This window comes from Zea mays, chromosome 7 (assembly GCF_902167145.1).
Source record: "Zea mays cultivar B73 chromosome 7, Zm-B73-REFERENCE-NAM-5.0, whole genome shotgun sequence".
Classification (NCBI taxonomy): Eukaryota; Viridiplantae; Streptophyta; class Magnoliopsida; order Poales; family Poaceae; genus Zea; species Zea mays.
In genome coordinates this window covers 53269288-53339741 of record NC_050102.1, presented here as the reverse complement: position 1 = coordinate 53339741, position 70454 = coordinate 53269288, and the positions used below count along the sequence as shown (strand labels likewise).

Sequence of the window (70454 nt, the reverse complement as noted above, 5' to 3'; positions counted from 1 at the left end):
TCGATCCACTTTGAGAAATATTCCACCGCTACCATAACATATTTTAAATTTCCTTGTGCTGGTGGGAGTGGTCCTAACAAATCAAGGCCCCATCTTTGAAATGGCCTAGTAGGTTGGATCAATTGTGTTAAAGAAGAAGGTTGTTTTTGGTCTCTGGCGCACTTCTGAAAATTTTCACATTTCTGGACCAAGTCTGCTACATCTGAAGCTGCCTTCGGCCAATAAAAACCTTGTCTAAAGACCTTTCCCAGTAAAGCCATGGATCCGATGTGGGCTCCACATAGTCCTGCATGTATTTCCTTCATTAATTCATGTCCTTCATTCCTAGAGAGGCATTTAAGTAATGGGGAACAAACTCCATGCTTGTATAGCTCCCCTTCAACTATTACATATGGTCTTGTTCTTGCCTCCATTCTCTTATTGTAAGCTTCGTCGTTTGAGAGGTGGTTGCCTTGGAGGAAGGATATTATTTCGGTCCTCCAGTCTTCACTATTACAGGTGACATTGTGTGTAACACCCTAGGTGCTACCATGGCCATGGCACCTCTATGCACTAATGACTGTGATCACATGTGGAAGAAACTTGAAGAGAAGAACATAAAACCTTGGGGGCCATGTTTTGACCAAGAATGTTAATGACCAAAAGCATTACCCAAGCATTTATGCAATTACCACCTTGGGCAAGAGAGGAGTAACCCTAGACCCTTCTTAAGCCCTTAACTCCCAAAACCCTGGTAAAAGGGGGGAAAGGTTAAGCAAATGTGCAAATCATTAGTTAACCTTTAGCCAAAGTTTAAGTAACATTATAATCTACAAATACAGAGAGGAAACATTGCAAAAAGACCCCTTAAAGAACCCCAAACCTTTCCTTAAGTGGAGAGAGAGCTAGGGCTCTCTAATTCTCTCTAAGTCAAATTCTACACCTAATCTAAAGATCCACCGTGTTCACTTAGTAAATGGCACCAAAACCACTTGAGTTGTATACCAAAAATGTGCCATACCACCTAAGGCACCCACTGGAAAAAGTTGAAACCGAGCCCAAGACGTTTGACATGAATTGGCGTGGTTTTTGTCGCGAGGTGGGCAGAGGGACAAGCCAGATTTGGTGTCTACATATCTCCCTACCTAGGGCATATCTGCCATGGGGACTCACATACAAGAGACAGCCCTAGGTGCCAGGAGGAGGCCTGCGCCGGATTTTTGCCAAGATTCGCACGCTAGCGATCTCGGCGAGCTGTTGAACACGGGAAGAAGAACACTTCCACGTGTTCAACGTGCTCTGAGCGCGCCAGAGCAGCCCGCGCCCGAACCCGCGCGCCCCGCGCCGCGCTGAGCCGTGCCCGTGTCCCCTGCTCGCGCCCGCTCCTATAAAGCCCCCTCAGGCGTCGACCGTACTCCTCCGCACACGCTCGACCTCACCGGAGCCAGAAACCACCGGCGTTGCCCTGCAAACGGCGTGCCCGCGGCCACCCGATCCCCCGCCACCGTAGACCTGCCAGCAGAGCTCTTCCCAGCCACGCCCGACCCTCGGAAGAGACTGTGCATGCCTCGGTGAAGCTCCCCGAGCAAGGAATCGGACTTTGCTTCGCCGGAGAAGCCAGTCCACGGTCGCCGGACTTCACCCGATCGCCGGTGAACGTAGACCGGGTAAATCTCTGCCCCATTCTTCGATTCCTTGCACACATAGCCTCTACGTCATCCCGTGGAGCTCATCGTGCCGTTTAATTGGACTAGATCGCCGTGGTTAAGCCGGAGTACTCGCCGCCGACGAGATCACCCGCCTGTGCACGTGGACCGGCCGATTCCGGCCACCACCGCCGTCGAGCCGTACCTCGCTGTGACCGCCAGGACCTCCAGAAGCCAACCCTGCCCCTCGCCGGACCTCTCTCACCGCCTGTAAGCCGCGCCGCCCTTTTCCTCTCCGTGGGTACTGTTTACATAAGGGGAGAGACCTCGGGGAAGAAGAAGGAAAGGCCAGGGGGTTTTGTGCACTGTCAGTGACTCAGGGGAATAGTGGCGCAGGGGTAGAAATGAATGGATTGATTTAGGAGGAACCCAGGGTCTTCGGTGCAAAGTAGTTTTCCAGGAAACCTTTTAAAAATTCTGATTTAAATTCAAACAGAACTTGAAAAATTCATAACTTCAGTTTGGTTTACCCAAATCAAGTCAAACCAATTTTGCCAGATCCTAAATAATGTAAACTACTTAGGAAAAATATAAAACTCCTAAGTGTTGCAGAAAACTTTAGAGTTTTGATTTAAATGATTAACTGGTCAAAAGCTAAAAGAAATAAGGAAAAATAGTTACACTACTTGACTGGGGTTAAGAAAATTTAGAGAAATACTTAATCACTTCCTAACATGTACAAAAATAATAAACCCCTCTGTACACCCAGTTAAGGTAGAGTTTACTATTTAAATCATTTTTAGCCTAAAGTTAGAGAAAATAGTAAAGGTAGTTTAAGTAAAGAACCAGGGAGCACCCACATTTTTGTTAGTTTACTTATTCAGTATAGTTCACTAGAAAAATTTATTATACCCTTGTTTAGTACAGAATAAATGAGATACCTTTTATTTTAAAGAAAACAAGGAAAACTTAGAAAACCCCTAGAAAAATAACCCCAAGGAGAAAACACCCCAAACCTTGGGATAACTAATGTTTTGTTAGTATGAACATAGAAAAAATATGGAATCTGTTGTTTGACATTTTTCAAATAACAAGTTAGTTATAAGTATCTTTTTAGCCTTAAACTATAGAAAATCATAACTAAATAACCACTAAGTAACCTTCTGTGATTTTTGGCACAGAAGCATGTTATTACCTATAGACACCAGAAAAAATGACTCTTAGTACAGAACCCACCCCTAGTTAAGAGTTGTAGTGCAAAGTGACCACTTTGCCCCAACTTTTGATATTTTTTCCAGAGCATATTCTAATTTTTCTGGACCTCAAATTTATAGGACAGACTACAGTGATCAATAGTAACCCACTGTAAATTTTGACAGAATTTTTAGAAAAATTTAAATCACAGTTGTAGTTCAAACCCACCCTAAAAGCATAAATAGAAAAAGAAAAGGGAAATTAATAATGGAGATTAATGTCACCCTAACCCAACCAGCAAAACCCCTTTTATTGCCCACTAAAATATCTAAGGGAAATACAATCCACTATGCTTATCCCTAACAAAACCCAAACCTAAATTGATAAGCATACACCACTAAAAGCCACGTATGACCAAGAAACCCTAAGTTACTAAACTAACTTAGTTTTCTTTCACTTAGCATAATGTTTGCTAAATCCTACATAATCATGGCATACATATTCTTATTCATTGCATTCGATAGATTGTAACCTCGCTGATGGAGAGTACGTCCTCGTGCCGGAGCAAGGAGCTGCTCAGGAGGTAGCCCCGGATCCAGCACCAGAGCCTGCACCAGAGGATCTGCCTGCCCCAGCTTTGGAAGGCAAGCCCCGGTTTTATGCATAACCGTTATATATGCTATTTTACTGCACTTAATGTTTGTAGGCTTGTATTGTGCACTTAAGTGTAGGAGTTGCCTGAAACCCTAGTTGCATGAACTCAGGATTCCTTTTGAGATGGATACTAGTATGCTAGGTCGAGTAGCTGCTTTACTAATTAGGGATCTCGGTAGAAGTCGAGTGATTTTTCTAGCACTCGCGCGAGGTCAGGAATTGGTTGTACCCACTTTCATATCATAATGATGTTGGTTTGTGGACAACAATCCATGGGGATTGGTTGCCCACGAGATGAAAATTGGAATAAGGATTAAGGTGTGGTACCGTGTGTCAAGCGTTTGAATGTACTAAGCACACGCCGAGAAATATGGTAAATCGGTAAGCCTAGTACCTGAGTGAACCTGCCCGTAGATTGCCCTCCTCACGCGACCTGAGACGTGGTCTCCCATTCCGGTTATGGTGGGTACAAGTGCGGTCACTGCACGACGGCAGTCGGGGTCAGTGAGGCATTGTACGCCAAGACGGTGAGCCCCTTTCTGTTGCCAGGGAATCGATGGGGACGGTTGATATGCGTGGTGACGGAGTGCCCCTACATGTCGTGTGTTTAGGTTTACCTTGCAAGGTTTAAAAACTCGATTCGAATCGTCTGCTTCTCGCAGCTAATGAGACTGCTTGATCCATGCTGCTACATTGAGTAACAAGTGGAAATGTGATTATGTGACAAAAGATGTTGATTGCTAAATTTGCTGCTACCATGAATGAGTAGATAGTACACATCTAGTCTTAAGAGAGTCACACAAAAACTTGACAAAGCTAAAACTTGATTTATAAACTCAGCTAGTGCTTTTGGCAACCAAACCCCATAGCCAAACAGCTGCATGTCTAGAGGTAGAGGAGTAGACTCCTCACACCGGGTAAGTCTAGCTGAGTATTAGTATACTCAGCCTTGCTTGTGGCACAATTTTACAGGTTCTCTGGAGGACATGGTTGCTGGAGTGACTTGGCTGTCCATCTTGCCACCGGGTTGGACTATCGAGTGGGGACCCTGTCTCGGCTGAGGAGGAGCATGAGGAGTGATGGGACAGGCTTCCCCATCTCTCTGTTTATTTATCGTTAGTTTATTCCGCTGCACTTCGAAAAATGATGACTACTTTTGCTAAAACCCCGATGATGATGTAATAAGTTTAATACTCTTTAATGTATGGTTTTATGCTTTATTGTATTTGCTCTGTGACTCACCATCGAGTGAGACTGTGGTACTTGATCCTGTCAGTGGCCTCGTCGGACTAGATCCGAGGGATTGACGGGTTATTCCCATTTATGTGTGGTCTAGCCTCTAAGGCAAGACTTAGGCACTTAAGTTGGAATAATTCGGGCAGTTCCGCCACAGCTGGTATCGGAGCTCGTACCACCACAGAGGAATCAATAAACTATAAACACCATCTTTTTTCAAGGTAAAACTGGTTAGAAACAAATGTTGGATAGATCGTCAGGACGATAAGGATAGACCTAGGACGTGAAGCCTTAGGACAATAGAGGGGTAGCTAGGTGGCTATTTGAGTAAGCCCTACCGGCTACTATAACGGATGGGAGTTCTTCCCTATTCCCCCTAAATTGATGTGAGGTCGTTCAGGACGAGCATGCATGCATCCTTAATTAAACTAATGGATAATTGGGTAGGAACTTTAATACAAAATGATGACCAACTAAGTACCCCAGTACCATTGTCGTAGTTATAGAGAGGTTGAGTTGTGATCCCTTTTTTCTTTTTATCATTCTTTTTCTTTTACTTACGCTTAATCGTACACAGATGACTTCTCACGGATCCTCGGATGAAGGGAATGCACAGTCCCACACTGACGGGCTTGCACGAGAGGGTTTCCCCCGTATTTTGTGGGAGGTACTTCAGGGAGCTGGTTACATGATGCCTCCCCAGTACGCAGTGCAGCAGTTCGAAAAGCACCGAGTACCCCGCTGTAGGGTGAGGATGACCCTGGAGCCTCATCCCCTACAGCCAGGCTGGCGTTCGCTGGACTCCGAGTCTTTTGGTTACACGGCTAAGGACACTATGGAGGCAATTGCTCTTCACGGACTGACCACATTCTGCGGATTCCACCCCTTGGAGCTGTCCACTCACCCCATTGGTTTGTTCCCCGCGGAGAAGGAGGACGACCCAATGTGGAAGGACCGAGTGGAGCATGCCAAGGATATCTTGGCCATCTACCCAGGTCAGACTGCTCACTTGACGGTGCGGTGCATGAATGCCCTGTATCGTCTGCAAGTGATGCGTGGAGAGGCAATGTCCCATCTGATGGCATTGTTGGAGGCGACCAAGATCACTTTGGATAACAGAGAGGAACTTGTGGTTGACTTGTCCACTGAGATGGTGGAAAAGGACTTACAAGTGGAGCAACTGTCAAATGAGATCCAAGAGCTTGAGGAACTAGTGGGAACGAGGGAGAACACCATCGAGGTTCTCGAGGATCAGTTGATCAACACCCAGCAGCAGCTTGCAGAGGCTAACCAGCACCTGGATATGCACCACCAGGAGATCCAAGACATGGAGGCCAACGAGGATGTCGACATCGAGGGAGGAGAGGAGCCTGTCTCCAGTTTGTACACTGCTGGCTCAGGGAGACCACCTTCCCCTGAGTCGAGTGTTGCCTCGTTTGCTCACTAGGTCGCAAGGATAGAGTTAGAGGTATGTGATGGTAGGACTCCTTGAAGCTAGCTTAGCTTTTGCACCCTTGGGGTACTAGGCTAGATAGAGTTGAGTCTTTTTGGCTATTGATGTAATCGTGATAAACTCTTTTGGAAGCATGATTGGTGAATGCTATCAGTCTTAATTTAAAGGGAAAAGTTTGGACAATGTGGAATCTTTTATAATTATGCAAAAATATATTGGTTTCGCCCTTTTGACTCTTTAACCACAATTGAACCTTGAACCTCAGAATTGTGATATTGAATATATATATGATTTTTCAGATGGCAGGGAGAGCACGTCGTGGTCAGAATGAGTGCGTTCCTCCACCACTGCCACCACCTCCTACTCTGCAGGAGTTGATGGCTCAGCAGAACGAGATCTTGATACAGCTAGCTCAGCGTCAGCCGCCAGCTCAGCACTATGGTGGTGGTGATCATCAGCGTCACCCCGCAGCAGCCACTTATCAGGAGTTCCTCAATACCCAGCCACCATTGTTCACCAGGGTGGAGGACCCCCTTGATGCTGATGTATGGCTGAGAGTAGTGGAACCCAAATTCCCGCTACTCCATGGAATCTGTTCAGAGGTGACTAAGGTCAGGTTCGCCACCCAGCAGCTTCGCGGACCCGCACAGACATGGTGGGACCACTTTCTTGCTATGCAGCCAGATGACCGAGAGGTGGAATGGAGAGAGTTAAAGGCAGCTTTCAGGGGGCACCATATACCAGCGGGCATTATGGATCGCAAGCTCAACGAGTTTCTGGCACTCACTCAAGGGAACCGGACAGTGTTACAGTATGCTTAGGCCTTTAATGACCTATGCCAGTATGCTGGATACCACGCAGACACGGACGAGAAGAAGAGGGACAGGTTCAGGAGGGGGCTCAGCACTAAGCTCCGTGACCGTCTCAACACAGTCAGGGCCAACAGCTATAATGAGTTAGTCAACATGGCCATTTCTCAGGAGGACTGTATCACGGCTCGTCAGGCAGAAAAGAAGAGGAAGACCCCTGTGGCAGGACCCTCAGCTCAGCCACAACGCTTCAAGATCGTGTCTGACACTCAGAACAGAGGACCCTAGCAGCAGCAAGGACGTTGGGTGATCTGACCACAACAGCAGCAGCAGGCACCCAACCGCACCCAATTTCCAGCTCAGAGGAACAATCAACAGCAGCAACAATACCGCCAGGCCAATGACAACAAGTGTTTCACTTGTGGTAACACCAGGCATTATGCCAAAAGTTGCCCCAGAAACCAGCAGAGGCAGGGACAGAATGCCAACCAGAATCAAGGCAAGAGACAGAAGGTGCAAGTGAGGCAAGGCAGATTGAACTTCACCACCATGGCTGACATTCCCGAGGGAGCACCCGTCATGACTGGTATCTTTTCAGTTTTGAATTATCCTGCTATTATTCTTTTTGATTATGGTGCATCACACAGTTTTATCAGTGCCAAATTTAGTGCCAAGTGCCAATTACCTTTTCACCACACCGATGGGGGTATTACAATTTCAACACCAGGAGGCAGGGTTGCCACCTATCAAATCAACAGGCAAGTGCCTATAAAATTGGGTAGTCTTGTGATTAGGACCACCCTTCTCATCTTAGGATTGGATAGCGTGGACATTATATTGGGAACTGATTGGTTATCCAGGCATCAGGCAGTACTGGATATTGCAGCAAGGGCCATTGAGATTCACTCCCCTACTTATGGCGAGACTACTTTATATTTGCCTGATCAGGGTTGTACCCATTCTTGTGCATTCACTATGATAGAGTCACCGGTTGAAAGAATCCCTATGGTCTGTGACTACCCAGATGTTTTTCCAGATGAATTGCCGGGTATGCCACCCGACAGAGACATCGAGTTCACGATTGAATTGCAACCCGGGACTGCTCCTATATCCAAGAGGAATTATAGCTTGTACATTCCGGGCTTCAAAATCTTGGCGATGATGAAGGGCCCTTCCCAGGGAGGAGTAAGCTTGTGGTGCCCTCGGGCGTCTTGTCGCAGCCGAAGTACCAAGTCTCCCACTTGGACGCCTCGGGGCCGAACCCTTCGGGCGTGGTAGCGTCGCAGGGACTGCTGATACCGCGCCGAGTGTAGAAAGGCCACGTCCCGAGCCTCTTCCAGCTAGTCCAACGAGTCTTCTCGGTTGGTCTGGTTGCTTTGGTCGATGTAAGCCTTGGTCCTCGGGGAACCGTATTCTAAGTCCGTGGGTAGGATAGCCTCGACCCCATAGACTAGAAAGAATGGCGAGAAACCCGTGGCCCGGCTCAGCGTCGTCCTCAGGCTCTAAACCACCGAGGGTAGCTCTTTTATCCACTGCTTGCCAAACGTATTAAGGTCATTGTAGATCCTCAGCTTTAGTCCCTGCAAAATCATACCGTTGGCGCGCTCCACCTGCCCATTTGTCATTGGGTGAGCTACGGCGGCCCAGTCCACATGGATGTGGTGGTCTTTGCAGAAGTCCAGGAACTTCTTCCCAGTGAACTGCGTGCCATTGTCGGTGATGATGGAGTTTGGGATCCCAAAGCGATGGATAATGTTTGTGAAGAACGCCACCGCCTGCTCGGACCCGATGCTGGTTAGGGGTCGGACCTCGATCCACTTGGAGAATTTGTCGATGGCGACCAGCAGGTGCCTGAAGCCCCCGGTGCCTTCTGCAAGGGTCCGACGAGGTCCAGACCCCATACTGCAAACGGCCAAGTGATGGGTATTGTCTGTAGGGTCTAAGCGGGCAGGTGCGTCTGTCTCGCGTAGAATTGACACCCTCGGCAGGAGCGTACAATCCTAGTGGCGTCGGCCACCGCGGTCGGCCAGTAGAAACCTTGTCGGAAAGCGTTTCCAACGAGGGTTCGAGGTGCTGCATGGTGACCGCAAGCCCCCGAGTGTATTTCTTGTAACAGCTCTTGTCCTTGGGCGACGGATATGCACCGTTGGAGAATGCCTGAGGGGCTGCGGTGGTATAGCTCTTTTTCATCACCCAGTAAAACGAATGACTTGGCGCGCCGAGCCAGTCGCCGAGCTTCAGCCTTGTCGAGGGGTAGCTCTCCATGGAGGAGATATTGCAGGTACGAGGTCTGCCAGTTTTGGTTTGGCGCAACCCCATTCCGCTCTCCCTCGATGTGCAAGGCCTCACCCTCGGCGGCCGAGGGTACCTTGAGCTGGGCCGAGGTCTTGTCGGGCTCGGGCGCGTCGTCGAGTTTCACGGATGGTTGATATATGTCCCTGGAGAAGACGTCCGGGGAACTGTCGTTCGCCCCGAGGCTATTTTAGCCAGCTCATCCGCGGTCTTGTTGTACCGTCGAGCAATATGGTTGAGTTCTAGCCCGTGGAACTTATCCTCCAAGCGACGAACTTCGTCGCAGTAGGCCTCCATTTTTTTATCGCGGCAGTGGGAGTTCTTCATGACTTGGTCAATGACAAGTTGCGAGTCGCCCCGAGCGTCGAGGCACCGAACCCCTAGCTCGATGGCGATGCGCAACCCGTTAACCAAAGCCTCGTACTCGGCCACGTTGTTTGATGCCGGAAAATGGAGGCGCAGCACATAGCGCACATGTTTCCCGAGGGGTGAGATGAAGAGCAAGCCAGCGCCTGCTCCTGTTTTCATCAGCGACCCATCGAAGTACATGGTCCAAAGTTCGGCCCGGATTGGAGCTGTCAGCAATTAGGTGTCGACCCATTCAGCCACGAAGTCCGCCAAGACTTGGGATTTTATGGCCTTCCGAGGGGCAAATGAAAATGTTTCGCCCATGAGTTCTACTGCCCATTTTGCTATCCTACCCGAGGCCTCTCGACACTGGATGATCTCTCCTAGGGGGAAGGATGACACCACAGTCATCGGATGAGACTCGAAGTAGTGTCGCAACTTTCGCCGCGTCAGAATTACTGCGTACAGTAGCTTCTGGATTTGTGGGTAGCGGATCTTGGTCTCGGATAGCACCTCACTGATGAAGTAGACCGGCCTCTGGACGAGCAGTGCATGCCCCTCTTCTCGTCTCTCGACTACGATCGTGGCGCTGACCACCTGAGTGGTTGCGGCTACGTAGATCAAGAGGGTTTCTTCCGCAGCGGGGGAAACCAAGATGGACGCGTTTGTAAGGAGTGCCTTTAAGTTTTCGAGGGCTTCCTCGGCCTCGGGGGTCCAAGTGAAGCGCTCGACTTTCCTTAAGAGGCGGTACAAGGGTAATCCTTTCTCGCCGAGGCGCGAGATGAAGCGGCTCAGGGTCGCAAGGCATCCCATGACCCTTTGTACTCCTTTCAAATCCTTGATGGGTCCCATGTTGGTGATGGCTGCGATTTTCTCTGAGTTGGCCTCGATGCCTCTTTCGGAGACGATGAACCCCAGGAGCATGCCTCGGGGGACTCCAAAGACACACTTCTCGGGATTGAGTTTTACGCCTTTTGCGCGCAGGCACCCGAAAGTCACTTCGAGGTCGGAGAGGAGGTCGGAGGCTTTCCTGGTCTTGACAACAATGTCATCGACGTAAGCCTCGACCGTTCTGCTGATGTGTTCTCCGAACACGTGGTTCATGCACCGTTGGTAGGTGGCACCTGCATTCCTCAAGCCAAATGGCATAGTAATATAACAATACATGCCAAAAGGTGTGATGAAAGAAGTCGCGAGCTGGTCGGATTCTTTCATCTTGATTTGGTGATAACCAGAATAGGCGTCGAGGAATGACAGGGTTTCGCACCCAGCAGTGGAGTCCACAATTTGATCGATGCGAGGCAGAGGGTAGGGAACCTTCGGACATGCTTTGTTTAGACCAGTGTAGTCTACGCACATCCTCCATTTCCCACCTTTTTTCTTCACAAGCACAGGGTTAGCTAACCATTCGGGATGGAATACCTCTTTGATGAACCCTACAGCCATCAGCTTGTGGATCTCCTCGCCTATGGCCCTGCGCTTCTCTTCATCAAAGCGGCACAGGTGCTGCTTCACGGGTCGGGCACCGGCTCGAATATCTAGCGAGTGCTCGGTGACATCCCTCGGTATGCCCGGCATGTCCGAGGGACTCCATGCAAAAATTTCGGCATTTGCACGGAGAAAGTCGACGAGCACTGCTTCCTATTTGGGGTCGAGCTCGGAGCCGATCCTGACTTGCTTGCAGGCATCGTTGGTGGGGTCGAGGGCGACGGATTTAACCGCCTCGGCCGGCTCGAAGTTGCCGGCGTGGCGCTTCGCATTGGGCGCCTCCTTGGAGAGGCATTCTAGGTCGGCGATGAGGGCCTCAGACTCGGCGATGGCCTCAGCGTACTCCACGCATTCCACGTCGCACTCGTAAGCGTGGCGGTACGTGGATCCGACGGTGATAATTCCGTTGGGGCCCAGCATCTTGAGCTTCAGGTACGTGTAGTTGGGGACGGCCATGAACTTGGCGTAGCACAGTCTCCCCAGCACTGCATGATAGGTTCCTCGGAACCCGACCACCTCGAACGTGAGGGTTTCCCGGGGATGATCCCGTGAAAGGGTGTTGCACCGGCCCGGATCATGGAAAAATCTATCCCCAAGAGCCCTAGGGTATCGGCGTAGATGATGTTGAGGCTGCTGCCTCCGTCCATGAGGACCTTGGTGAGCCTAGCGTTGCCGATGACGGGGTCGATGACGAGCGGGTACCTTCCTGGGCTCGGCACATAGTCGGGGTGGTCGCCTTGGTCGAAGGTGATGGGCTTGTTGGACCAGTCTAGGTAGACCGGCGCCGCTACCTTCACCGAGCAGACCTCCCGGCGCTCCTGGTTGCGGTGCCGAGCCGAGGCGTTCGCCGCCTGCCCGCCGTAGATCATGAAGCAGTCGCGGACCTCCGGGAACTCCTCGTCCTTGTCGCCCCCTTCTTGTTGTTGCCTTGGTCCTTGCCACCTTCTGCCGAGGGTCCCGCCTTGATGAAGTAGCGCCGGAGCATGTCGCACTCCTCAAGGGTGTGCTTGACGGGACCCTGTGATAGGGGCATGACTCCTTGAGCATCTTGTCAAACGTGTTGACTCCTCCGAAAGGCTTCTGAGGATTCCTGTGCTCAGCGGCAGCGATGAGATCCGCGTCAACGGCGTCGCGCTTTGCTTGCGCCTTCTTCTTGGCCTTCTTTTTCGAGCCACGCTGGACGGACGCCTCGGGGGCGTCTTCCTTCTGTCTTCCTTGAGGCTGCTTGTCCTTTCGGAAGATGGCTTCGACCGCCTCCTGACCAGAGGCGAACTTGGTGGCGATGTCCATCAATTTGCTCGCCTTGGTTGGAGTCTTGCGCCCCAGTTTGCTCACCAGGTCCTGGCACATGGTGCCGGTGAGGAATGCTTCGATGACGTCCGAGTCGGTGATGTTGGGCAGCTCGGTGCGCTGCTTTGAAAACCGTCGGATGTACTCTCACAGGGATTCCCCTGACTGCTGGCGGCAGCTTCGGAGGTCCCATGAGTTCCCAAGGCGTACATACGTACTTTGGAAGTTTCCCGCGAAGGCCTTGACCAGGTCGTCCCAGTCGGAGATCTGCGCAGGAGGCAGATGCTCCAGCCATGCTCGGGCAGCGTCGGAGAGGAAAAGGGGGAGGTTGCGGATGATGAGGTTGTCGTCGTCCGTCCCTCCCAGCTGGCAGGCCAGCCGGTAATCCGCAAGCCACAACTCCGGCCTTGTCTCCCCTGAGTACTTGGTGATGGTAGTCAGGGCTCGGAACCGGGCCGAGAACGGCGCCCGTCGTATGGACCGACTGAAGACCCTCGGACCCGCCGGTTTGGGCGAGGGGTGGTAGCCTCGGTGCACCTTCTCGTCGAGGCGGGCTCGACGGTCGCGGTAGTGGTGCTCGTCGCCGAGGCGATCCGGGGCAGCAGGCGTCCCGTCCCGCGCGCGCCTGGTGCGGACCGAGGTCTCCCGCATGAGTCGGGAGGACGTTGCGCGATGCTCCGAGGGGCACCCTTGCCTTCGGGAGGCAGAGCTCTCGGCCCGTCAAACCGCTGCGTTTTCCAGGAGGCCCTTGAGTTCGCCCTGGATACGCCGTCCCTTGGTGGTGGATGGCTCCGGCATCGCTCGGAGTAGCATTGCTGCTGCTGCTAGATTCAGGCCGACCCCACTGAAGGCCAGGGGTAGCCTTGCCCTGGCATCGTCAACGATTCGGCGCTGGACGTCTTGGGCCTGATGAGGCGCTCCTCCGGCAAGTGCTCGGCCTGCCCACTCCTGCTCGATGTTTTGTCGGAGCCGCACAAGCCGCCCCGCTTCTTCGTCGAGCTTGGCCTACATCTCGCGGAATTGCTCGAGCTATGTGTCCTAACCCCCCGCAGGGACTGGGACCACAGCTAGCTCCCGCGGGATGTCAACGCGAGACGCAGGCACAGGGGCGTTAGTCACTGTGGCCATCGTTAGAGCAGCCGGAGAGGCAGTAGTCACATGCGGACATGAAGTCTCGCATGGCACTAGATCACTGAGTCCGGAGAAATCCCAACCAAAGTCGGAGTCGTCGTCTTCCTCGGAACCCACAGGTCTGGAGGTTGAGACAGCCGTCAGTCAGTCCCAAGATGACCGCATAGGATACCCTGGAAGGTCAGGTTATGCCCTTGCGAAAGCGCTCACCGAAGCGGGGTCGCTTGGTGGATCGAGGCTGAATCTAAAAGGGACAGGGTGGAAAACGGTCGGTACCTCTTGGTCGATGGACGGTGGCGAAGTCGCGCCGGGGACGGACTGCACCGTTATCTCAGGTACGAGACTAATGCCCAGCAAGTCCTTTGCGAAGTTGCTGGCATCATCAATCCGCTTGGGGTTGGCACGTTGCGGGGAAGCGACACCTGTCGTCGTCTCAGGTGCGAGGACAACGCCCGACATGGCCCCCGCGGGGGTGTCGATGTCGTCGACTCGCTCTGGCCCGACAGCCGACGAGGTGCCGCCTCCTGCATGGCCACGGTTGCCCCGTCTCCTCCTCCTCCGGCGAGGAGGGTGGCGGGGCAAACCCGGGTGTTCCTCTTCTGCCATGGTGGGAAGTCATCGTCGAGCTCGCCGCTGCCGGGCAGCCGACTGTCGTTGTTGCTGTCACGCTGCGGGGGGAGGAGTACCATGTCGTAGCTGCCGTCGAGGGACATGAACTCGAGACTCCCGAAGTGGAGCAGCGTCCCCGGCTGAAGAGGCTGCTGGAGGCTACCCATCTAGAACTCAACGGGAAAGTGTTCGTTAACGCGCAGCGAGCCCCTACCTGGCGTGTCAACTGTCGGCGTTTCGGACCCGCGGGGACCGTCAACCAACCAGTAAATTTGTTGCTGCGTGTCCCTGCCCAGATGGGTTGATGCAAGATGGAACACAAGAGAGAAATGTGGCTTGTGTTATCTCGCACCGGGGTGCTCGTAGTAGGGGTTACAAGCGTTGCGCGAGACAGCGAGGGCGAGAGTGAGAGGGCGTCGGCCAATGTTGGCGGTGTTGCCACGTCTGTCCGCGACTTCGCGTGGTGTGTTGTGTGTTCCACCATGTGCCTTAGGAAGGCCCTGGACATCCCCTTTTATAGATACAAGGAGATTCCCAGCTGTACAAGGGGGTGTAGCTATGTGTTATCGTGGCCAACGAAGAAGCGCCTGCCCTGTACATGAGCTAACGTGGCCGTCGGAGAAGTGCCTTGAGCCCTGTAGAAGCACAGCTGTCGGCATGGCATGGATCCTGCTGACGTTGTCTTGCTTCCGTAGGAGGTTGAGAGCAATCCGACGTCATGGGCGCACGCGGGGAACCATCATTACCTGTTACCAGAGTAACCTTAGATGGGACACCGGTCCTGTTCCTTCATAGCCTGAGGCAGCTAGCTAGGAGTACGGTAATGATGTATCCCCTGTAGCGTAGTCGGTTCGAGGCCCAGGTCGGGCGAGGCGGAGACTTCTCCTGAGGCCGAGGCTGGACTCGGGCGAGGTTGTGTCTCTTCCCGAGGCCGAGGCCTGGGGTCGGGCGAGGCGGAGATCTTCTTCCAAGGCTGAGGCTGAGCTCGGGCGAGGATGTGACTCCTCCCGAGGCCGAGGCCTGAGGTTGGGCGAGGCGGGACTCCCTGTTGCGCCCGAGGCCGGACTCGTGGGAGATCGCGACTCAGTTTTATCCTGGTGGTTGGCACAGTAGCCGGAGCGGGGCGAACATCACTGTTTTCCTGTCAGATCGGTTAGTAAAGGGGGGAAGTGACTGCGGTCACTTCGACCTTACCGACTGAGGCATGCATGTCAGGATAAGGTGTTAGGCGATCCCCTCATTAAATGTGCATGCGATACGGTCGTCTGGTAAGGCGATTTGGCCAAGGTCGCTGCACGACAAAGTCTGCCCAAGCTGGGCTTCTGACGACCCGAGGGTGCGCTCATCGCCTGAGGGGACCCTCGGGCGAGGCGTGAATCCGTTCGGGACTACTGTTCCCGCCCGAGGCCGAGGTTGGGCTCGGATGAGGTCGCGTCCCTCGGCAGACGTGGTCTTGACTTGAACCGCGCTTTATCAGTCGTGTATGGTTTGTTCTGAAGATGTTTTCCAGCCGGATTAAGGAGCATTGGGGGTATCCCTAATTATGGTACCCGACAACATTATTCCCCACAACTTGTTGAACGACGAACGTATGTGAGCTCACCCTTGCTGTACTCACATCCCCTATGTCCAGGACAGGTACCACAGGATGAGGCGCATGCAGAATGTTGTGATGAGTTTGTGAGTGGTCTAGGCCGTCGTCTCCGAGTCAACTTTGTATTGCTGGATCGTTGTCTTCGCATGGTGTAATTATTTAACTATTTTGTATAGAACTCCGTTATATATTAAAGATGTGACATTTATTTCTGTACCATTAGTCATCATATATGTGATACTTGATCCCAGCACACTTGGTGATTATTTTCGCGCCCGGATTTTGGACCCTAGAACGTGGGTGTGACAGTGAAACCGTAGAACCATGGAAGGTGATGCTTTAATCAGTGGAACCATAGAAACCTATGCTTTAATGTAGTAGAGAAGTTGAGCCATGTCGAGCCGACACAGTCCAAGACCATTGTGTTTCGGGCCAGCATAACATAAAATAATTTCGGGCTAGACCAGACCGTGTATAAATACTAAAACCTAGGACGACACGGTCAAAATACTTCTTTAAATTATTTCTAGCTTCATTATAGATGTAAAAAATTGTACGAGAAAGGGGGCCTTTAAAAATATACTGCTATGGCTAGCAAGTGACTCAAAATTGCTACTAAGATAAATATAACTATCGATTTATTCTATAACTTTTGTGAAAAAATAAAAATTATTGGAACATAAAAGAACTACTAGGTATGTGCTCGTGCGTTGCCACGTACGCACAATTACATAAAAACAAACATATATATCCTCGGCATCAATATACAACAAATCATTTGCACAAATGAATACCACCACAGTTATAGATAGACAAATCACACACTACAATCCACTGGATTTTTGTCGCCCCTTGCAACAATACAAAAGTTGTTTGATAAAATTATAGTGTGCAACGATTACATAGAAATAAACAACATATATATTCTCTACATCAATATATCAAAATCATTTGCACAAATGAATGCCACCACAAGTATAGGCAGACAGATCACACCCTATAATTCACCGGATTTTTTCCCTTCCCTATGTGTCCAATGTAATACAACAATAATATAGGCTTGATATGGCAAGACACCTATGCGACCTGTGTGATGGCCGATTCGATCGATCAGATGGTCACCTTAGTCCAGAGAGCTCCATGGCTTCTACACCAAGCGAGCATTCGTCCGCTGCAAAATCCATGTACTTTTGAAGTAGGAGCTCCGATGAGACGAACTCTGGCATGTCCACGTTCTGCGACACCTCCCATCTCTCTGTGAGCATGTCTCCTTCCAGCATCCTGATCACCTCAAACATTCTAGGCCAGTGAGACAGGTGGTACTGACTCAACCCTGTCCTAGTTGCTACCAGGCCTTTGTCCACCATCATTCCTAACTGCTTTTCTTGATGGAGTTTCTTAACCTGGAAACATGGTCATGGCAATGACAAAAGCTTGCAATTCTCAAAGAACACTCAAGAGACTGAACTGAAGGGCAAAGCAACTATGGAGGCCATTTTCCCCAAACATGCCCACCTAAAAAGTTCCCCAAACATGCATGAAGAAACATGCCCACCTCAAAATCACCCAGCATTGGATGGTGGAAAACAGCAGTATTACGTGAAGGATTAGATCGGATGTTCCTCTCTTGTTCAACAGCCTCTAGTAGCTCTTGGCTGCAGAGTGTCGCAAGAATAAGTGAGAACCAGCAATTCAGTCCCTTAGGAGTTAAGACAGAGTAGAGGTTGCAATTTTCACCTCATAGGATCTTTCATGCTGATATGCTGCCAACACATGGGGCACTGGGAGCTTCTCTGGCACCTAAATTATTACCTGAATTATAATATACACCTATTGACAAGCACATGAAATGGGACCTCACCAGGCTCTGCTTCCTGCCGTGACCAAGGCCATGGTTGAGAACCACGCGTCCACGCTGTCGGAGGAGGCCGTCAAGAACGACACCCTTGAGCAAACGGTCTCCGGCCTCGAGAAGCTGGAGAAGCCTCGCCTCTTTCACCCCTGCCCCGCAGCCGCCGTGTAGTGAGAGGTGAAGGGAAGAGCGCGCAGCGGCATGGGGCATGAGGACGGGAAGAGCACGTCCAGCCTCTGTCGCGGTGTCTCCCGGCCAAGGCTAGATCTGAGTGCGGCTGGAGCACGATGTACGGAGATCACACCCTAAACCAATACAATAGAAAATAGCATATGCATGATAAATGATGAACATTGTGCCCAAAGGTTTAGCAAATTACATGATAAATGATGAGACAAACTGAAAAAATCATGATGAAAATCAGCAACACCCAAATCAGTAGTTTCACACTGAAAGCAGAGGACAGCTGGGCCCAGGAGGGAGGTTTACCAGGCTGCATTATAGAGCATCCCTTCTGCATCATACAAAAATATGTTACAACTGCTTCCTTTCATTTTTTTTGTCTAGTAATGAGAGAATATAGTCTTTGCTTATATACCTGATCGGGTGCAATGTATTTAACAGTTTGCTTAGAAGATTTCATACACCTACAATATCTTGGAGAGGGATTGAACAGACCCTTAAAACTGCAACCACTTTCATGTAATTGGCGCAAAAATGTTTCTTCCAATAATTGAAGATAAAGAATGTGCTAACCATCAACAGTTGCAACCAGACTACAGAGAAGAAAGTGGAAACTGATCAGCTAAGAACTTTGGAGATGACTCTAGCACCGACCGTTCTTCCTCCTTCTCTAAGCGCAAATCTTTGCCCTGCATCAAAGGCACGAGTTGACGATCCAACATGTAAAGATAATAATGTGTTTACCTTGCTAGGAAAATCTTCGTATAAGTATGATGGAATCATCTCAACCCTTTTGTGGTCAGTTTGCCTCATATTTTTAGAATTACTAATGTATTGTACATTAATAAAGCATAGTAAGCGATGGTTGGTCATGGTTCTTACATCTGTGACACTCCAGGACAACAGGTATATTGTTCAGAAGCTTCCTTAGAATAGCTCACCATTCTTGATCAATTGCAAAGGATAGTAGCCATCTAAATCTTGCAATAGAGAAGCGATCAAAACAAAATTATCACTTCTCAGATGTCGATTTCATGCAAAAAAATGTAATGCCTGACTGCCATAAGTCAACAGATCATCTATTTGTTTAGAGGTACCACACCCACTTCATAAAGAGAATCATAAGAAAACCAAAATTATCTACCACCAAAAGAAGACCTTTGTTAATTTTTAAGTCCATCTCGTATATGTATATCATGTGCCAAGTACATGGACCCTGTTGTGAGCAACGAAGAAGGAGCATGGTTCATTAAAAATAAGTTCATAATGGATAGAAATTAATTTAGATCAATGACATCTAATGAACTCATAATTGCATAACAAGATGGAGAGAGGGATGTAGAGATAGACTGAAAAATAATATCTTTATAAATTCTTTTGAAGATGAAAGGCCTAGTGAGGCCTAGTGAGACCGAAGATGAAAGTTTTGGCTAATCGCTAATTGCAATTGAAGTAACCTTGTACTGGATCTTACTTTTAAAATCTAGCCCTATAGGACTTCATCGAGTGTGACTGCAAGCTAGCGCTCTCTTAACTCCAATATAATAGACTGCACCTGCACATACCTTGTATTTCAATTATTTCCATTTCAACTGCAATATGTATAGATACTGTCATGTGGGGGAAAATATGCCTTCCCATCTTTCATTGTGTACCCAAGAACAACAAATGCAGTCGATTTTCCTGCAGAATTCTTTCGAAAGCACAAAGAACCCCTCTATATAAGCATCAATTTCATCAGACATGACTTAAACCACCACCACGAACTACATTTGCTACTTCTTCAATTAGTACAAAACCTAGGAGCATGACACTCGTGCACCAAACTTGATCAATTCACTGAGCAAAATATTATATAATGAAGCTAAATTCGTAACGAAAAGAAATTTAATTTGATGCGAGCAAAGCTTTGATGGAGAGTGAAGGAAGATAGGGAGCGACCTTGAAGGTGGGCGCAGAGGGTAGAGTTTTAGCTTTTCTTTCTAGAGTTGGTCAACAAAACAACAATAAGGTTGTACCCAATCTGGCTTGAGGTCAACAGATCTGGAATCACAAAATCTGTAATAAAATAGAGGATCAAAAACTTACTTCTGATAAGTATAAGACTTTTCCAAATAAAATGGAGGCTGAGCTGCTTGCTTCCTTGTGCTATACAGGTTAAACTTCCTTGTGCTTCCTTCCTTGTGTTGTCTACTAACAAAATCTGTAATAAAATGGAGGCTGTTAACACAAGCATCCATGGCATTAACACCATAGTTTGTTAGGAAAATTAAACAGAAACATGGTCAAAAAAATGAAATCAAAATGGTATGGACAGGCTAAGAATAACCTAAATGGTATGGGCATGAACTCGGTACTTACCCATTTTATACTTTTTAGGTCAAAATCCTTAGCCCTTGGTTTAGGATGAAGTGGTTAGAACTTCAATTGCTTTTGCATTTATTGTAGTTCAAGTACTTGGTTGATGTCATGTATGCTATTGATGCTGGAAGGACAAGGAGGCAGCCCAGGACCAGGATATAGCACATACAAGTTAAAGTTGATACATTACCCACTTTCTCAAGTACAAGGAGTCAGAGCCCTAGGTTCTTTTGTTTAGGAGATACATTAGTCGATTTTAGTTAGATATATTAGCAAATTGGATTAGAATCAGTTAAAGTTGTATGAGATGATGGGCTCGTAACTTGTCATTATATATATAGGTCACGTGTATTTGGAAAACTACAAGAATGGATAAATCTAGTTTCATGTTTCCCCTGTTCTCCTACCTTTGTTCGTGTGATATGGCTGGCGCCTAAATCTCTGTTTCATAGGTCTAGGTCCACGTACTATTACTTTGTATGCCTACACCCTTCGCAACCTACCAGAAACCAACCAGCCACCAGTATTCCAAATTACTGAAAAATGCATTTTCTCAAAAAAAAGAAAGAAAACAACAAACAACTTAATTACTGAATTAGTTTAATATGCTAAATAATCCACACTGTGCCACACTGTTTCCCATATTTTATTCTTTTCAATGAACACGGCTCAAGACAATGGGCAATTTCCTCAAGATACTGAATTGTACCGTTTACTTAGAGCACAAATAAGATGTGCCATTACATAGACTTCTTTTAATTAGTAACTTAATCATAATTACGATTCAAGAATGTTTCCCTTTTATTTGCCAACAGATTTCTGCTATGTTCAAGATTGGGAACAGCAAGGAAGTTCTTCCAATACCTGATTACCTTTCGCAGCACTACAAGGACTTCATTAGGAAGTGTCTGCAACGTGACCCATCCCTGCGGATGTGAGTATGTGACACCAGCTTCATCTCTCAATTCCGTGAAGGGAGTCGCGTGGTTTTTCCCTGCATCTATACCACCCTATAGGCAGATTGTTAGTGGGTAGGGATTTCTACGCAATCTGCCTATGCTTAGTACTATTTAGCGGGTTTAAAGTACACACGGATCTCTAGATATCACCTGAGGCATCTGCGTCCGGTAGAACACCCTGGGCACTGCATGCCCACGAGCCCGGACTTTGTCCATGACTCCGGACCAGAACTGTGCTGCGAAATCCGCAGCCTGCGCGTAGATGCGGACGCTGGTCCAGTAGCAGCCATCGTGCAGGCGAGAGTTCAGGACCATGACGTCTGGAACACGATCACCGGACATGAAGTAGGACCGGATGAGCTGCCGGAAACCTCTGTTCCGGAGGGAATGCAAGCCGAGATAGTTCATGCTCATGTTCCAGTGGCCGTTGAAGATGCTTGTGATCCTTAGAGTCCCTGCCCCACCAATGGGATTGGTGAACACTGCATCAAACTGGCGTGTCACAGCAGACGTGTCCGTGATGCCGAGGACGAAGGTGAGGAGGTTCCGGATGGTGTCGACGTGGTTAGAGTCGCCCCAGAAGAAGAGCCACTTCCCGTCAAGGCACCACCACGACGCATCGGCCACAAAGAGCTTGAAGGAGCAGTGCGCCGAGTACACCCACCCGTTGCTCTCCAGCGCGCCGAGCGGCCCGTCGCACCACGGTGCCTTGCACGGGTGGTCCAACTCCAAGCACCGGTACCGCCCCGCTGCGTCTGACGCCCAACCACCGGATACGGTCACCAGATGCCAATGGGAAATTTCTAGGATCCGGCTGGGTTCTAGGATTCGGCTGGGTTCTGTGCCAGGTACCTTGCTGGTGAATAGATAGAAGATGCGACACAAGCTGCGGAGGAAGGGGGCAGATCCGAGGATTTTAGGAAGATGTTGGGATGGGGTGCTGGATCCGCTTCGAGCATGGCAACGGTTACCGCAGCAGGCCAGGCGGGCACCGCGGAGGCCGAGGTCGAGAAGGCGGAGTAGTACCTGGCGCCGCGTGTCGCGGGGAGCGAGGCGAGGATGGCGGGGCGACACCTTCCATCGATGGAGCGCGGGCGCGATGATGGCGGGAGCGGCGATGGAGGATCCCTGGAAGGGCGCGACGGAGAGCAGGGCGGGCGGGGCATGGTGCACCAGGGGAGAGGTCGCTCGCGCGAGGGCACACGGGGGCACAACTCCATGGAGAGGGCGGACGCGGAGAGAGCCTAGCGCGGCGATCCAGGGCGGAGGATGTCACGGACGCGGGATCTGGACGCGGATTGCGGGAGAGAGCGACGATTGCGGGAGACAGGCGGGGGCGGTTGCCGCGGGGCGAGCATGCAGAACCGTGCTGAATGTGAACGTTTACAATAGAGGCTTAATGAGTAGTAGAGAGCTAAGCATTTCGTGTTGTGCTGGTATAAAAACGGTATATGTGGTTGTGCTATTCATTATGACTAAATTTAAGGCACGACATAATACGATCATTGGAACCATATTGGTTTGGACTATTTTTTATGTCAAATTGTATTTTGGACTTCTATTTTCTAGCATTGTTCGGGTACTTTCATGTCTTGCCGGAGTAGAAATATCGGGTATGCATGCACTTGGGTTGCGTCTGGTCGGACGGGTGCATCTAAATCCGAACCCCCCCGCTCTTGGTCAGAGGGGGAGTAAAGCAAACAACGGCGGACATGGTGCGCCCAGGAAAAGCGCTTGCGGCGCCCCAGCTCCTCCTCCTCGTGTTCCTCTGCCTCCTAGCCGGTGGAGCCCGCGCATCCCCGCCCACAGACGCGCTACGCCGCGTCTCCCCGCGCGCGGGGGCCGGTGGCCTCTGCCAGCAGCTGCTCCTGCCGCAGGGTTACCCGTGCACCGAGCACACCGTACGTACGTCATTCCCGCTGCCTGTTCTTGATCTTCTTGTCTCTTGCAGTCGAGAGTTAATTCTTTGTTACTTTGTGCTCTGTTGTTCCGGACCGAATTGTTAGCATCGCAACAAGGATCGGTTGGTTGGGTATGACTAGCTTACTAGATTGATTGCATTATGGTAAGGCATTGGTTTTTTTTTTGTCTCAATATCGTTGAGCGCCCCATTAAAGGAGGGCCGGGATTGGTGTTGCAGTAACCATCACCCATCTGGAAATCGCGTTCTTGTATCTATCGCTGAATAATGAGCCCAATCAGACACCGCGAGGGAAGACTGGAAGAGTCAATATTTGTTCCAGTTTCAATTGGAGTTGCCGTAAAACCACTGGACTCTGTCTCTCAGGTCCCTTTCTGAGATGTGGAAAGCAAAGCCAACACATAATGGCCCCTAGGCTTCCATTAGTATTTTCTCTACAGTCTATGGCTCTAGGTTAATCAGAGCAAAGTGGCTTCTATCCTTGCTTTCCACTCCAAGCAAAGGAGAAAGTTTCTGACAGACAGACTTTGCTTATACTTCTGTAATTTGAGTGTTGATGCCCGGTCCCAAGGAACACAAGGCTTGTTACGGCACCACTATGTGCATATGAACTGTGAAAAATTTCTTTTAGTTCTCCATTGTGTAAAATACCTTTTATGGTTTCATATTGCTTATTGCTTTAACCTTGTACCCCTGCCAACTAAGGGAATGTTCGTCTACAAGGGATTGAATCTCCAAGTGGATCTAATCCATGGAGGGATTGAGTGGATCCCTCCCTTCACTTAATCCCCTTGGGGGTTGAATCCCTTTATGGTTTAATCCCTGCCCCCAAAACGTTTATTTGGTTAATCCCTGCCATTTGCAACAGAATTCATAAACAACAAGTCGCAGCATGTGTTCTGAAACATGCAAGTCCGAATATGACTGCACAAACGAAGAGCCAAGATGCAAGTCCCTGCCATATGCAATAAAGTGCAAAACTTGAATTCAATCACAAACGAATAAGAAGATGCAAGTTCGGCCACTTGAATTCAATGCTGAGTGAAGTGTCCCTAGCATTTTGAATCCTAAAACTGAAATACACTTCTTTAAATTCTGAAACTGAATGGTGTCCCTAGTTTTCTCAAACTGAAACAAGTATCAACATGTGTTCTGAAACATGCAAGCAGGGAAAAATCTAAGTGTCTCCATATCAAATAAGGCATATAGAAATCTACATCAAGACTAGCAGCATGTGTTCTTCTCATGTCACCAAAATGCCATGCCCAGTCATGCCTTGGACGAGGAACTTGGGCTCCAAAAGAAAATGTCACCAATTGAAGAGAGTCTCCAACAAGGTGGCAACCACACCTACCAGGTCACACATGACCTGCACAATTGCCATAGGAAACAACATTATATTAATTAATTTCCAATCAACAGTTGCAGCTTTTATGAAAGATTTAAACAAATGAAGGCAAGAAATACAGATGAGTGTTGGTGAATAGACTATTTTGCTCCAGGTTGCTGCACAAGACACCACAACTACTCCGTCTAAAGAAACCCAATGACATAATAGAACTTTGAAATGATAAATAAGCAGTAAAGTGTGCTGCTCATTAAATAAGAAGTGCTAAACAACAATAAATATGATATGTTAACTAATTTACAGACTTTGAATATATCATAAGCAAAAGGTCATGTACAAGCATATATCAATTAGGGCTGGCTAAAACATTCAGAATGTTCTCTATTTGTGCAAATCATACCAAGTTTAGGTCTTTAGCTAGCTAGAAACACGATGATATAATAGACCACTGTTGGGCGGTACACAACTTTCCTACTGCTCATTCAAAAGAAACACGATGATATAATAGAACTTTTGAAATAATAAACAAGCAGTACAGTGGGCTACACAATAGTAAAGTGTGTTCATTAAATAAGCAGTGCTAAACAACAGTAAATATTAAAGTTGGGCATTAATTTTTTTGATGGACAAGATTAGGATTTGGTGGCCTCAGGAGTTTCTTGGAGAGGGTAGGAACAACTAGGTCAAAGAAATGCTTTATGTGATGATGGAATGTATCACCACTATGTCCAAATTCTTCTGTTAGGTCTTCAAACGAGGCATTATGGCTGAGCATGTATAAGAAGAATGCTAGCTTCTCATCGACCTTTATTCTTGTATCACGAACCAGCCCCTCCCTTCTAAGATAACTTGCCAACAATTTGAAAAATTCAGGCTCCATCCTAAACGCTACCCGACAGTTCTTCAAATGACCTTGAAGCAACTCCTGAAGATGTTCTTCACCACTTAACTTTGATGTATGCCTTCGCTTCTTTTCCCTTGCTATGTTTGAACTAGAGTCCAATATATGTAGCATAGGAAAAAAACATCAGCATATCATCATCATCATCATCATCATCCCTTCTCTTTCTAAGGTGATCTCTTAGTGCCACATCCATTGCTAACTAAAAAGAATGAAAATAGCAATCTCACTTGTTGTCGAAACAAAATTAGCTCACTCGTATTGTGATAGTGAATAATACTGTCTCTATTTTTATAAAGAGGACCATAATCTGTAATAGGCAATTATCGAACAAAATTAGCTCACACCTTCAACCGACCATTCCCTCTTCTCTCTTTAAAATTAGTATGAAGGCAATAAGGACATCCACAAGTTATTAAACAAGCATGCACATCAAATCTCAACTACTCCAAGAAGCAGCCACCTTGCAATCACTAGCATTTGTTTTTGCTGTGTAAAGCTGACAAAGCTCAAGTGTTTGCTTCTTGTCCTCCGGCTGGGAAGCTTCAACCTACAATATGAATGTAGATTTTGGAGCCATGCATGCCTGCAGGCTGCAGAACCGGAGGGAGGGAGGGAATTGATCGCAAAATTGCCTGATCCAAAACGCTACAGATAAGTTCCAAGCGAATATCTCTCGGGCTGCCTAGTGGTTCCACCGAGATGCAGACGACATCGGCTTAGCGATGGGGCTCCTGCTCTCTCACGCAGCGCTCGCCGGCGATGGGGCTCCGGCTCCGTAGCCGTTGACTGCGCCAGGCGAAGTTCTTGTGCGGCGATGGGGATCCTAGATCTGCCCGTCGACTACAAATTATCGGACCCTAGATGCGATAGGAGACACGGAGGAAAGAGAATACCAGTGAGAATGCGGCTGTCGGAGGAGATCGACGCCGGAGAGAGGAATCTCGCGTCCTATACACCGTCGTCGCCGCCTACTCTTTACGTCTGATGTCTCGCTGGCGCCGTTCCACCCCTAAGAGACCGGGCGCCGTTCCAGACCAGGGGCACTGAAAAAATCATGAACTCGACCGGGCACAGTTCCAAGACGGGGACAAAAGGGGCTTAACCGAACGCCTTTCTTTTTTGGGTTGGGATTGTTTCCAGGAGGTGGTATTCCACGGGGATCAGGCCGTGATCCTGGCCGGGGAGGGCCTAACCGAACATGCCCTAAGGGTTTGTTCGGTTAGAAGTGGATTGGAGGGGATTAAATCCTTTGATAATCAAAATTGAATAGAAAGGCATTTAATTCCCCTCAATCTCCTCCGATCTTCATACAATTGAACAAGGTCTAAAGGGTTCATTACTAATAGTCATGCTAAACCATAAAGTGAACCTACTGGAATTGCTAAACATCTGTTGATATCACGCCATTGGTTTTTTTTTCTTATCTTGAACTGCAAACCATTTTTTTTGGCAATTTGTTTTTCATGGGAAAATTACTCAAATGTTATCTTTTATCTCGTTTAAGCTTCTTACTGATCAGAAATGATAAATTGTTATTGAAACTTAGCTTATTTTTGTTCGACAAAATTGCCCTGGAACCTTAATATTTTCAAATATCTTGTTGCACTTGCTTTTTTCTGCCTAAGTTCATAAAGTAAAAGTATGAGCTCTAACTGAAAGTTATTGTGTTACTACTTTTATTGAATTTGCTGCTCTTTTTAATAGGGATCTTAGTATAACTTTGTTGCAGGTTCAAACGGATGATGGCTTTCTTTTGTCTCTTCAGCATATTCCACATGGCAGAAATGGAATTGCAGATAATACTGGACCTCCAGTTTTTCTTCAGCACGGTCTTTTCCAGGTTTTTCCTTAGAACTATATGCATGCTTTTTACTTGGACCTTCTCATATCAAGATTGTGGTCACTTTGATATTTTTGGATGTTTTTTTGGATAGTGGACTTCATAGCTTCATTTACCTTAATAGATTACCTTTTTTCTGGCATCATTTCATTCTTCAATTGTGTTACTTTATTCAAATCCTTCACAGGGTGGAGATACATGGTTCATAAACTCCAATGAACAATCACTTGGATATATCCTTGCTGACAATGGTTTTGATGTTTGGGTCGGAAATGTTCGTGGCACACGTTGGAGTAAAGGCCACTCTACTCTCTCTGTTCATGATAAGGTAAATGCATTCCATCGGAAGTTGCACTATAAAAATCTTCGTAAACAAAAAACTATGAGATATCCACAAAAACCCTTCTATCATATCCACTTCTTGAATTGCTTTGCTTGCAAAAAAGTGATTGGTAGGCAACAAACTGCATTTTTCTTTAATCTCATCACAAGCTGCCTTCTTGCAATCGTATGCCATGGAGTTGTTAGACCCGCTCTCTCCCACTCATCGTGCTGCCCCACGGCGGCCGGGCTCTCACCACCGACAACTCTTGTTCCATTGAGTTTGATCCTTTCGGTTTATCTATGAAGGATCTATCTACCAGGACCCTTCTCGTCCGATGTGACACCTCGGGGCCGTTGTACACGCTTTGGCTACCCACTTCCTCCAGTGTCGCGTCTTCTCGCATGCTTTGGTTACTACCACTTTGTCTACTACTTGACATCGTCGTCTCAGACACCTTGGGCCTGACGTCATGTCCAAGTTGTCTAGTCGTTCAGGGGCCATTTTGATAGTCTATGTCATGCTTGTCAGCTAGTCCACCATGCTCGACTCCCTTTCTCTAGTTCCACTTCTCGAGCTGATCAGGCCTTCGATCTTGTATAATGTGATCTATGGACTTCTATTTTTAGCATGTTAGGTTATAAATATTATCTGATGATTTTGCATGACTTCTCCCATTTCCTTTAGACTTCTCCATTGCGATTGAAGTCTGATACTTTTCACACTTCTTCACACTTTTTTGCTTGGGTCTCCACCCAGTTCGGTCGCTCCGTTCGCGCTCTCCAGTGAGACAATAGTCGCGAGTTCGACAACTCCACCTCCCACTCTTTCTTTCTCTCACGAGGTTCAGTTGCGACTCTCGTACCCCCACACCTCCCCTAAGAACTGCTGGTCCAAACGAATGATTCATACCACCACCAATATGATCTGTTGCCTTTTCTTCAAGCGTCTCTCCCTGCCAGCTATTGGGTGGAGGCACGGAATACTGCCACCCATCTTCTCAACCGCCTGCGCTCCAAGGCAGCCAGTCATCGCACTCCTTTCTTCGCCCTCTTCGGCACCACCCCTTCCTATATGCACCTTCGCGTGTTTGGTTGTGCATGCTATCCTAACACCTCCGCCACTACTCCTCACATACTTTCCCCCCGATCCACTCGTCTTTTCCTTGGGTACTCTTACCACAAGAGGTACCGATGCCTTGACCTTCTAACCCATCGTGTCATCTCTCGACATGTCGTTTTTGATGAGGATGTCTTTCCCCTTGCTGGATCCTCCCCACACCTCCCGACCTCGACAGTCTCCTCGATTTCGATCCCATCGTCGTACCTTCTCTTCCCCCATCCTCGGCCCCATCGACCTTGTTGGAACTCGCTCTCTGCAGCAAGAAGGCCAACAAGGGTGAACGGTGGTGACAACAGGGTTACGTGCACGGGGGCAATAGCTCTGTTGATCTGGCCTCTCACGGGCACTGTGCGGGGGTATTTATAGGTATCTGAGTGCCCAGCGTCTTGTGTTAAGGACGCATGTGCCCTCAGGCACCTATTTTATCCCCAGAATATTCCCATAAAGCAGGGTTACAGACCGTAATTACAAGTACTCCTTTACAAGTCAGGCCCGTAATACAGAGGCGGCCACGCGGGGCCCGTTACAATGGGCCAGATCGCACGTGGGCCTTGGGACTGAAGGAGGACGCGCCGTGGTAGGACGTCGCCGCAGGCCTTCGTCAAAGTGCTGAGTCTTGCGAAGGGTGTCCCTGCCCGCTTTGTCTCTGTCGGACCAGCGGCTGCAGCGAAGGCCTCGAGCGAAGGGTGGCGTCTTTGCCTTCGCCCCAACATTTGCCCTCCGAGGGACCAGTTCGACAAAGTCACCTGGTGCCGAAGACGTCGCTAGATGGCGGAGACGCTGCCCTCGCTCGAAGTGGTTCCGCGGGGGTTTTTGATGTGACCGTTGATGGACGGCGTACTGTTGGATTGCGGGTTTCCCGAAGCGTCGCGGCCTGTCAGATTGCGGGTTTCCCGAAGAGCCGCGCCCCGCCTATAAAAGGGGGGCGGGGGCGGCGCTTTTTGAACTCTGCCTTCCGCGCTCCGTAAAACCCTAGCCGCCCGCCGTCCTGCTGCTCCTTTTCCTCCGCTGCTCCCTTAGCTCGCCGGCGTTCTGGCTCGAGTGAAGCAGACCGCCCGCCGCCGACGACGGTACGTAGCAATGCCATCCTCTTCTTCCTCCGCCGACGCCGCGTCGCCGGCCGCCGCCTCGTCTGAGGAGACGTTGAGTAACGTGGAGGTGGAGGAGTTGCGCGCCGGCGACTCTGTTGAATTTGGTGTGTCACGGATGACGTCAGCCCGCATTGAAGATATGCAGCGGTTGGGCTACTTTGGCGGCGGGGTCGCCCGTGCTCCGGGGACGGAGGAAGTCCCCGAGCCGGAGGGCGAGTTGGTTGTTTTCGAGGCGTTCTTCGTCGCCGGACTCCGCTTGCCGGCGCACCGTTTTGTCAGCGAAGTCCTGCGTAGATTCAACGTTCAAATACATCAGCTGACACCGAACGCCATAGTGGCGCTGGCGAAGTATGTCTGGGCGACGACTTCGTACGGCGGACAGCCGTCGGTTGAAGTTTTTGCGAAGAATTATTGTTTGCATTGGCAGAAAAGGATGGTTGAGGACGGAGTTGCCCAGTTCGGGTCATGTACATTCACGCCGAAGACCGGCAAGACCACAATGCCGGTAGTGGAGTTGGTCCCGTGCGCCCGCAACAAGTGGGGCAATTGGAATGAATTTTGGTTTTATGTTGCTGAGGCTACTGTCGAAGGCCATGAAGGGCTCCCCGTGTCCTTAATGTGCTCTCACTATTACTCTGCGTATCCACCTTATGAAGTGGCAGAAGAGGATGCAGACGAAGGGGCCCTTCGGTGCGCCGCCGGTCAGAGCAGCGGTCGAGATTTAGTTGAAGAGTTCGTGGCGTACGGGGTCTGGCCCTTGGCGCACGGCTGGGCGCTGGGCGAAGTATGCCCTCGCCAGATGCCCTTTCACGGAGGAAGGGTGGTGCGAAGTCCTGCCTTCGCACTGAATTTGCGAAACCGTGACCCGGCCGCCTTTGTGCGTGATGCGGAGGGCTTGGCGGTGCGGCTCGTGGGGCGTTACGTGCCGAGGACGGAAGGCCAGCGCAGCTTTGACATCCGCGGGTCAAATGAACGTTTGAACAGGGTCTTCGAATTAAATCAACTGCCGTACGACGGTTACCCTGGTCAAGACGAAGCGGACCGCCGTGGGAAGAAGCCGGCGGTGGAGACTGGAGGCGACCCTGCGCTGGTGGCCGCCGCCTCCTCAAAAAAGAGAAAATTAGGTACTGCGATGGGAAGACTTGGGGTGTCTGATAGTTTCGCTAGAGATTTAATGAGGACGTGTGCGGCCCCGGGGGAGAGGATGTCTTCGCCCGAGCTCCGGGAGTCTTCGGCTCGGATGCTGAGGGTTACCGGGGGTTGCTGGCCTAAAAACATTCCTATCCCCTGCGCGGCTGAGGAGGACTGTTTTACATCTCGTATGGTTCATCGGTGGAAAGTTTTTCCTTATGGGCGAAATATCGGTCATGTTGTGTGGGCAGTGATGGACAAGGATCGCCAAGGCGCGGCGCGAAAACGCCAGGCGACTGTGAGGGTTCACGAAGCCCGGCCGAAAAGGCATCGGGGAACGGCGAAGGCTGAGGCCTCTGGCGGAGGCAAGCCGCCGCTGCCGACGAAGGTGGGCGCCTCCGCGCCTGGCAAGGCGCCGGAGACGACGGTGGGCGCCGGAGGCCCCAAGCTGTCGAAGGTGGTGCCGTCTGCCAGCGGGGTGGCGGAGGCTGCGAAGGCGGCCCGATCGCTACCGCTACCTGGCAAGCGCGTTGCCGACTTCGGCACCGAGATTGATGTGGACGACTATCTTGGGGGTAAGTATATATGAATATATATACCTTTTTTTTTTTTTTGTTGACGCGTTGCAGGGTCGGACGAGGGCCCGCTTGCTCTAGTTGTGCCTGGCGCGGCGATCGCGACGGCTGCGCCAGCGCCGAAAGCGGGGGGAGAGACCCTTGGCGCCGGAGGCGAGGTGTCTGCCCTCGCGCTGGTCAGAGACGAGGCGGGCGTGGCGACCCGTCGGCTGAAGGGAGCGACGGAGGCGCTGAGTCAGGTCCGCCGAGCTATACATTTTTTTTTTTTACGCAACGACCTTACGTGTGTTCTGCAGGTGGCTGACTTCACCAGCCGCACTGCGTCGGGGGCCCTTACGGCAGCGTTGTCTGCCGAGGTCGAGAGACTTCGGACGCAACATGCGGACGCTGTCCGTGAGAAGTCGGCCTCCGACAGCAAGTGCCGCAAACTGGCGGAGAAGGTGGCCGTCCTTGAGAAGGAGAAGGCTGACCTCCGGCGCCAGCTGGCGGGGGAGAGGAGGGAGGCCAACGAAGCCATCGCCAAAGAGCAGGCTGCGCAGGCGGAGGCCAGGTTGGCGCGGGCGGAAGGCAATATCGCCAAGGAGCTCGCCGGAGAGCTGCAGCGGCGGCTTACTGCCCAGGAGAGCCGCGCGGAGGGGGCCGAGGCCGCGATGCGAGCGGAGGCCGAACGGACGCGCACGCAGCTCATGACTTCATATCGCGAGCTGGGTGTGCGGACGGGTGACTTCGAGGTGCCGGAGCGAGAGGCCGGGCTTCGCTGTCTGGAATGGGTGCAGGAGGAACTGCAGGAGCTCCCCACTGTCTTGGCGGGGTTGATGGCGTTCACCTCCCTGGTCACCTGCGAGGCAGCGATGAACGCGCTCTCTCGCGAAGGCTGCCGGCACTTTGAGGCCCTCGACCAGGTGGATGAGGATTTTGGGCGTGACATCTTTGAGGTCGAAGACCCCGTGGTGAAGGAATCCGCCGGGGCCCTCTATGACCGGATGTGGGGTTCATACGGTCGTGAGGTGGTCCGGGCGCGGGCCGAGGCTGCGAGGGCTCAGGTAACGCTGTCGTTTGCCCGGCGTGTGCTGGATGCGGTCTGTGCGTGTGTTTGCTGAGTTTTTGTGCGTTTTGTTTTAGGCGGAGCGCGGCGAGCGGGTGGACGACTTCGGGGCGCTGAACAGCGAGCTGCCTGAGCCGGAGACGACCCCTGCGGAGGCCGCGACTGGAGTCGCCCCGGGACCTACCCCGGAGACTGCGGAAGATGCACCGGGCGCTCCTGCATCTGCCGCGGCCGGCGAAGACCTTCCCCCAAAGGTGGCCGAAGGCGCGCCAGATGCCCCCGCAGCTGCTGTGCCGAGCGCTGAGGATCCAGCAGAGGCAGCGGCGGAGGCTCCCGCAGCGGCCGGGCCTTCGCAGGTGGCGTAGGTGGTGTTTAGGGTTGAGAGATTTTTGGATGTTGTACTGAATTTTGGTTGCTGCGCAGGTTCAAGATTTTGGGCCTGCGCACGCAACCGCTACTACTGAGTTTTGGGCGGCTTCGACCGCGGAAGATGGAAATGAATGTGGTGGGTCTGTTTCTGAGTTTTTTGATGTTACTGACTCTGGGAGCTCGGTTGAGTGGACTGAGGAGTCGTCGGAGGAGGACTTGGATTATTTTGCGGCCTTGGACGTGGCTGCGGCGGAGGCTGCACCACATGCTGCGGACGCGCCAGGCGTGCCCGGTCCTAGCACCGGGCACCGACGACGAAGGGCGGTTGCAAAGCGTAGGATTAGTGCGGAGGAAAGGGCTCGGCTTCGCGTTAGTAGGGCTGGCCGGCAGGAGCTGCTGTCTTTGCCGGCCGCCTCGGGTGTAGGGGAAGGGGAGCTGCGAAGCCTTTTTGCGGGTGAGGAGCTTAGGATAATGTTATTTAATTATAGAGAGATGGGGATTATTCCTAAGGTTGAGCCGATGTAGGGCGTGGTGCCCTCGCTTGTGTATGTGTAAAGGCTTGTAAAATGGAGTTGTGTGCCCTCGCGTGCCTGTGCCTGCGAGGGCGCTGTGTACTTTGTCTGGTGTGATTGATTGATTGGTCTTGCTGTTGTTTCTGCTTTTTGTTGTACTGTGCTGGCTGCGCCCTTAGGCGGTTCCTGCGATAGACTTCGGATTTTTGCGCGTTTGTGCTTGGTCCGGCTGCACCTTTTAGGCGACTTCTGCGCGGATAGTCTTCGCGATAGACTTCGGATTTTGCGCACTTGTTGTGCTAAGTCCGGCTGCACCCTTAGGCGACTTCTGCGCGGATAGTCTTCGCGATAGACTTCGTTTTTGCGCACTTGTTGTGCTAAGTCCGGCTGCACCCTTAGGCGACTTCTGCGCGGATAGTCTTTGCGATAGACTTCGTTTTTGCGCACTTGTTGTGCTAAGTCCGGCTGCACCCTTAGGCGACTTCTGCGCGGATAGTCTTCGCGATAGACTTCGTTTTTGCGCACTTGTTGTGCTAAGTCCGGCTGCACCCTTAGGCGACTTCTGCGCGGATAGTCTTTGCGATAGACTTCGTTTTTGCGCACTTGTTGTGCTAAGTCCGGCTGCACCCTTAGGCGACTTCTGCGCGGATAGTCTTTGCGATAGACTTCGTTTTTGCGCACTTGTTGTGCTAAGTCCGGCTGCACCCTTAGGCGACTTCTGCGCGGATTGGTCGCACGCGAGGGTGGCTAGCGCTTAGCCTCGCGGTGACTTCGAATTGGTCGAATGCCGAAGACCGTTGTTGCGGTCTTTTTTCGACACATGCTTTTGTGGGGGATTTTTTCTCACATATATTACATGGCTCCGCCTCGTTAAAAACCTCACCCCCCGGGAGGAAAAGAGTGCGGGCCGGTGCAAGATTGTTTGCGGCGAATTACAAGGGCGAAATCGGCTCTAAATGGGTCAAACAAAAAATTTGCGAAGGTTGTCGACGTTCCAGGAGTGCTCTAGGTCCTCGCCGTTTGGCGTTGTGAGCCTGTAAGCACTGGGGGAAGCTTTTGACTTGACTATGAAGGGGCCCTCCCACTTGGGCTCCAATTTGCCCTTGGACTCCGTCCGAGCTGTTCGGATGAGTACGAGGTCCCCCTCGCTGAACTCCCTCGGGATGACTGCACGGTCGCGCCATGCTTTGGTCTGGGCCTGATACTTGTTCAGGGCTTGTAAGGCGAAGACCCGGTCTCCGTCAATGAGATCTTTTGAAGTTGGCTCATCCACGTCGGGGACGGCTGACGGGACTGTACGTGGGGACCCATGCTTTATTTCTTGCGGGGTCATTGCCTCCGATCCGTATAGAAGGCGGAAAGGGGTGAACCCGGTTGCTCTGCACTCGGTTGTGTTGAGCGCCCAGACTGCCTCTGGTAATAAATCGGTCCACCTGCCTTTTCTTTCATCGAGGAGCATCTTTTAGACAGCTGTGAATATTTTCCCATTGGCGCGCTCCACGACCCCGTTGGACTGCGGATGATAGACTGAAGCGAAGGCAAGCTTGGTGCCGATGGAGAAACAAAAATCCTTGAAATCTTGGCTGTCGAACTGCTTGCCGTTGTCGACTGTTAGCTCGGACGGTACTCCGAAGCGGCAAACGATGTTCTGCCAGAAGAATTTTGGGCAGTCTTTGATGTGATTGTGGAAACAGCCCTTGCTTCAATCCATTTGGTGAAGTATTCGACAGCTACGAAGGCGAACTTAAGGTTCCCCTGAGCGGTGGGCAGGGGCCCGACGATGTCCAGGCCCCAGCGCTGGAGAGGCCATGTATGGGCAATCAGCTTTGTATATTGCGAGGGGTTGCCTGACCGAGGGGAGAACTTCTGGCAGGCTTCGCAGGACTTCGCGACCCGATTTGCGGCGCAGATCATTGCGGGCCAGTAAAACCCTTGACGGATCACCTTGGCAGCCAGGGCCCTTGGCCCTGCGTGCGAGCCGCACGTGCCGCTGTGGACTTCGCGTAGGATCTGCATGCCTTCGGTCTCGGTGACGCATTTGAGCATTGGCTGACTGACCCCTTTCTTGTACAGTTGGCCTTCGATCAGAGCGAAGTCCCGGCTTCGATGTCTGAGGCGCTTTGCCTCACTGACGTCGGCTGGATGATAGTATCCCTGTAGGAACAGGGTTATTGGTGCCCTCCAGTCTTCTGTCATGATTAGGTTGACTGTACGGTGGCCTTCGCTATCATTAGTGATCTGGAGCCCTTCGGGGCTCCGGACAGCTGGAGTGCCGATGGTGTGGAAAAACACGTCGGAGGGCAGGGGCTCGCCCCTGGCGGCGGCCTTGGCTAAGGCATCGGCCTCCTCGTTCTTGGCCCTATTAACATGCTGTAGGGTGAATCCCTTGAACTGTCTCTCGAGACTTCGGATAGCCGCGAGGTATTGCATGAGCGCGGGGTCTTTTGCTGCATAGTCTTTCTCGACCTGGCCGGCAACTATCTTGGAGTCTGTTTTGATGATACATGTGGTGACTCCGAGGGCCCTTAGTTTGCGGAGACCGAGGATGACTGCTTCATACTCTGCTATGTTGTTTGTACATTTGTCAGATTCCAGAGCAAAGCTGAGGCGTGCTGCGTATCTGTGTTTGACTCCGGCTGGTGAGGTTACGACTGCAGCGACGCCTGCCCCCGCATGACACCATGCACCGTCGCAATGGATAGTCCAGACCTTTTCTGTGGATGGGTCCGGCTGCGTTATTGGCCCTGTCCAGTCGACGACGAAGTCTGCCAGGACTTGCGACTTGATAGCTGTCCTGGGCTCGAAGCTGATGTGGTAGCCGGAGAGTTCGGCTGCCCACTTGGCAATCCTCACTGATGCCTCCGGGTTCCTGAATAATTCGCCGAGCCCCCTGTCTGAGGTGACTCGGACCTTAAATGCTTCAAAATAATGGCGCAACTTGCGCGAGGACATGACAACTGCGTAGGCAATCTTCTCCAGCTCTGTCATGTTGCATTTGGACGGTGTCAGGACTTCGCTGACAAAATAGACAGGGCACTGTTTGACTGCGCCCTCGACTGTCTGCTCCTGTACCAGTGCCGCGCTGACCGCGTGCGGCGAAGCCGCGACATAGAGCAATAAGGGGAGCGAGGAGTCTGGGCTTGTGAGGATGGCCAGCTCCGCCAGGTACTGTTTTAATGAGGCGAAGGCCGCTGCTTGCTCCGGTCCCCAGGCGAAGTCTTTCGCGCCGCGGAGTGTTTTGAGGAATGGAAGACTTCGCTCGGCGGACCTGGAGATGAATCTGTTGAGAGCGGCCATCCTGCCTGTCAGGCGCTGGACGTCCCTGGCCGACTGCGGAGGCGACATATCGACGATGGCCTGGATCTTGGTTGGGTTGGCCTCGATGCCCCGGCGGGACACCAGGTAGCCCAATATCTTGCCCTGGCGAACACCGAAAACACACTTTTCCGGGTTTAGGCGGAGTCGTGCATCTCGCATGTTCGCGAATGTTTCTGCCAGGTCGGCGAGATGGTCCTCCTTATTTTTGCTGGCGACGACGATGTCGTCCACATATGTGAATATATTTCTGCCGACCTGCCCCTCGAGCACTGTTTTGGTGAGTCTGGAGAAGGTGGATCCGGCATTCTTGAGACCCTCCGGCATTCTGACAAAGCAATAGGTGCCGAAGGGTGTTATAAAGCTGGTGCTGGCTTTGTCTTCCTCCTTCATGTATATCTGGTGATAGCCGGAGAAGCAGTCGAGGAGGGACATGACCTCGCATCCGGCCGCGCTATCGACTATTTTGTCGATCCGCGGCAACGGGAAATTGTCCTTTGGGCAGGACTTATTGAGACTGGTGAAGTCTATGCACATGCGCCATTTTCCGCTTTTTTTCTGCACCATCACAACATTGGAGAGCCACGTGGGGTAAGCCACTGGCTCGATGAATTTCGCCTCCAGGAGGCGATGCACCTCCGCCTTGGCGGCCTCTGTCTTCTCGTCTGACATTTTGCGAAGCTTCTGCTTTTTGGGTCGCACCGAAGGGTCAATCCCCAAGCTGTGCTCAATTATGGCTCGGCTGACTCCGACCAGATCGAGGGCAGACCAGGCGAAGACATCTTTATTCTTGGCCAGGCAGCAGAGAAGTCTCTCTTCTTCGAGTGAGGTGAGGTCTTCGCTGATAGTTACTGTCTGCTTGGGCGTGGCCTGATCGAGGGGGACGGTCTTGGTCCCATCTTGGCACTGCAACTGTGCCCTGTCGTGCTGCTTGTCGGTTGGGCTGGCCGGCGCAGGGACCTCGCGCTGGGTCGTGAGACAGTGTACGTTTCTCTGACCGGGCACGAAGTCCCGCTCAATGTTGCGCGCCGTCTGCTGGTTGCCGTAGACTGTGATGGCGCCTAGCGGGCCTGGTATCTTCATACATAGGTACAACCCGTGGATGGCGGCTTCGAACTTGTTGATGGAGCCCCGGCCCATGATGGCGTTGTATGGATATACCATGTCGACAATGTCAAAGGTTACTTGCTCACTTCGGGCATTGGGCGCTACACCGAAGGAGAGGGGCAACTCTATCTTGCCAACTGGGAAGGTGCCCTTGCCGCCGAAACCATACAACGGGTTGTCCGAAGGCTTCAGCAAGCTGTGGCTTATGCCCATGCGGTCGAAGGCGTGGAGGAAGATGATGTCCGCCTGACTGCCGTTGTCGACTAGGACTTTGTGTAAGTCCCAGCCTGCCACGCTGCAATTGATGACCATAGCGTCGATGTGGGGGGCGCTGCGCAGGTCGACGTCTCGTGCGTCGAAGGTTAGCGGTATGTGGGACCACTTCGTCTGCACAACTGGGCCAGTGACGGCGACATGGTTGATGCTGCGGTAGTGGTCCCGCTTCTGCCGCTTGGTGTCGAAGTCAGTGCTAGACCCCCCGGTTATCATGTGAATGACTCCGCGATATGGTTGATCGGCGAAGTCTTCCTGCTTTGGGGCATGGGGGTTGTTCTGATGTTGCTGGTGTGGTGGTGGGGGTGGAGGAGGTACGATTTGTACTTCCTGATGGTGTTGGTAAGCGTGGTGCGGTGGATGCGGAGCGGGAGCGTGAATATATGGTGGAGGGGGTGGCTGGTAATTATGCGCGACAATTCTGGGGTTGTCGGCTGGCTGCGCCCGCGCCATTCTGTCTCTGGTGGCCTTCGTCTCGGGGCAGTCTTTGGTCTGGTGGGCGCAGTCTTCGCCGTGGAAAAGGCAATAGAATCGGCGCGGCGGCTGTTGCGCCCGCCCTCGACCCCTGCCGCGAGTTCCGTTTCCGCGGCCCTGAGGGGGATATTCCTGGCGGCGAGGGGGATCAGCAGCAGGCTGTTGGTTGACGATGTTGTGCACTTGCTGTTGACTGCGGCCATCTCGACCGGAGTCTGGTTGCGGAGTCCTCGTCCAGGTGCGGCTGGACTGCGGGGCATCTTTGGGCTTCCGCTGTGACTCAACCTTGCGCTGGTGGAGCTCTTCGGATTTGGCATATTTTTCGAAGAGCTGATATAGCTCCTGCAAGCTCTTTGGTGGATCTCTGATACAATGGCTGTAGAGGACGCCCGCCCGAAGGCCATTGATGGCGTAGTGGATAGCGATCTGATCGTCGACAGAGGGCAGCTGTGACTTGAGTGTTAAGAACTTGCGGTAATACTCACGCAGAGTCTCTTTTTCCAGCTGTTTGCAAAGTGAGAGCTCGGCCAAAGCGTCGGTGTCTGGACGGTAGCCTTGGAAGTTGAGGAGGAACTTGTCCCTGAGACTTCTCCACGAATCGATGGACAGCGGAGGCAATCTGGTGAACCAGGTGAGTGCTGGGCCCTCTAGTGCGATGATGAAAGACTTCGCCATTGTGGCGTCGTCTCCTCCGGCTGATGCAACGGCGACCTGATAACTCATGATGTACTGCGCCGGGTCGGTGCTGCCGTTGTACTTGGGGTATGCCCCCGCTCGAAAGTTAGCCGGCCAAGGCGTCACTTGTAGGTGTGGCGCCAGGGGACTTCGCTCGTCGAGGTAGTTGACCCCTTGGAATGGCGCGCCGTGCTGGGAGACGTAGTCATGCTGGGGGAAACGCGGGATCTCCAGCTGCGCCCGGTGTTGCAGGGGTGGGCCATGCTGCCGGCCGAGGTGGCCCTCGCGCGTGTCCTCCGGTTGTGTGCGCTGTTGGAGGGGTGGCTCTTGCTGCAGACCGATGTGGCCTTCGCGCTGCATCAGCGCGATCTCGCGCTCGAGGTCTTGGGCTTTCTGCTCCTCGTCGCGTATTATTTGCCGCACTTTGGCTAGTGCGGACACACGCTGGCGCTTGGCCTCCAGTATCTCTTTCTGCCTCTGGAGATTGCGGTTCCTGAGGCGCAGGGCGCGCAGCTGCAGCTGTTCTTCTGTTGAGACGCCGAGGACCTCGCCGTCCTCGGTGAGGTCCGCGCCCTCCAGTGGGGCGAAGCCTGGGGGCGGCTGTGACTGTCCTTCGGTTCCGCAGGTGCGGAAGGTGTCGTCTTCGCCGGTGTGGGGAACATTGTCTTCAGTGGGCTCTTGGTGGGTGGATTGGGTGAGGACGAGGGCCTTGCCCTTTCTTGCGGCCAGCAGTGCTGCCTTCGCAGCCTCGTCAGCCTTGGGGTTAGCTCTCTTGGGTGCCATCGCGGGTGGTTTTGTCGTAGCACGAACGGTGGGCGCCAAATGTTGGAACTCGCTCTCTGCAGCAAGAAGGCCAACAAGGGTGAACGGTGGTGACAACAGGGTTACGTGCACGGGGGCAATAGCTCTGTTGATCTGGCCTCTCACGGGCACTGTGCGGGGGTATTTATAGGTATCTGAGTGCCCAGCGTCTTGTGTTAAGGACGCATGTGCCCTCAGGCACCTATTTTATCCCCAGAATATTCCCATAAAGCAGGGTTACAGACCGTAATTACAAGTACTCCTTTACAAGTCAGGCCCGTAATACAGAGGCGGCCACGCGGGGCCCGTTACAATGGGCCAGATCACACGTGGGCCTTGGGACTGAAGGAGGACGCGCCGTGGTAGGACGTCGCCGCAGGCCTTCGTCAAAGTGCTGAGTCTTGCGAAGGGTGTCCCTGCCCGCTTTGTCTCTGTCGGACCAGCGGCTGCAGCGAAGGCCTCGAGCGAAGGGTGGCGTCTTTGCCTTCGCCCCAACAGACCTCTTCCACACCGTGCACGGCCATGTCGCCTCCGCCTGTGCCAAACACGGGCCCGTCGCTTGCGCCATGCACGACCTCGTGATCCCCGCCTGCGCCTCTCGCAGCCTTGCCTCTCTGGCCACCTCCGCCTCGCTTCACCGAGCTCACCCACGTCTACCAACAACGTGTGTGGTCCGATCCTCCGGTCCCCTCCGCTAAGCCGGCCCGTGGCTCAGCCGTCTCTCGTGACGAACCGTCGGTTAGGCCTGGGCAAAAAACTGAACACCGAAACCGAAAAACTGGAATCAAAACCGATGAAACCGTAGTCAAGGTTATTAAAATGATAAAATGGTGAAACGCTCATGGGTGAAGTTTTGACTTTTAAACATTTAAACAAAGTTTACACATAGTTTTAAAAACATAGGAAAATGTCAATATATCATGATTTCATACAATAACATGAAGTTAAATACCAAAACAGAGAGGTTAGTGGCTTACCAAAACTTCACCCATGAGCCAGATTGGACCCCAAAAGTAACTAATAGACTGGGCCCAAAAGTAGCTAACAAACTCGGTCTAAAACACATGAAACACTGTGTTTTACAGTTTAGAACGCCAAAATGCTAATACGCGGTTTCAACCTCTAATTAGAGTTTTGACGTTTAAACGTCATTTAAGCGTAGTTTTAATAACACTTACCGTATTCGGTTACCATTCTTCAGAAACCGAAATTTAACTCGGTTTTCGGTTTTTAGTCCGGTTTAAACCAGAACACCGAACTTTGAGCCCACCATCTCAAAATTTTGTTTTATCTGTTTCAGACCAAGTCGGCTCCCCTCGGCTCCTCTCACGTCGACCCACTACCCCAGCCTCTCACGTCGTCGGCCCATGTTAGTCATTCATTCCTCCGCCCATCATGCATCATGAACAACTGGTCGACAACTAGCCTATATATGGTGCTCACGACACGCCTTGTCTCTTTGGAACGAACGTTTCCTGAAGGTTATGTGCATACTGTAGGTTGACGACATGGTGGTGGACTTGGGCGTCGATGCTGGGAGCAAGAGCTGGCGGATGCAGCAGCACCAACGTTGGCAGGTCACCAACTGCTTGCCGCCGGCCCCGTCCTCCACTAGCTTCTCTCACCGGCCCCGCCCTCCACCTGTCAACTAGTAGCTCACCGCTGGCCACGCTCTTGACCAGTAGGATGTCGTTCACCGTCGGCCTCGCTTTTCGCCATCAGCTCGCTATTGGCCCAACCCTCCACCATAGTCTGTCGTCGTCGTGAAACGATTGTTGCCCCGCCTGCTGTTGCGCCTTCGTCATTTATAGCGCCCTGTTTTTTTAATGTTTGGTTTTTTGGTTAAACTGAACCGAAATGTGTGGTTAACCAAATATTCGGTTTTTCCTTTTCTAGACATGATTTCGGTTAACATTCTTCAAAAACCAAAAAACTGAACCGAAAAACTTCGGTTAACCGATTGTCCAGTCCTACCGTCGGAGCACCATTCGGTCGCTATCCACCACGACCCATGCCACGTTCACTCGATGGTGACATGTCGATTAGTCTGTTTTCTCTGACATGTTGACCTGCTGGTGCTCATGGCCGACACTACTTTGGCTCTCTCTGTTTGCTCCGCACTCGCCAATCCACATTGGTGCCACGCTATGGTGTACGCGGCCATGCTAGCCAACCACACCTAGGACTTGGTGTCGTGAACTCCTAGCACCAAAGTGGTCACCGACAAGTGGATCTTCCACCACAAGCTCAAGTATGACGGCTCCCTGGATCTGTACAAGGCCCGTTGGGTCCTTCGGGGTTTCACTCAGCGCCCCAGAGTGAACTATGAAGAGACCTTCAGCCCTGTCGTCAAGCTCACCACCATTCGAATCGTCCTCTCCCTCGCCCTCTTCGGTACTGGGCGGTCCACCCGCTGAACATCAAGAATACCTTCCTTCACGGCACTCTAACCGAGACGGTGTACTGCAGTTAGCTCGCCGGCTTCGTCGACTCCACTCACCCAGGTATGGTGTGTAAGTTGAATCGTTCTTTATATGGCCTCAGGCAGGCATCGCAGGCTTGGTACAATCACTTCGCCTCCTACTTGGTCTCTCTCGGCTTTATCGAGGCCAAGTCGGACATGTCCCTGCTCATCCATCGACGCGGCGATGACACCGTTTACCTCCTCTACGCCAACGGCATTTGTGCTCATGGCATCTAGTGCTGCCCTCCTCCGGTGCACGATCGCCGCCCTTCAACGTGAGATCGCGATGAAGGACCTAGGTCCTCTCCACCACTTCCTTGGGGTCGTCGTGGAGTGGCGTCCCCAGGGCCTCTTCCTTCATCAGCGCCAGTACGCCATGGACATTCTGAAGCGGGCTAGCATGTCCGACTGCAAGCCCTGCTCCACGCCTGTCGCCACTTAGGCGAAGCTCTCCAACGACGACGACGCTCCAGTCAGCGACGTGGCGGCCTACCAGAGCCTCATCGAGGCTCTCTAGTACCTCACCTTCACCAGGTCCAACATCGCCTACGCGGTCTAGCAGGTGTGCCTTCACATGCGCACCCCACGGGAGCCCCACCTCACCGATGTCAAGCAGATTCTTCGCTACCTTCATGGCTCCCTCGACTTCGGCATCCTTTTTCAACCCTCTTCGACTTCTGAGCTGGTGGTCTACATTGACGCTGATTGGGCTGGCTGCCTCGACATGCGTCGGTACACCTCAGGCTACGCCATGTTCCTGGGCACCAACCTTGTCTCCTAGTCCTCGAAACGACAACTCGTCGCCTCTCGCTCTAGCGTTGAGACCGAGTATCGCGTTGTGGCCAATGGCGTAGCCGAAGCCTCCTGGCTTGGTCAACTTTTTCATTAGTTCCATAGCCCCCTCACGTGTGCCACCCTTGTCTACTACGACAACGTCAACGTGGTTTACCTCTCCACCAACCCCGTGCAACATCAGCGTACAAAGCACGTGGAGATTGACCTCCATTTCGTCCGCGAGCGTGTCACTGTCGGTGAACAGGTGATGTTCACGTTCTTCGTGTCTTTACCACTTCGCAACTTGCCGACATGTTTTACCAAGGGGCTTCCTTCCACAGTTTTCACCGAGTTTTGGTCCAGTCTCAACATCTCTATAGAATAGAGTTGTGACTGTGAGGGTGTTAGTGTAACTATGTAATCTCTCTTGTAATGGGCCTTGACCCAGTTACTCAGCTATATTAATATACTCCCAACCCACATTAGGATTATGGTTCCAGTCTTTCCAATAGAGCGAATCTCCTCTTTGTACATAAACTTTTTTGTTCCTTCCATAACTTTATTGAAGGGAAAAACTCCTGCCGTTACGGTCAAGAAAAGTGATCGGAAGATTGAAGCCATTAAAGAAAAAATAGATCTGCTTGCTATAAATTTGATGAGATTGTACAGATTGTCTGCCTATTATGATTTAAGCAACAAAACGTGTTTTCTAGCTGTGACCCTATGGTTTATTGTTGATCTAATTGAATTCTGTGGTAACTTTTGCAGCTTTTCTGGGATTGGAGTTGGCAAGACCTTGCTGAATACGACGTTTTGGCAATGTTAAGCTATGTATATACAGTTGCACAGTCCAAAATTTTGTATGTGGGACATTCACAGGTAGCCTGTTGCTGGGTTTGATTCAGTCCAAGCCTTGCAAATGTATTACTAACAAGTATATGGTTTTTTAGGGAACTATCATGGGTTTGGCTGCGTTTACAATGCCTGAAACAGTAAAGATGATAAGCTCTGCTGCGCTTCTTTGTCCCATTTCTTACCTTGATCACGTCAGTGCTAGTTTTGTTCTTAGAGCAGTTGCCATGCATCTTGATGAGGTAATATAGCATTCCTAAACAAATCCACCAAATAAATGTCCATAACTTGTGAATCAAGTATGGTGCCCTTTTACCACAGATGCTTGTTATTATGGGCATCCATCAGTTGAACTTCCGGAGGTAAATTGACACTTCTTTGCCCGACTTTCCTTTTTTTTCCTTGGGTGTAATTATAATAATTTTTAAGTTACTCCTTGAGCAGCGATATGGGTGTACAGATATTAGATTCGCTGTGCGATGATGAACATTTGGACTGCAACGATCTGTTATCTTCAATAACAGGTATGCAATGCCACAGAAATTTCTTTTTTTTTGTTACTTTCTGTATTTTCCATAAAAGAAAAATGAGATGTCCAATTGTGTTCTTCTGTTCTACGTAGTTGTGTTGGTGTTGACTGAGTGCATGTGTGCGTGTGTGTTGGCCTGTACGGTGAGGTGGGGCCGGGATTGTTTGTGTTCTCATATCCTTTTTGCATTTAGTGGAGACATCAACAACAACAACAACAAAGCCTTTTTGTCCCAAGCATGTTGGGGTAGGCTAGAGATGAAACCCCATATGAAAACCTCAGAGCTCAACCCCCAAAGAAAAGAAAAGGGAGACAAAGGCAAAGGAGAACCGAAAAACGACGAAACACATAAAAAGAGATAAAATCCACAATGTAGAAGGATAGGAGATTGGAGAAGACACCACACCCTGCAGTGGGGTGGTGACGTTCATATATATAGCCAATGTGGCTGAGTGTACATGGCAGGTGCCAATCACAGTACATGGCAGGTGCCAATCACAATACATGGCAGGTGCCAATCACAATACATGGCAGGTGCTAATCACACTGATTGTGGACTTGCCTAATATGAACTTGCCTAATATACACTTGCTATATATATCTATCAACCTCCCGCAGTCGAAGCGTCAGGATTCCGGATGCAAAGACTGGATCGGAAATCCTCAAATAGCTGAATTGGCAGGCCTTTAGTCATGATATCAGCGAATTGATACTTGGACGGCACATGGAGAACTCAGACCTCACCGAGAGCCACCTTCTCACGGACGAAGTGGATGTCAATCTCGATGTGCTTGGTACGGCGGTGATGGACCGGGTTGGCTGTCATGTAGACGGCGCTGATGTTGTCACAGTAAACGACTGTGGCGACCTTCAAGGGAAGATGAAGTTCCTGAAGGAGTTGTCGAAGCCAACAACATTCTGCGACCACATGAGCAACAGCCCTGTACTCGGCCTCCGCACTGGACCGTGACACGGTGGTTTGCCGTTTGGAGGACCAGGAAATCAAATTGTCGCCGAGGAAGACACAGAAGCCTGATGTGGAGCGACGAGAGTCTGGGCACCCAGCCCAGTCAGCATCGGAGTATGCAATCAGCTTGTCGACGGGTCCAGTGCCTATGTGGAGACCGGCCGATAGAGTGCCCTTCACGTACCGAAGAATGCGCTTGATCAACGCGAGGTGAGGCTCGCGCGGGTCATGCATGAACAGGCACACTTGCTGCACAGCATATGCCAGGTCGGGGCGGGTGAGCGTCAAGTACTGAAGAGAGCCCGCGAGACTTCGGTATGCGGCGGGGTCGGTGACAGGAGCGCCCTCCATGGCAGAGAGCTTGGCACGAGAGTCAACAGGCGTCGACGTCGAGTGACACTCGGCCATGCCCGCCTTCTGAAGAAGGTTGACAGCATACTGTCGCTGGCTGAGGAAGAGACCGTCGGAAGAGCGAGTGACGGATATCCCCAGGAAGTGATGGAGCTCCCCAAGGTCTGTCATGGCAAACTCAGAGTGAAGCCTGTCGATGAGTCGTCGAAGTAGAGTAGCCGAAGATGCTGTGAAAACGATGTCGTCGACGTACAGCAGTAAGTAAGCTGTGGACTTGCCCTCAGTGAAGATGAAGAGCGAGGCGTCGGTGGCAGAGGCGACGAAGCCGAGCTGTCGAAGGAACGTGGCAAAGCGTTGGTGCCACGCCCGAGGGGCCTGCTTGAGCCCGTAGAGTGAGCGCTGAAGAAGGCAGACAGCGTCAGGGCGTGCCGGGTCGACGAAGCCAGGAGGCTGCTGACAGTAGACCGTCTCATTCAGGTGGCCGTGAAGGAATGCGTTCTTCACGTCCAACTGGTGGATGGGCCACTGGCGAGAGGCCACGATGCTGAGGACGACCCGAATGGTGGCAGGCTTGACAACGGGGCTGAAGGTCTCGTCGTAATCGACGCCTTGGCGCTGGGTGAAGCCGCGGACCACCCAGCGAGCCTTGTGGCGGGCTAGGGTGCCATCGGAGTGGAACTTATGCCTGAAGATCCATTTGCCGGTGACCACGTTGGCACCGGGTGGACGGGGAACAAGGCGCCAGGTGTTGGTTTCGACGAGCGCCTTGTGCTCTTCAGCCATAGCCTCACGCCATTGGGGGTCCGCAAGGCCCCCCCGGTAGTCACGGGGAATCGGCGAGGTAGTGGAGACGGTGACGACGTGAGCTGCCGGTGGGAATCCGTATCGGTCGACAGGCTTAAGCGAGCCTGTCTGTAGCCGTGTCACCGGACGACTCGAGGTGAGAGGCGGCGGGATCGAAGAAGCTGCCACAGCCGTAGCCGGAACCGGCTGTACAGTAACAGCGGTCGCCGGCTGTGCAGGAACGGCGGGCGCCGTCTGTGCAGCAACCGCGGGCGCCGGTGGTGGTACCTCCAGCTCTGTTGGAAGTGGCGGAGCAGCAGCACGCCGTCGAGTGTACACCCGTAGGGGTGGAGGGCCGGCCGGAGCAGGCTGAGTCGGAGCAGGGGCAAGAACTTGGCCAATCTGGAGGATGGCTGGGTCCTCAGCGAGCTCCTCCAAGTGAGCTCGATGTTGCGGCTGCTCAACGTCGGCTGGCAACGGAGCGACCGCATGGGGTTCCGTGGCAGCAGTGCGGGGCATCGGCGCGGTATGACCTGTAACAAGAAAATCCAGAGAGCTGGGAAGCGCACTGGTGGGGTCAGCACTAAAGGGAAATCGCATCTCGTCGAAGACAACATGACGGGAAATGATAATTCGTCTAGTGGTGAGGTCAAGACAGCGGTAACCCTTATGGGAAGGGGGGTATCCGAGAAATACACAAGCTGTGGAGCGTGGTGCCAGCTTGTGTTTGGAGGTGGCTGTGAGGTTGGGATAGCAAAGGCAACCGAAAACACGAAGAATGGTGTAGTCAGGGGGTTGCTGGTAGAGTTGCTCAAAGGGAAGTTTATGGCCAATGGCTGAGCAGGGACGTCTGTTTAGGAGATAGGTGGCTGTAGCTAGCGCCTCTGCCCAGTATTGGGGCGGCATGTGAGCATGGATGAGCAGTGTGCGGCAGATATCGTTCAGAGAACGAATGATGCGTTCAGCTTTGCCATTTTGAGAGGAGGTGTAAGGGCAGGAGAGGCGTGAGTGAATGCCGCTGGATGCAAAGAATGTGGTGAGGGCATTATTAACAAACTCAGTGCCATTATCAGCCTGTATAGCCTTGATAGGGAGGCTGAACTGTGTGTGGACATAAGCGCAAAAATTAATGATGTGAGAGGATACCTCGGACTTGCGGACTAGAGGGAAAGTCCAGCAAAAGTGTGTGAAGTCATCGAGGATGACTAGGTAGTACTGCGCACCAGAGACACTGGCAACGGGAGAGGTCCAAACATCACAGTGAATAAGCTCAAATGGTAGAGATGAAACTGAACTGGAATTTCCGAAGGGCAGCCGCACGTGCTTGCCAAGTTGGCATGAATGACATAGAGTATGAGCGGACTTATTACATGAGATGGAATTATTTTGTCTAAGCAAATTTAGGGCAGCAGCTCCTGGATGACCAAGACGATGGTGCCAGAGGTTGGTGGAGGTGGCGAGGTTGGCTTGGGGCGTGGTAGGGATGGTGTAGAGGCCGTCAGAGCTATTAGAGCGGAGAATCACGCGTCTGGTCTGCAGATCCTTGACAGAAAAACCAAACGCGTCAAATTCGATAGTGCAATTGTTGTCACGAGTAAATTGGCGAACTGAAAGTAAGTTGCGCACTAGAGATGGGACAACTAGAACATTGCGAAGCGAAAAGGATGAAGTGCTGCCAGGCAATGTGGAGGTGCCAGAGCAAGACACAGGAAGGTGATGACCGTTGCCAACAGTGATGGATGGGACAGAGGAGGGTTGACGGGAGAGAAGTATACCATCCGTGTTGTGCATGTGGGAGGTGGCGCCAGAGTCCATGACCCAGCCGGAGTTCTGGAGCGCCATTTGGTTCAGGGCGGCGATGAGGCCGGCCTGATCCCACACCGGGGAAGGAGGTGGCGGTGCGGCGAAGTGGGCCTGTGGGTTGGCACCCATGAGGCCCTGGTTGCGCCCATCTTGGCCTCCCTGCTGCCAGCTGCCGGTCTTGGGGCCTTGCTGCCAGCCACCACTTGAAGGAGCACCGCCCTGGGAAGCCCATGGGTTGTAGCAGAACCATGGCCCCATGGGGCGGTTGCCCCCGGTTTGGGCATTGCTGCCTTGCTGCCAGCCGCTGTTGGCGTTGCCCTGGCCGCGCCAGCTGCCTTGCTTCTTGCTGCCTTTGCCTTTCCTGTTGCCCCCACCCCCGGAGCCCTTGGGAGGAGCACCGGTGGGAGCAGCGTAGGAGGAGCGGCATCCCGTGGAGGTGCAGGTGGAGCCAGAGGCAGCCACCATGGCGGATGCTGCGGTGATCTTCTCGTCATTGGCGAGACGCAGCTCTTTAAGGGAGAGCATCTCGCGGGCCCTGGAGAAGGATGGCAGGACAGCAGAATTTGCGATGTCGTCGGCAGTGCCGCTGAAGCGCGGGTTGAGGCCGCGGAGGAGGTTGAGGACGAGTCGGGCGTCTTCGATGGTTTCGCCGACGTCCCGTAGGGCAGCAGCCTTGATCTTGAGTCGCTGGCAGTACTCATCGATCGTCAAGTCGCCCTGCTTCAAAGAGTGAAACTCCTCAAGCAGGAAGACAGCGCGGGGCGCTCGATTGGAGCGGAAGAGGCCTTCAATCGCCACCCAAAGTTTGTGGGCGGACTGGTTCTCGTCGGTGATAGCAAGATCAAGAACCGAGTCGGCGACGGTGTTCAAGATCCAGCTGCGGACAGTGCACTCAGCAATGTCCCACGATGGATCACCGGCTGGAGGAGGAGGCCCGTCGATGTGGGGACGAAGACTGAATTTCCCACACAGGGCCTTGAAGAAGGACGCCCACTTGGTGAAATTGGGATTCTTCATCTCCAAAGTTACCGGAATGTGGGTCTTCACGTTGACGACGGTGTAGGGGTGGATGACGACAGCCTGCGGCGCTGGTGGTGGTGGTGCAGCGGCGGCTGCGGCCTCGGCAGCAGCAGCGGGCGGTGGCTGCAGCAGCAGCGTCGTCACCAGGCGTCGTGGGTGGCTGCGAACAGGGGGAGTGGCGCACAGCCTGAGGTGGACGGTGGCGTCAGAGGACAGCCGCCGGGAAGGTGGAGGTGGGGAGATGCGGAAGCAGAAGGTCCAGGATCTAATTGATCTTGGTCTGTGATACCATGTAGAAGGATAGGAGATTGGAGAAGACACCACACCCTGCAGTGGGGTGGTGACGTTCATATATATAGCCAATGTGGCTGAGTGTACATGGCAGGTGCCAATCACAGTACATGGCAGGTGCCAATCACAATACATGGCAGGTGCCAATCACAATACATGGCAGGTGCTAATCACACTGATTGTGGACTTGCCTAATATGAACTTGCCTAATATACACTTGCTATATATATCTATCACACAAGAACCAGCAAGATCTAAAGGGGCACAAGAAAAGGTCAAACGATTAAGGAGGAAAAGTGAAACTACAAATCAGGGTTCTGGCACGTGAATTGCACACTTCCACCCCTTCCTATCCACAGCGAGCTCTTTATCAATATTCCACTCCTTCAGGTCCTTCTTCACAGCCTCTGTCCACATCAAGGTTGGTCGACCTCTACCTCTCTTCACATTCTCGGGACGCCTAATTATTCCGATATGCACTAGTGCCTCTTCAGGTCTTCGTTGGATATGTCCAAACCATCTCAAACGATGTTGCATAAGCTTCTCTTCAATTGACGCCGCTCCTACTCTCTCTCGTATATCATCATTCCGGACTCGATCTCTCCTTGTGTGGCCACATATCCAGCGCAACATACGCATCTCTGCCACACTTAGTTGTTGGACATGTCGTCTTTTAGTGGGCCAACATTCTGCTCCATACAACATAGCCGGCCGGATTGTTGTCCTGTAGAATTTGCCTTTTAGTTTGTGTGGCACCCGGGGGTCGCATAAGACACCCGCAGCTTGCCGCCACTTTAACCATCCAGCTTTAATTCTATGACTGCCATCCTCATCGATGTCTCCCTCCTTCTGAAGCATTGATCCTAAGTAACGAAAAGTGTCTTTCTTGGGTACCACTTGCCCATCAAGACTAACATCGCCATCCTCATACCCCATGGCACTGAAATCACACTTCATATACTCTGTTTTAGACCTACTAAGCCTAAAACCTTTTGCTTCCAGCGTCTGCCTCCACAATTCCAACTTTTGCGAAACACCACTCCTACTCTTCTCAATAAGTACCACATCATCGGCAAAAAACATACACCACGGTATATCTCCTTGTATGTCCCTTGTGACCTCATCTATCGCCAAAGCGAAAAGATAAGGGGCTCAAAGCCGACCCTTGATGTAGTCCTATGTTAATTGGAAAGTCATCGGTGTCTTCATCACTTGTTCGGACACTTGTCACAACGTTAGTGTATATATCTTTAATAAGATTAATGTACTTTGTTGATACTTTGTGTTTTTCCAAGGCCCACCACATTACACTCCTAGGTACTTTGTCATAAGCCTTCTCCAAGTCTATGAAGACCATATGCAGGTCTTTCTTTTGTTCCCTGAACCTCTCCATAAGTTGTCTTAGTAAGAAAATGGCCTCCATAGTTGATCTCCCAGGCATGAAACCAAACTGATTTTGGGTCACGCTCGTCATCTTCCGCAGGCGGTGTTCAATGACTCTCTCCCATAGCTTCATTGTATGGCTCATGAGCTTAATTCCACGGTAATTAGTACAACTTTGAACGTCTCCTTTGTTCTTGAAATTGGTACTAACGTACTCCGCCGCAACTCGTCGGACATTCTGTTTGTCCGAAAGATGTTGTTAAAAAGCTTAGTCAGCCATACTATCGCTATGTCTCCAAGGCATCTCCATACCTCGATAGGGATACCATCAGGGCCCATCGCCTTTCCTATCTTCATCCTTTTTAGCGCCTCCTTAACTTCGTATTCTTGTATCCTTCGTACAAAACCCCTGTTGTTGTCATCGAATGGTTCGTCCAATTCTATTGTAGAACTCTCATTCCCTCCATTGAACAATTTGTTGAAGTACTCCTTCCATCTGTTCTTGATCTCTTCATTCTTCACTAATAGTTGGTTTGCTTCATCCTTGATGCATTTGACTTGGTTGACATCCCTTGTCTCCCTTTCACGAATCTTGGCCATCCTAAAGATATCCTTTTCTCCCTGCTTTGTGTCCAATCGTTGATAAAGGTCGTCATAGGCTTGACCCCGGGCTCTACTAACCGCTCGCTTTGCAGACTTTTTCTTCGCTATCCTGTACTTCTCTATGTTGTCTGCACACTTGTCATGATGTAAGCGTTTGTAGCAATCTTTCTTCTCCTTGATAGCCTTTTGGACATCTTCGTTCCACCACCAAGTGTCTTTAACTTCCCTTCTGTTTCCTTCACTCAACCCAAACTCTTCTGAAGCTATCTTTCGGATGCATGTCGCCATCTTCCTCCACATGATGTTTGCGTCTCCCTCTTCTGCCCAAGGGCCCTCCTCAATAACTCTCTCCTTGAAAGTTTAGGCCACATCCCCTTTAAGCTTCCACCACTTTGTTCTAGTGACCTTGTTATGCTTATTCCGTTGTAAATGAATCTTAAAACGGAAGTCAGCTACGACAAGCTTATGTTGGGTTACCACACACTCTCCAGGTATAACCTTGCAATCTAAGCAGGCATGCCTGTCCTCTTTTCTCAAGAGGACGAAATCAATCTGGCTAGTGTGTTGGCCACTACTGAAGGTCACCAGGTGGGATTTCCTCTTCCTAAAGAAAGTGTTTGCTATAAACATGTCATAGGCTAGGGCAAAGTTCAGGATTCCTCTCCTTGATTCCTAGTCCCAAAGCCGAAGCCTCCATGCACACCCTCGAAACTGGTGCTAGATGTACCCACATGGCCATTGAGATCTCCTCCTATGAAGAGCTTCTCGCCAACTGGCACACTACTAACCATGTCCTCCAGGCCTTCCCAGAACTCCCTCTTTGAGTTCTCATTAAGACCTACTTGAGGAGCATACGCGCTGATAACATTGAGAACCAAGTCCCGAATGACCAGTTTGACTAGGATGATTCTATCTCCTAGTCTCTTAACATCTACTACCTCATCTTTAAGGCTCTTGTCGATCAAGACGCCTACTCCATTCTTGTTTGCTGCAGTCCCCGTGTACCACAACTTGAAACATCATTATAAGTTTTTAGAGGCATGCTAAAGGGGTGATGTAAACAAATGCTTGATAACCTCTGTAACAGAGGTATATGCTGTACTGCAATGAATAAGGAGTGAACCCTGAATTCTGCCAATTTGCTCCATTTTTTGATCCATGCTTAAACGGTACACTACTTTATACTCCTACAGTATTTCAGAAGATAGGCTGCATGTGTAAAGTGTTTCCCAACCTTGCAGCTGCACTGGTATGTAGGTGCATGCATGAATGCATGATGCATGTGTGATTCTGATCTTGACCGGTTTGTGTTTTGTTGCCGGCAAGTGCACAAAACCACAAACATCCTTTCACCTTAGCTTCACCTTTTGATAAATTCTATATGTTGTGTCCAGATCATCCAGGCAGTTCAAAGGCACTATAGATTTTAGCCTATGGCCTTTCAACTTAGTTAAACTGCATCTTCCTGTTTTCTTCCTAAAATGTTATCTTAATGTCTTCTCAAACTTTCACCTCCAGTTAGCAGTTGTTATGGAGCCGTGCAACTTTACATACTGCATAAGAAGCAAATAATCTATACTGATGGATTGTCTGAGCCTAAATATTGAGAATTAACACAAGATTTAGTTAGTAAAGTTATGAGATGGAATACATCATACAATTTAAAGCTTGTACAATTGTGTGGTCTGTGCGGTAAAGTTAAAGTACTTCAGCATAGTGTCAGCCTGTCAGGCACACTTGTTGTATTTTAGACTTTGCACACAAAGAACAACCAAGTTTATTTCAGGAATGCCGGTGGGAGAGAAGGATCAATATAATTTATTTCTTAGAAAGTGGGGCTGGGCGTTAAGCAGCTGGCAGCATTTTTTGCTGAACAGCTAATATGCATGTGGACCTTTTTTTTTCCTGAAAGCGCAGGAGAACTGCGCAACTTTATAGATAACAGAGAAAACAGGCTTTACAGAAAAAACACACCCACACAGAGACACACAACACACTACAACCATATGCATGTGGACCTTGCTAAAAGGTATATGACATTACAGGGCAATGTCACGTCCCCGTGGCTGCCGATGGTGAGCCGGGACGTGAGGAGCTGATGATGCACCGATATGCCGCCTCTCCGTGGAGGAAGACGAGATGAGCGAAGGGGACGAACCCTGTTTCCGATTTCTGATTTGATTTCCATCCTTCTCCTGCCGTTGTGGTCCTGCCTTTAGGCTGCTCCGAGTTGGGCCATGGGACATCGAGGCCCATCGCGTGGTGAGCCGGTGCCGGGTGTTACATTACCGCCCCGACGAAATGTTGCTTGTCCCCAAGAAACACTGCGATCTGTAAAGCTAGCTCCTCGCGGCTCATCACCAATTGCCCATTTGTAATACCAGGATCCCATTGTCTCCTCATGTATGGCCCAAGTTGCAGACCACTTACTCCTAGAGTAAAAGTACCAAGTCTCCAAGACCGCACCTTTTTGGAGAAGTGACCAGGCCGACAAAGAGCAACATCCAGTGCTTTTGGCCTGTTAGTAGCAGCCATGGCAATAACTTTCATGTCCGAGTCAAAACCATCCATTTCGGCAATTAGCTGGTTTAGAGTTTGGTCCCTCACATCGTTAAAACTTCTACCTCTATTTCCACCCACAACATGTTCATCAATAAAAATGATGGATGGAGCAGCTTCTTTGGCTTCCTTGAACAATTCCGTGACACGGGCAACACCTCTTCCAACGAAAGCTTCAACAAACTCACTAGCAGAAACATAGAAAAATGGAATTCCAGCCTCTCCTGCAACTGCCCTTGCTAGAAGAGTGTTTCCAGTTCCTGGAGGGCCAACAAGCAGGACACCCCTGGGCAATTTTGCTCCAAGCTTCTTGGAGTTCAGTGAACCATGCAGACAGCTCACTATCTCAACAAGCTCCTCCTTTGCTTCATCTACACCCCGAACATCGCCAAAGTCATGAATGGCAGCCAAGCACTTATCTCCCACACCCATGTCCTGGCAAACATCATTTACTTGGCTCTCACGAACCTGGAGGAACTGAAATGGAATCAGAACCTCATACTCCTCCATGTAGCCCCAACTGAGAAACAATACTCTCTTGCTTGATACTGCCACAGAGCCACCAAAATTTTTGACAAACAGACTGATGAATTCAGGATGAAAATCAGAGGACGCAGTAGTGACAAGATTGCATTGAACAACACATTCTGTCATGATATCAAGCTCTTCCCACTTAGCCGCAGTACCAGCAGAAGGTATATCAACCATAACCTCAAGCAAGCCGATGGCATCCTCCCACCGCTTGTCTCTTAACAGACCTTTTATCACCAAATTGAACCCATGCGTGCTTGACAGCAATCCCTGCTCTATCATCTGACGACATAGCTCATATGCCTTATCTGTCATCCCCTCTGCATCACAACCTTTTATCAGAACCGCATATGTCACATTGGTTGCTGTCACACCATCCCTGACAGCCTCGTTAAATAAATCCAGCGCTTTCCCAACTTCACCGAGCAAGCAATACCCATGCATCAATGTTGTCGCGAGAACCACATCCATCTTTCCAGCAACCAGCAACATCTGATCCTTCAACTTTAGTGCCTCCTCCATCCTTCCTGCCTTCACGAGCACAGCCACCACAAAACTGTATGTCAATGTCAAGTTCCATGGCCTGAAGCCGGCCTCCATCATCTCCCCGAGCACCTGGACCGCCCTGTCTGCATCGCGCAGCCTCATCACGTCAGCGTGGTACCCCTTGCCTCGCATCTTCTCGAACAGCGCAAGCGCGTCTGCGACGATGGGCTGCTCCAGCGGTTGCTCGTCCTCGTCCATGACAAGCGCCTCCATGCCTGGCCCCGTACACCTCTTCAGCGGTGGGGTAGTACTTCTTGTCCGCAGCGAGCACCACGGCCTGCTGCGACGGATCGCCATCCTCGTCGTCATCGTAGACGTCGTAGACGGGTTCACTATTGAGGTGGAAGATGTCGACGTTGTCGAAGAAGGGCACGGAGGGCGTCGCGGTGGATCCGGGGACCCCCACGGCGCGTGCTGCCGCCATGGACGCGGTCTTCCCCTGGGAACCGAAGTCGATGGGCATCTCGTCGTCGAAGACAGGTCCCTCGTCAAAGCCTGATGCCGTGGTGTTGCCCGCAGATCGACCGAACTGAGGCAGAACGGGCAGATCCTCCGCCGCTTCCTGTGCCACCGCTGCTGCTAGATCTGCCTGACCCCCCACCAGCGACTCCACCTTCTGGACCAGACAACTCGGCTTCTTCATAACCAACTCCCAGCGCGCTTCATCTCATTGTGCCGCCTCAGCCATCGTCGCGAGCACCAAGGACGAAACCGAGGAAAATGTCGAGAATCGACTACCTCTGATACCAACTGTCACGTCCCCGTGGCCGCCGATAGTGAGCCGGGACGTGAGGAGCTGATGACGCACCGATATGCCGCCTCTCCGTGGAGGAAGACGAGCGAAGGGGACGAACCCTGTTTCCGATTTCTGATTTGATTTCCATCCCTCTCCTGCCGTTGTGGTCCTGCCTTTAGGCTGCTCCGAGTTGGGCCATGGGACATCGAGGCCCATCGCGTGGTGAGCCGGTGCCGGGTGTTACAGGCAAGTAACTAGTTTACTGAGCAAAACATAGAATTAATTTTCTAGTAAGTTTGCTCTTCAGTATGACAGAACATATGACTAATTTTGGATAGTTCGCTTAGGTTGCACCATAACTCAGCCACATACCTTTATGGTTTCATATGAAACTTGTCTTGATTTTGATCCAAATATCAAATAGATATTTCTACAAACAATAACCTCCTGGCCATATTAGGGATCTGGATATAGTTGGAGTTGTATGACACAATAGATGAAAATTTACTTTTCTTTTTCAGCGTTTCTTATATGGTGCCACATGGAATAATTTCTCAAAAAAAAAAAAACCGTCTACTTCAAATTGTCAGTGTTTTTCCATTGGAAAGCTACAACAATATATAGCCCATGCAAAAACCCAAACTGATCACATCAGATTGATAGATGTTGAATTAATAGATGAGAACATTTTCATGTCCTAACTTATGTGCTGTGCTTAGTATAGTATAATTTGCAACCTTTCTTCCAGGTCAAAACTGTTGTTTCAATTCATCTCGGATTGACTATTATTTGGAGTATGAACCCCATCCGTCATCAACAAAAAATTTGCGGCATCTTTTCCAGAGTATGTTCTCTCTAATTCTTAGTCTTGTTTACACATCATCTTGGAATATTATTTCAACTTTTTCACTCAAGGGCAGAACACAGTGTCCACATGTATTCCGAGGTTCTCAAGCCTTTTGAATGCACTGTGTTTTAGTAGCTCAATATTCTTGTTTTTTTTGGGGACATCCGTTTCTCTGAAGCTTATTGGCCACATAGGGTGATAGGCACATGGCTTATGTAGACACGCTATCGAAAATAATCCTGTTGCTCCATCATGCAGTGATCAGGAAAGGCAGCTTCGCAAAGTACGACTATGGATGGTGGGGAAACCTAAGGCGCTACGGCCAGCTGCGTCCTCCCTCATTCGATCTAAGCAGCATACCGGAATCACTGCCGATATGGATGGGGTATGGAGGCCTTGATGCCCTGGCTGACGTAACAGACGTTGAGCGCACCATCAAAGAGCTGAGATCCACGCCAGAGCTCTTGTACATTGGTGGTTATGGCCACATTGATTTCATCATGAGCGTCAAGGCAAAGGAAGATGTTTATGTTGACTTAATGAGGTTTCTCAGGGCCCAGCAGGGAATGCACAGTAGCTATTAGGACGCACGTCACGTACGCCTTCAAATAAATGCTTATGCTATGATGACAGTACGACCATGTAAATACGGACACAGCATAGCATGTAAATACAAACAGTCTATTGCATTGCATGTAAAGTGGTGTGTGGATTGTTCTCCATTTGATGTACTGCTTTCTGAGTACAGTACACATGTACATCAGTACATGTAACATGTGTATATGACAAAAATGTAGCACATGCAACTTGGCTTATTTCGTGCCGATTGTGTGCTTGCATTTGGGGAGGAAATCGAGTTGCAAATACATAAGACTATCTCTAGCACCTTAGGCATCTCTAGCAGCTTAACCATCACCATTCCTATATTCAAACTTTACTATGTGAACAGTGTAGTCTACAGTGTGAAAAAACAATACAAAACAGTGTTTTGGGTGACCATATAGGTAAATTGTTAGACATGTCTTACCCATCCTTATCCCTGTATTCAAACTTCAAACTTCACTGTGTGAACAATGCAATCTAGTGTAGAACAGTGCAAAATAATGTTTTGGGTAACCATGTGTTGAACGCTAGATGCTCTTGAACAAGGTCCCTCGTTCCAATGTGGGTGCACACAACATTAAAAGCTATAATGGAAACATGAGCTTCGAAGTTTATATAGCAAGTGGGTCTCTTAAACCCAAAGTTGGGATGGACGGGTAAGACCATGTAGAAACTATCGCAAATAATCATGTCGCCCTTATTCAAATCATTCTTCATATAGAACCATTCCTTTGCCCACGCATTCAGCCATTTGCTACAATACGCAAGGGCCTAAAACTGAGCTTTTTTCAGTAAGCGAAGTTGTAACACCCGGAGTTATTGTGAAGGCCTTCAGCTTCCTTCGTCTGGTAATGCAACTTGTGAATTTAGCAAAACGCCTCTGCTTTGGGTTCAACACCATGTCTTCGTATATCCCAAATAAAAACCCTAACCTCATTATAGTGTTTTGGGTGAGTTGATGAATGTATATGCTAAATCTCTTCAGACCCGCCACTATCATCTTGTGTAAAGGAAATCAAAGCCCGGCTCTTAGAAAGCTTCGAAAGATAACAACTACATGCTTCCTAGGCTTCGGCAGCAAGTCTTCACCCCTAGCCAAATCCAGCTAATGTCGTCAATATAATGGAACTTATTGAATACCTCGATAGGTCCTCCTTTGATTGTGGATTTTCCCAAGTCCACATGGCTTGGCTTCGTGGGACGGATAGTGTTGTTGTCCTCTTCAATGTCAATGTCCTTGCTATCATCATCTGCCCCCTCAGTTGGGTCCACAACAATATCTTCAGCGCATGGCACGATAGCTTTGGCTACCACAACTGAACCCTCTCCCCTCGCTTTAGGAGGGTCTAATGTAGGCACTAGAGCTATCTTAGAAAATGGTTGCTCTCCCATCATCTTTTCGAAAACATAACACTCTTTGTGTTACCTAAAGTTAGGCTTCAAAGTAAGAATGAACACGAAGCAAGCTTTTAAGCCAGAGAAATTTTTGCAAATAGAGTATATAAAGCAATAGATGTCATGCTCATCATTGCAAGTGTCGCCCCTTGTATATGAAAAACTTTTTTTCAAAAGCAAATCATTCACTCATTGGGCAGTTGAGCCCACTAACCAGAGTTCACCGAAGTATCTTTCATAACGAGCTTCGGGAAGGTGTTTTTTGATCTTCGGTGTAAGGCCTCCCAATCATATTTTTACGGTCTAAGCTCATTATGAAAAAACGAATTCTGCAAGGGGCTACTTTTGGGGGCATATATTGCCAAAGGTCCTCAAAACCCCCTATTACCAAATTGAGAAGGTGTTTCAAGTACAATACAAAGAACCAGTGAAGCTAACCTTCGTCAGAAGCAGCTTGCGAATGAAGAGAAGAAGCTATGGAGCTTCACCTGTGCATAGGCGTTGCGAAGATGCATACTAAAGGAAGCAACTTCGGTATCGAAAGTTTTAGTATACGAAGCAAAGAAGAAGAAACGGACTCAGAGGATTTGTTCGGCGTGGAAGGAGAAAAGACAATATTGTCCATGTGATACTTATGAATTATGTGTGTAAAATTTATGGACATGCTTGTAATTTCCATACGAAGTTGTACATCTCTCCTATAAATAGAGGAACAGTGCCATGCATACGGGCACCTCTCGAGAGCCGAGAGCATTGATTTGCTTAGCCTTCGAAGATACCTCCGAGCCCTCACTCGTACGAAGCCAAAGGTATACTTGTAATCACTTGTTATATTGCAAAGAATTAAATAATGTGTGTAAGCTTCCAGATGATTAATATATCTTGCTCTTTATAATTTAATTGCCATCCCCATCGTCATATGTTTATATCATTTATCTTGTATCCTGAATTAACCTTTGAAGAAGAGTTAATTGAAGGGAGAAGCTTCTGTTTTAATAACTTGTGTTTCCTTGTCATCTTTTGGATCATTGACGAAGGACTCCTTCTCCTCATCATTGACCACCATCCCCTTGCCCCTAGGATCCATCTCTTCGGGCGATTAGTCCCTTTCTTGAAGAGAACGGCTCTGATACCAATTGAGAGCACCTAGAGGGGGGTGAATAGGTGATCCTGTAAAACTTAAAACTTAACACCACAAACTTGATTAAGAGTTAGAACAATGAAATCAAGTGAGTAGTAAGGAGAACTCTTGTGAAGCACAATAGACACAATAAAGACAAGCACAAGAGACACGAGGATTTATCCCGTGGTTCGGCCAAGTACGAAAACTTGCCTACTCCACGTTGTGGCATTCCAACGGACGAGAGTTGCACTCAACTCCTCTCAAGTGATCCAATGATCAACTTGAATTCCACGATGTTCTTCTTTTCTTTGCTCTTTTCCCGTTTGCGAGGAATCTCCACAAATTGGAGTCTCTCGCCCTTACAACAAGAATCAATGTTAAGCACAAGAGTAAGGGAGGGAAGCAACACACTCAAAACCATAGCAAATACGCACACACAAGATCAAGACTTGAGCTCAAGACAATTTCTCGAGGTTCTCACTAGAACGGAGCTCAAATCACTAAGAATGTCGAACAAGTGCGCAAGAATGAAGTGTGAGTGATCAACAATGCTCAAAGGTTGCTTGGTGTTCTCCTCCATGCGCCTAGGGGTCCCTTTTATAGCCCCAAGGCAGCTAGGAGCCGTTGAGAGCATTTCAAGAAGGCAATTCTTGCCTTCTGTCGCCTGGCGCACCGGACACTGTCCGGTGTGGATCTCTTTCCTTATTTGGCGAAGCCGACCGTTGCAGATTCCTAGCCGTTGGCGCACCGGACACTGTCCGATGCACACCGGATAGTCCGGTGCCCCCTTCTGACTGTTGGCTCTGCCACGCGTCGCTCGTGGATTCCGCGGCAGACCGTTGGCCCGACCGGCTGTTGGCTCACCGGATAGTCCGGTGAACCACCGGACAGTCCGGTGATTTATAGCCATACGCCGCCGTCGAAGTCCCGAGAGCAGCGAGTTCGCAGATGCCGGCCTGGCGCACCGGACACTGTCCGGTGCACCACAGGACACTGTCCGGTGCACCACCGGACAGTCCGGTGCACCCAGAATGAGCAGACTTTTGGCTGCTTCGAGCCAAGCTTTTCAAATTGAATTTTCTCTGATTCTAACACTTAGACAAACATGTTAGTACACAAAAACCAATGTACTCAGTCTAGAATCATACCTTTATATTGATTTGCACCTTATCCACAATTTGGCATAGATTATCACTTAAGCACTTGTGTTGGACACTAAATCACCAAAACACTTAGAAATGGCCCAAGGGCACATTTCCCTTTCACGGACGCATGTCTCTGCCTAGCAGGCCCTGTCTGTCCCATCACCTACCAACGCCACCGCGAGAATAAGCAAAAAATGTGTCAACGGCGGGATTCAAACCGTGCAGCAACCGATACGAGCTCATGTTCGTATGGCTGCACCGGATCTTATAAACCGGTCTCTACATGGTTCATTGCCCGGTATGATACTAAACCTCAATTTGCAAACCATAAAGACTACACCACAACCAGCTTGGGCTGGATGTTTTAGTGCGACCATATACAGGGCCGAAGCCAGGATAAAATATTGTTGGGGTCGGTCTAACGCTCGATACTAATAACTTTTAGCTTTTCATAATAATGCTATAATCTTTCGAAAAATAATATTATGAATAATATCAGTAAACAAGAATATAATACTATTGATTATACTATATAAGCTTACATTATGTATGTAAATATTTTTTATGACTAAGACACGTTTGGTATCGTCCATGAGGTCGCGGCTGCTTCTCCCAATGACTTTAACAGTACTGTTTTTTCCTCAAAGTGAAAAATAAATTAAAAGGATTTGGCACAACCATAATTTTTAGCTCCATCGGCTTTGGCTCTGCCATGCTATACATAGTCAGAAAGCTAGAGCGTTCGTGAGTTACGCCACACCTATGAAACTATAAAAAAATCTAATGTTTCTGGTATCTGGTAGCTTCTATTATAAAACCGAGATTTGAAAAATCAGTTGTGTTGGGGGCCTTTCTCTCCGAAGGTACTCAAAAACATAATTAATCATTTGTTTTCAGCATGAGCCATTACAGGGAGCTTCGTCTTCAAGATGCAAGTTTCTTCCTCATGATGAAGACATACCTAAAGATGATAAGAATAAACACCGAAGTTATCGCCAAATTGACAGCTTCGGCTCATAACGGAGATGAAGTATGATGATGATGCTGACCGAAGGAAAAAAAGACTACTTAGTCCTTAATGACTTGTATTACGATCATAAGTGAATATTGAGGACATGAATGTACTTTTACCCGGGCTGTGTCCTGTGCCTATAAATAGACGAACAGTAGCACCGTACTGTTCACGCTGAATTGTAATCACTCTATCGCGTCTTCACCTTTGAGCAAACCCAAGATATCAATGTAATATAAATTCTGTTGATATTCATACATGTTTTATAGAATGCAAATATGAATGAATTATTGAGATACGCTTACTGTCTTCGTCCCTTTACATTCTTGTTTACATATTGAATGATGAAGGCATGTCCTTCGTGACCTTCGTCTGATGATCATTATATCCATGAGGAGATAATGCTTTAGAAGATGAAGGTCCCTAATAATTAACAATTATGTTGCCTTGTTCTTCATTTACAGCATTTGAGAACAAGTGACCAACATTGGCGCCCACCTCCGGTGAACTCACTTCCACAACCTTCGGCAAACGCTAGCCTTCGCCATGCCGCTGAAGAAGACAACAGCGCCAGGGGCTGCTCTGCAGCCACTGGACACCAAACAGGAGACGCTCTCACTAAGAGAGGCTAAGAGCCAGAAGAGAAAGGCTACCAGCCCAACACCTCAGGAGGAAGAGTTGGACCAGGAGATTAGGGATTTAGAAGCTATACATCACCAGGTGCAGAGGAAAAGAGAAAAGATGCTTCGGTTAGCCGAACTTCAAAGGAAGATCGACGAAGCAGCTGAAGAAATACGCCACCTCGCGCAAGACGATCAAGGACGAAGGCCTCAACATAGAGAGCTTCATCAAGAAACTCCAGTCAACGATGATGGATGGTATGATGATCTGTACCATGGTAATTTTGCTTTTGATGATGCTTCTCCCCTGGCAGCAGAGTTGCAGTCTACCGCATGGCCACCTTCATACAAGCCACCACAGCTCCCCATGTATGATGGGCACTCTGACCCGAAGCAGTTCCTCATGAGCTATGAAGCAACCATATCATCATATGGAGGCAACACTGCTGTCATGGCTAAGTCTTTCGTCATAGCAGTCAGGAGTGTGGCTTAGACTTGGTATTCGTCTCTTCGGCTAGGAACAATTACATCATGGCAGAAGTTAAAGGATATGGTAGTCACAAGTTTCCAAGGCTTCTAAATGAAGCAAGTTACTGCTAAGCTTTGTTCCAGTGCACGCAAGACCATGAGAAGTACTTGCAGGCATACATCTGAAGGTTCGTGCGGCTGAGAGCCCAGGCGCCAACGGTGCCTAATGAAATCGTCATCGAGGCCATGATCAAGGGGCTCTGACCAGGACCAAAAGCACAATATTTTGCAAGAAAGCCACCGCAGACCTTGGAGAAGCTTCTCCAGAAGATGGATGAATACATCCGAGCTGACAATGATTTCCGTCGGAGAAGTGAGGAAGCTTACATGTATTCTGAGATGACTAGGGGCTTCGAAGGAAGACTTCACCCTAGTCATGTCAGAACGATCCACAATCCCAACACAAATGATGACAGGGCCAATCATACTCAGAGCAGCCAGCAAAGCTCACAGTCTTCAGGAATGCAGCAAACTTCCTACAGGCCACTAGCCTCGAGAGGCAGAGGGCGGTTGAAGCTTCGAAGGAAGGTATGGTAATCAGCCTAAGAGACTGTTCTGCCTATTTTGTGGGGAAGATAAGGGACACACGACAAGGACGTGCCAAGTCATGATCTAGAAGCAGAAGGAAATCGCTGAAGCCAAAGCACGGTAGAACCAGCCGAAGCAGGTCTTGCATACTGCTTCATGCTATTCTCCGTATATCCCTGAGTATGTGGGCAATCAACAACCTACGACGTTCGTTGCTTCGGCGAGTCACTCCTAAGCCTCCTGGGCTCAGTTACCACCACCGCCACCACTGGCACCTAACTTGATCCATAACCAACAACCAGAAGGTCATCGCCGCATCGCTAGGTTCAGCAACAGCGCGACACTTGGGAGGAGTCTGAAGCTCGCACAATCAATAGTACTATGCCCAAGTCAAGGCATATCTACTGAAGGTAGCACAACGCTTCGACCAGAGAGTGTCTTAATACAATGTATCTTTACCTTTTTTGTCTTTATATTTTTTCTTCTCAAAAGACAATACAATGAGGTTTAACCTTCAACTTGATGTAATAAGTCTAGTTACACCATCGAGTGTAACAAAAAAGGATAAAAAAGCTCCAAAGTCGTTCCTAAGGGAATGCAGAGCTAAGTTACCACCTAAGTGAAAGGTGAAGAAGCTTCAAAGTCGTTCCTAAGGGGATGCAGAGCTTAAATGCTACCTAAGTCAAAGGTGAAGAAGCTCCAAAGTCGTTCCTAAGGGGATGCAAAGCTTAGCTCCAAAGTCGTTCCTAAGGGAATGCAGAGCTAAAAAAATACCACCTAAGTCAAAGGTGAAGAGACTCCAAAGTCGTTCCTAAGGGGATGCAGAGTCTGGGTGTGTATTCGCATGAGCTTTTTACCTTCGGCATACATTTGCATACTTCATCACATCATCTTACATCATGGCATCGCATCATACATCATTTTGCATCAACAAAAGTAGTGCAAAAACATGGATTCCTCTACCAGCTTCGGCAAAAACTCATGAAAGAGTGTTAAAGATGCACGATTCATGCTTATGACAATATTGCTATACAAAGTTTGGACTTCCGACAATACTATTCCTACACAATGTCTACAGCAAGAAGCAAACATCATACAATAGCTTTGGCAAAAAAGGGGGATTTCTTTTTGAAGTGTGAAAAGAAGGGAAGGTGTTTTTTCGCCGCCGGCTCAAAAACGATATGTACGAAGGTTCCACGCTTCATAAAGAAATATATTACATCAATATACATAAAAATTGTTTACAAGTATTTCTTACAAAACTAGGAATCATCTTCCAGGACATTAAACTAGCAAAGATACAAAGTTTTAGTCTTCCCTAAAGACTTTATCGGCAGCTTCGTTTAGAAGCCTGTCAACAGCTTCGTCAATAGCGTCATTAGCAATTTTAATAATGTCCAGCGCCTCTTTGATAGACGGGCCAGCTTCAGGATTGTACGGTTCGTGAGGTGGAGAAAGCTCAGCTGCATTGAGACACAAATATCTGTTAGTGTCGAAGCTGAAAAACATACGAAAATGAGTTAAAAAGTGCATACCTTTAAGTCTAGCCCGCTCGGCAGCTTCTTCAGCTCTTTTTGCTTCTTCTGAAGTGTCATGAGATTCCTTCTCATTTCTTTTGATGGCTTTGTCGGTGATTTATCGTCCACCCTTTAGCCATACTTCGAAATAAAATTTCCCACCTAGGGTAGTAGCTTTGGCTGAAGGGTTTCTAATATCATCAGCTGAGAAGGCGAAGTCTGGCTGAACTATAGCCTTAGCATGATCACAACCAGCCTTCATTAAGATGGACGTAGCCCCACGAGCACCAACAAAGGCACAAAAGTCTCCTCAGTCTCTAAGAACTTCTTCGAAAGCTTCAACCTCGCCATTTATCCATTGAATGAATTCATCAGGATTTCCACGAATAAATCTTTGCTCGGAGGAATAGGCTCCATCCTTAGAAAAGCTGTTCTTTAAATTTTTAGCGCATTCTATGGATATTTCATAACATTTTTCCTTGGCGACACGAAGCTCATCGACATTCTTTTGTGCTTTTGATCTTTCGATCTCACATATTTCGTGCTTCACCGCTTCAACTTCAAAGTTCTTAGTTGCTTCGACAACTCTCCTCTTTAGTTCTTGAACTTCAGCTTCATGAGCTTTGGCTTGAGCGGAAAGCCTGGCTTCGCTAGATTTCAATTTTTCCACTAAAGAGAGTAATATTTTATCCTTCTCAAGAGCTTCGTTTCTTAATGTAATAACCTTCGAACGAAGGTTTCCAAGTGCTATTCGTCAGCTCTCGCCTCTGCATCTTTCTAGGCCTTCAAAGCCTTACTTAAAATCAAGCCCTGGAAAACGAAGAGTGAATAGGTAACGACGATAAGAAAAAACACAAAAATAGTTTATCGTAACACAAATTGCAGAATGAAAAATTAAAGTATACGCACCTTCTAGCTGTTGTAGGCAAGACTATCTGCAAGATGATCTTTGGTCATCGCAGACAAGCCGAGTTCGAGCTTCGGATACCGCATGTGATCCATCATTTCGCGGCAAACATTGATCTCCTTACCGTCAGGTAGACAATAGAGGAAATCATCATCATTATCTCCTCCATATACCAAGGATCCATGGGGGTACTTCAGCTCTTTAGCATAATGCTTAGTTTCGACAACTTGCTCTGCTGATAGTTGTTTTCCCGAAGCATGTCGCACAATGAAATTCAAATCACCGCTGGAAGGTGCTTCGGGAGCAGGCACCGAGGTGGGATTCTCCGGAAGGCTCTCTTCCGCAAGATTTTCAGGTACAGCTTCCAAAGGTCCCACCTCGGCATGAGCAGAGGTACTGTCAATAATCACCTCTGTGACATCTTTAGTTTTGCTGCCAGAAGCTTCGACAGAAGAAGGAGGCGACGTTTTCACAGATTCTAGAACGGCTTCCAAGACACTAGCCATCCTCCTCTTCCTTGGAGTTCCTGTGGCAGGTGGAAGCTTCGGCAGTGCTGTCACCTTCGTTTTAGGTTGCTCTGGTACTCTTTCTTTTACCTTTTCTGGCTCCGGCTCTTTGGCCGGGTGTGCAATGGCTTCAATAGGCATAGCAGGAATAGTCTCTCTGACTAGGGGGTTGTTTCCACCCTTTCAATTAACTTCGGCACACTGGCCGTCTCGACGCGCCTAGGTCTGCGTGTCAAGACCTTGATTTTCTTTGTTTTCGGCGCGCTAGCAGATACCAAAGTAGTGACTTTCCTTTTTCCCCTTTGTTTCTGGACGGGGTAGCAGTAGTCTGAGTAAACAAACCCAATCACATCAAACACTCTATTCAACCTCTTCTTACCGTGAGCGCCGAAGGCAACCGTCATAGCTTCATCTTCTGCCTTCAAGTACGCTCCAAGTATATCATCACTTGTTGCCTCTATAACATCCAACCAATCATCATTTGGCTCATCAAACTGGTTTCTGAACCGAAAAGTATACTTCAGATAAACTAGGCCACCCTGGCTAGAACCAGTGGCAGTTTCCTTCGGCATTTCCCATTCGCTTGCAAGAGGCCATACTTTGTAAGCAATAAGCTCTTGAACTAAATCTCTTGTGCCAATATAGGTGCACACCGTGTTGAAAGCAGCTTGGCACGCTTGCACATCATTCCCAAGTGTAGTGGATGGTCTTCTAATGCTGAAGCGAGACCATACATGATGTTGGATAATTCCCTTTACATCTTACCTTTGACTCAAGTCATTCTTCACGTAAAACCATTCCTTCATCCAAGAACCCGACCACTTCTTTCGAAACGTGGGCACAAGGTAATTTGCCTCAGATCGAGGCACGAATCTATAACAACCAAAATTTTTATGATACTACTCCTTTCCGGTTGCCTTCGTCTGATAGGACAGCTCATGAATATTGCAGAAGCATATTGCATCTAGCTCCAGTCCTTGGCTCCTCATGGCCCAGACAAAAACTCCCACTCTAATAAGAGCTTCGGGGGTAATCTGATGAAGGTATATCTCAAACATCTTCAAAACCTCGACCAGCATCTTATGAAGTGAAAAGCGAAGCCCAGCTTTCATGAATCTTCTGAAGACTACCACTTCATCACTTTCTAGCAGGGGAACAATGTCTTCTCCTCCAGCTCTCACTATAGATACATCATGAAAGTATTTGCCTTTCATCGCTTCAATTTGACCTTGTTTGATTGTAGATTACCCAAAAACAACATGGCTTGGTCTCCATGGCCGATCTTCGGCATTTTCATTCTCGCTCTCAATATCGAAGCTTTCACTGTCGCTTGAATCACCAGATAGCCCAGCTAATATTTCGTTGGTGATCTTCTCTATATTGGTCCTTTCCATGGCTTTGTAGAAGACATCAAGTGTAGGGTCATCACATTTCTTGTCTTCAGCCATTTCGGTGATGTTTACGACAGAAAGCCAAAGCTTGCAAACAATTGAACTCAGAGAACAGGAAAACCAAAATAACAACTACAGCACGAAACCTAGATAGCACGAAAAATATTTGCGACACATCCTTCTATATATATACTCAGAGTCCCACAGCTGTGTGGGTCCCACTGTTCAGAATAATTTGCTATTCTAGCAAAGGGAAGATATTTTTTCGGATCTTCGGCTAAATACCATCGTTCGCGTCGCAGTCTAAATTTGTTACAATAAAACAAATTAATACTGCGAGGGGCTACTATTGGGGGCCTTCCTCTTTCGAAGGTCCTCAAAAACATAATTAACCATTTGTTTTCAGCATGAGCTAGTACAGGGAGCTTCGTCTTCAGGATGCAAGTCTCTTCCTCATGATGAAGACATATGAGATGAAGATAGATCTAAAAATGATAAGAATAAATGCCGAAGTTATCGCCAGATTGACAGCTTCGGCTCATAACGGAGATGAAGTATGATGATGATGCTGACCGAAGGGGGAAAAAGACTACTTAGTCCTTAATGACTTGTATTATGATCATAAGTGAATATTGAGGACATGAATGTACTTTTACCCGGGCACAAGCGAGTACAAGTCAGCGTGAATAGTACGGGGTACTGTTCATCTATTTATAGGCACAGGGCGTAGCCTGTGTGAAATTACATTTATACCCTTTACAACCGATTACAATCATGACACAAACTATCATGGGCCGATCTGTCCTTTCATCTTTAAGTCAGTGCAACCCTTCGTCTCAAGGCATGTCGTTATGCCGAAGTTCCCTGGAAGGTAGCTTTGGCGTTGTTTCTATGCTGATCTTCTGAAGGTGTTTCTTCTTACAGGACCTTCGACGACGAAGCAGACCCCCAATAGTAGCCCCTTCGCGGTGCTAGATCATTTTTCGTAATGAGCTTGATCCGTGAAAAATTGTCCTAGGCTTCGGAATGCCGAAGCTCCAAAAAACACCTTCCCTGAGCTCGTTGCCGAGAAACGATTAAAATATTCCGAGCGCGAGGTAGCCCCACCATGCGGCAGGTACGCGAGATCTGGCGATTCATCTCCCACGCGTCGTGGTCCATCGTTCAGTGGGTGCAGGTGACTGTTGAGCGGGTGCGGGCGACTTGACGATTCACCTTCACACCTGCATCATTATATAAAGAGACGGGTAGATGTGAAGTTACCACAGCATTCATTGCCATTGCAATGTTGTGCTGCTGAAAAATTTAACCATAGCCGAAACTTTCTCATCGCATTCTCAAGCAAAGCATCATTTTGATCTAGCTTCGGCATAAGGGGGAGCTTCGTCAAAACTATAAAAATCATCAACATTCATAAGAACTACAAGAAATTCAACACCTGATGGCCAGAGTACGTTCAACTGCTAGGGTGACCCGTGACGGAGAGGAGACCGAAGCCATAGAGACTGCCCCGATCTCTGAAGTGATGAAACAATCAAGACTGGTTGTGACAGAGGGAGCTACTGACAAAGGTGCATCTGCTGCCGAAGCTGAACATGTTGACATCGAGGAAGATGTTGTTGATGAAGAAGAGGAAGATTATAACACTCTCATGCCAGCCAAACCCAGCCACTTGGACTTTGGAAAATCTACCGTTTTTGAGGCTGATATGCCTATGATGATAAAGCTAGGCTACTTCGGAGAAGCTGAGAAGAAGCTGATTCGTTTCGCCGGGGAAGAAACCACTCCGACACCGGAACATGACGAGGTGGTAGTTTTCAGAAGCTTCTTCAGAGCGAGATTGAGGTTTCCTTTGAACAAAATGATTGGGTAAGTTTTGGAAAATTACGAAATCTATCTCTATCAGCTGACTCCTAACGCTATCGTCAGGCTCAGCGTCTACATCTAGGCACTCCGAAGCCAAGGAGTAGACCCGAATGCCGAAGCTTTTTGCCGAGTGCATGAGCTTCATTATCAGGCGAAGGCCAGAGAAGATGGACTTCATGAGAATTTTGGTTGTTACAACTTCGCTTACCACAAAGATATGAAGTCACCGGTGGTTAGCTATCGCACCAAGTGGCCAACCGGTTGGAAAAATAAGTGGTTCTATGTTAAGGCTGATGAAAAGAAGAGGGAGAAGCTAAAGACGCTAGTACTGAGCCCGCTGAGCCTAAGCTTCGACAAACGGTGTGTGCAAC

General features: G+C 49.7%; 2 protein-coding genes across 51 annotated transcripts; one reads left to right on the top strand and one right to left on the bottom strand.

The window, feature by feature from the left end:
• Positions 1 to 16558: 16558 nt before the first annotated feature.
• LOC103632375 (uncharacterized) lies at positions 16559 to 22528 on the bottom strand. 49 transcript variants are annotated; one of them, XM_035960930.1, is made up of 13 exons: positions 22105 to 22375; positions 21229 to 21964; positions 20992 to 21129; positions 19847 to 19961; positions 19324 to 19740; positions 18641 to 18738; positions 18332 to 18447; positions 18174 to 18231; positions 17955 to 18089; positions 17585 to 17852; positions 17461 to 17523; positions 17279 to 17378; positions 16559 to 17126 (listed from the first exon to the last, which is right to left on the bottom strand). In XM_035960930.1, exons 1-5 carry the CDS (start codon positions 22296 to 22298, stop codon positions 19646 to 19648), a joined length of 1278 nt encoding a protein of 425 aa, XP_035816823.1. In that variant the 5' UTR covers positions 22299 to 22375; the 3' UTR covers positions 16559 to 17126; positions 17279 to 17378; positions 17461 to 17523; positions 17585 to 17852; positions 17955 to 18089; positions 18174 to 18231; positions 18332 to 18447; positions 18641 to 18738; positions 19324 to 19645. The 49 variants fall into 49 exon arrangements, 23 of the variants coding, with proteins under 23 accessions (XP_035816823.1, XP_035816826.1, XP_035816814.1 ...); XM_035960933.1 differs by lacking the exon at positions 19324 to 19740 and having other exon boundaries at positions 17585 to 17880; positions 17976 to 18089; positions 18174 to 18261; XR_002263359.2 differs by having other exon boundaries at positions 18174 to 18222; positions 19324 to 19961; positions 20984 to 21129; positions 21229 to 22528.
• Positions 22529 to 22677: 149 nt separating this feature from the next.
• LOC100273980 (Triacylglycerol lipase 1) lies at positions 22678 to 57823 on the top strand. 2 transcript variants are annotated; one of them, NM_001360522.1, is made up of 9 exons: positions 22727 to 22979; positions 26981 to 27091; positions 27279 to 27419; positions 43910 to 44020; positions 44092 to 44235; positions 44315 to 44355; positions 44438 to 44517; positions 56844 to 56939; positions 57201 to 57823. In NM_001360522.1, exons 1-9 carry the CDS (start codon positions 22791 to 22793, stop codon positions 57524 to 57526), a joined length of 1239 nt encoding a protein of 412 aa, NP_001347451.1. In that variant the 5' UTR covers positions 22727 to 22790; the 3' UTR covers positions 57527 to 57823. The 2 variants fall into 2 exon arrangements, with proteins under 2 accessions (XP_008651116.1, NP_001347451.1); XM_008652894.4 differs by lacking the exon at positions 27279 to 27419 and having other exon boundaries at positions 22678 to 22979; positions 57201 to 57760.
• The last annotated feature ends 12631 nt before the right edge of the window (positions 57824 to 70454 follow it).

What these genes read in the sequence shown, in the direction of transcription:
- LOC103632375 (XM_035960918.1), bottom strand. Translation starts at nt 22,298, where the DNA reads ATGGAGTTGTGCCCCCGTGTGCCCTCGCGCGAGCGACCTCTCCCCTGG. An exon ending in CCCGCGACACGCGGCGCCAG is followed by an intron (nt 21,965 to 22,104) that starts GTACTACTCCGC and finishes CTTCCTCCGCAG; the next exon opens with CTTGTGTCGCATCTTCTATC. An exon ending in TCCTTGTAGTGCTGCGAAAG is followed by an intron (nt 19,962 to 20,991) that starts GTAATCAGGTAT and finishes ATTTTATTACAG; the next exon opens with ATTTTGTTAGTAGACAACAC.
- LOC100273980 (NM_001360522.1), top strand. Translation starts at nt 22,791, where the DNA reads ATGGTGCGCCCAGGAAAAGCGCTTGCGGCGCCCCAGCTCCTCCTCCTC. An exon ending in TTGCCATGCATCTTGATGAG is followed by an intron (nt 44,236 to 44,314) that starts GTAATATAGCAT and finishes CTTTTACCACAG; the next exon opens with ATGCTTGTTATTATGGGCAT. An exon ending in CATCAGTTGAACTTCCGGAG is followed by an intron (nt 44,356 to 44,437) that starts GTAAATTGACAC and finishes CTCCTTGAGCAG; the next exon opens with CGATATGGGTGTACAGATAT.